Source organism: Tasmannia lanceolata, unplaced genomic scaffold, assembly GCF_043159265.1.
Source record: "Tasmannia lanceolata isolate RefF3 unplaced genomic scaffold, GAP_Taslan_0.1 ptg000011l, whole genome shotgun sequence".
Classification (NCBI taxonomy): Eukaryota; Viridiplantae; Streptophyta; class Magnoliopsida; order Canellales; family Winteraceae; genus Tasmannia; species Tasmannia lanceolata.
Window position 1 is genome coordinate 15,322,681 of NW_027518688.1, and position 72,089 is coordinate 15,394,769.

The 72,089-nt window shown below is 38.4% G+C and overlaps 2 protein-coding genes across 3 annotated transcripts in view; one reads left to right on the forward strand and one right to left on the reverse strand.

Annotated features, from left to right (window-relative positions):
* Nucleotides 1-20,061: 20,061 nt before the first annotated feature.
* On the reverse strand, nucleotides 20,062-44,883 carry LOC143886176 (uncharacterized). 2 transcript variants are annotated; one of them, XM_077390128.1, is made up of 8 exons: nucleotides 44,492-44,883; nucleotides 43,439-43,526; nucleotides 43,191-43,306; nucleotides 42,429-42,473; nucleotides 35,678-35,703; nucleotides 23,509-23,644; nucleotides 21,874-21,980; nucleotides 20,062-20,346 (listed from the first exon to the last, which is right to left on the reverse strand). In XM_077390128.1, exons 1-7 carry the CDS (start codon nucleotides 44,847-44,849, stop codon nucleotides 21,877-21,879), a joined length of 873 nt encoding a protein of 290 aa, XP_077246243.1. In that variant the 5' UTR covers nucleotides 44,850-44,883; the 3' UTR covers nucleotides 20,062-20,346; nucleotides 21,874-21,876. The 2 variants fall into 2 exon arrangements, with proteins under 2 accessions (XP_077246243.1, XP_077246242.1); XM_077390127.1 differs by having other exon boundaries at nucleotides 43,439-43,535.
* Nucleotides 44,884-64,764: 19,881 nt separating this feature from the next.
* The window catches only part of LOC143885920 (uncharacterized), a 10,152-nt gene continuing 2,827 nt past the window's right edge, over nucleotides 64,765-72,089 (forward strand). Inside the window, exons 1-4 of the mRNA XM_077389955.1 lie at nucleotides 64,765-65,245; nucleotides 65,340-65,403; nucleotides 65,520-65,759; nucleotides 65,968-66,403. Coding sequence (XP_077246070.1) covers nucleotides 64,765-65,245; nucleotides 65,340-65,403; nucleotides 65,520-65,759; nucleotides 65,968-66,403 — 1,221 coding nt within the window. The remainder of the gene's footprint in view (nucleotides 65,246-65,339; nucleotides 65,404-65,519; nucleotides 65,760-65,967; nucleotides 66,404-72,089) is intronic.

Sequence of the window (72,089 nt, forward strand, 5' to 3'; positions counted from 1 at the left end):
TTTACACTAGAGTAAAACGGGGGGTGTTTTTCTGAAACTGAGAAAATTGGATAGGGCTCTTGTAAATGATGAGTGGCTCTCCCTTTTTCCTCAGTCTGTTGCAGCCAACAAAAACCCCGGCATTTCTGATCACTCTCCAATCATTATCCACACTCACCCTGAATCCTCCAGGGATCACCCCCCCCCCCCCCCCCCCCCCGCTTTAGATTTTTCTCTGTTTGGTTGGAAGACCTCTCTTTGTATGAAGTTGTTGAAAGAATGTGGCAAATCAATCTCAAGGGGACTCCCATGTTCAGGGTAGTCAGAAAGCTAAAGTTGGTGAAACAAGCTATCAAAAACTGGAATTACAAAATCTATGGAAGAATAGACATCACCCTCCCAATTATCAAGGATCGGCTAAATGAAATTCAGTCTAAAATTGTTTTTGATCCCACAAACTATTCCCTCAGAGAGACAGAAAGCCTCATCAGAGAAAACCTCCTCATTGTAGCAAGGAAAGAGGAAGCTATGGCCAGACAAAAAGCAAGAATCTCTTGGCTAAATCTGTGGGACTTAACTTCCAATTTCTTCCATTCAGCCATCAACTCAAGAAGGAACATGAACCACATCCACGGAATGACAAAGCCCAATGGAGAAATCTCTTCCTCTAAAACAGAGATTGAAGAATCTTTCATCAACTACTTCATAAACATCCTCAACTCTCCTGACTCTCACTTCAGGCAGGTCCCTGGCCCTTTAAAGGTCATCTCTCCCCTTCAAGCTTCTTCCCTTACCGACCCTATCTCCAAAGAAGAAATTGAAAGAGTCATTCACCAAGCGGATGGAAACAAAAGCCCTGGGCCTAATGGGTTCAATGATGATTTTTTCAAGGCTTTTTGGTATCTCATTGGGGAAGAAGTGACAGCAGCTATTCAGAATTTCTTCCATTGTGGTAAAATGCTCTCGGAGCTAAACACCACATTCATCATTTTGATCCCTAAATCAGCAGATGCAACCTCCCCAGACAAATTCCGGCCTATCTCTCTCTGCAATTTCTTATACAAAATCAGCACCAAAATTCTAGCTTCCAGACTTAGTGGAGTCATTAGTGACATCATCAGCCCCAACCAGTCAGCATACATAAAAGGTAGGCTCATTCAAGATAACATCCTCCTTACCCATGATGTCATGCACAACTTCCAATCAAAAGACTCCAAACAAGCCATCTGTCTTAAACTCGACCTCCAAAAAGCTTTTGACAATGTAAATCTCCAAAGCATTTTGAGGTTTATGTCCAAACAGGGATTCAATGATACTTGGTGCAACTGGGTATCTCAGTATATCTCCACCCCTTCCTTTTCTATCATCCTAAACGGATCCCCTAAAGGCTTCTTCAGATCCTCAAATGGTTTGAGACAGGGAGACCCTCTGTCCCCTCTCCTATTCACCATTGTAATGGAAATGGTGTCTTGTTTCCTAAATGAAGCTCTATCTATTGGCTCTCTTAGAACTCCATTTTCTAGGGGCAAAATAAAAATTTCTCGCCTCCTTTCTGCTGATGACGTGATGATTTTTGCAGATGCAAACCCATCCACTGCTAGAGTAATCCTTAGTTGCCTTGATAAATTCAAAATGTGCTCTGGCCTCAACATTAACCGAAGAAAAAGTGAAATCTTCTTCAGTAAAGCCTGCATCCATGGTAGAGAGTCCATCCTTGATATTCTAAAAGTCCCTGAAGGCAACCTCCCAATCAAATATCGTGGTCTCCCCCTAACCTCCTCCAGGCTGAACTCTTCGGATTGCATCCCCCATGTTTCTAAAGTTAGGAAAAGGATCTCCACCTGGTGCAATAAAAACCTGTCCCGCGCTGGGAGACTTGAGCTGATCAGATCTGTCCTTAACTCATTTCAGATATATTGGTCATCTTCCTTCAACATTCCTGCGGGGGTGTTAGATGATATTGAAAAATTCCTGAGAAATTTCTTTTGGAGTGGAGAAGATAGACACAAAAATTTTCATGCCATCTCTTGGGAGGTCATTTGCACTCCCAAAAGAGAAGGGGGAGCAGGTCTGAGAAGAATCAGAAACACCAACAGTATTGGCCAAATGAAGCAACTCTGGGGGCTGATATCAAACAGGAAATCCCTATGGAATGACTAGGTTCAACTCAAATACGTAAAAAAAAGCATTTGGCTAATGAAGATGCCCAGTCATCCTTCATGGGGATTTAGAGGAATCCTCTAATCCAGGGACATCATGAAAAAACACATTTGCTATTCTGTTGGAACAGGGGAAAACATCAACTTCTTGGACCACCCTTGGCACCCTGAAGGGCCTATATCCAACCAATCCTCCTCTGCCTCGCTACTAACCAATAACAGTAAGAAAGCCAACCTAAATAGCCTTCTCCTTAATGGCATATGGGATCAGATGTTTGATCTCCCCCACTTTGCCGACTTTAAAAAGATCATTTCTTCTGCAATCATCCGCCCTGGTTACCCTGATAAAGCTATTTGGAAACCTTGCTCAAATGGTATTTTCACCTCAAAATCAGCCTGGAAAGAAGTCAAAATCAAAGCTCGGAAAGTCCCCTGGTGCACAACCATTTGGTTTTCAAGAAACATTCCCCGGCATGTTCTCACAGCATGGCAAGTCATCATCAACAAACTCCCGACAAGAGACCGTCTGTGTTCCATGGTTATTACAACTGATCAAGCTTGCCTACTATGTAACTCAGGGCTAGAATCAGTAAACCACCTTTTCTTTCATTGTGCCTTCTCCAAATGGATTTTGAACTTTCTGCTCTGGAGATTTAAATATAGAAGGAAAATTGGCAAAACTCTATGTGATGAAGAAGAATGGGTTAGAAATCAATTCAGGGGCTCAAACCAATCTACATTGCCATGAAAGTCTCTTTTGGGGCAGCCATATACTGTATATGGCAAGAAAGCAATTCAAGGCTCCATGGAGGCACCCCAATCCACAAAAGAGATATTCTTCATCTGATCATGACAAGATTCAATCTAGAATCAGATTCCTCCACCTCCATGATAATCATTCCCACAGAAGCCTCCAAGTAGCTCCCCATTTAAAATCCCTATTCATCTGAAACCTGATCTTATCCAAACTTGCTCCTGGATCAAGCCCCCTGTCGGTGTTGCCAAAATTAACACTGATGCATCCCTTTCTGCTAATGGTGCCTCCTTGGTAGGTCTCATTAGGGACCCCAACTCTGTCCTAGCTCTCTTCTCTATTCCAGCTATTGGTGATGACATCACAATCTTGGAACTGAAAGCTATTGACTATGTGTTATCTTTGGCTCAGAAAAAAGCCCTCAACAGAATCTGGGTAGAATCTGACTCCCTCAATGCAGTCAATATTATCAACTCTCAAGCCCCCTGCCCATGGAAGGCCCTCACCTTGTTGGACATAATCTGCCTTCAACTGACTGCCTTTTTTGACTAGAAAGTCACTCTTGTTTGGAGAGAAGCAAACTCAACCCCTGATTTCCTTTCAAAAGAGGACTGCCCTTGCAAGGGTGATGACATCCCTCTGTCGTCCACTCCAATCACTATCAAAGATATTATTGCAACTGATTCTTCTGGACTCCCCTACACAAGGACATAGTTATGTATCTCTTATGTTTTTTCTTGTCTCTTTTGTTTTTTTTGTTTGCTAGGAGCATGTTCCCCGCCTGTTGACCTTTGAGCCCCCGTAGGTTGTAATTCTCTTTCTCTTTAATTTTATCTAGTCGGGGTCCACCTAACCCCAACTTACTCACCAAAAAAAGGGGGGGTGATTTAGATAATTACACTAAGAAAACTTAGCGTAGGATGTAAGCTACCTTTAAAGGGGGGTGAATTATCCCACTCTAATTTTGACCTAATTTCTTTCTGAGACCTCCCATTTTCAGCAAAATCAAATATAAAACACATAGGAGGGGTGTCTTAGGGTAATAGAAGGGGATAAAATTATGTTAATTTTTTACTTAAATTTTTCTCCGTAGACCCCAATTTTGCAACCAAAACCAAAGTAAAATTTTTGAAAAGGGGTTGTCCTATAAACTAATAGGGGACAAAAATTAAGGAAAAACTCTATAAATAGAGCATTTGGGCTCTCATTTGAAGAAAAAATTAGGGGTTCTTGATCTAATTTTAGAGAGAGGGAGAAAGAGATTTCTAAAGAGAGAGAATATTCTAGAGAGAGCTTTATAGAGAGAGAGAGAGAGAATTCTAGAAAAATAAAGAGATCTAAAGAGAGAAGGAGATCTAGAGAGAGAAAGAAGAAGGAGAATAATCTTTCAAGGAGAGATCCAAAAGAAGAGCACAAGGTTAGTAGATTTTGAGTTTTTTTAGAATTTATTTTGAAAATCTAACCTAAAATGGAAAATCTAAAGGGAAAATGCAAGAAAAATGTTAGATCTAGCATCCTAGGATTAAAATCTACCTAAATATCTTTAAAATGTCAGTTTGTATCAAGATTTTGAGTAATTCACCCCAGTTTTTGAGTTTTTAGTTGAAAATTGAGGAAAAAAGACAAAACTAGGTTTTGTACAGCCTCGTTTTGGCCATATTTCATCAATTCTTACCTTGAATTCATGAAAAATTCTCTTGCAAAGGTATGTACTCGTCGAGATCTTCGAGTTGATAGCTCACGACAAAAATTTGGCCAAGAAACGAAGAAGTTATGGCCGTTTTAAAATTTCAGCTCAAAATTCGGCGTAAAATGGTGAATCTATGTGTGTTTTTGTGAAAATTCGTGTAAGATTTAAAATCTAATGATAAAATTGGTAGATATAGGTTTAAATAACATGTTTCATCATAAATTTGAATGAAATTTCCATAGATCTAATGTTTGGATGTCTTTTAATGTGAAATTTTAAGAAAAAGCTTGAAAAATGGTGAATCTATGCATTTTTTTTATAAGAATTCCTTAAAGATCTTCAAAACTGAAACTAACATGGTTAGATCTAAGCCTAATCAGCATGTATTATCATATGTTTGTGTCAAATTCCCATAGATCTTGTGGTTGAATGAAGTTTTGATGTGAATGTCATGAAATTGTGTTGAATTACATGATGTCCAGATTTTATTTTAAATATTTTACTAAAATCCGGTTAGATTTAGCAAACGTTATACACACGGAAGTTGTAGATCTTTCCGAGATCTTCGATTTGACATCTACCAGGCCTCGTAACGATGAAAAATGAAAACGTTATGCTTCTTTTAAGATGTCAGTCAAAAACACTTCATTTCCAGATTTGGACTTGATCGGAAATGGCCATTTTCTGGCCACTTCCAGCAAGATCCAACCGAAATTGTCAATGGAGAAAAGTTTATTTGATCAATTTTCTAAAACTTTGTAGTTGAACACTTTTCTTGAAAATGTATTTTTTATCATCTGTTTTGCAAAATTAAATCAGAACTTTTAAAAAGCAAAATTGCAGAATTGAAATCTGAAATTCGCTAGAGATGGTCATTTTCTGGGCCCTTCCGGCGAGAACCAGCAAAAGTGCATAACTAATAAAATGTTTCTTGATGTGTCCCCTACAACTTTGATGTGTATCACTGTTGCTAGTTTTTGTCATTTGGATATTTTAATTTTAAATACAAATTTTCAGCTTCAATGTAGAATGCAAATGTGTGCTTTTGATGCTTGATTGATGCTTAGCCTAGTGGGCGATGAAGGCGTTAGCCCAAGCCCGTCCTTAGGGGACTTATTTAGTCCGAGTAGCTCTCTCCTCTCTTATTTAGAAGACTTGTTAAGTCTTTTAGACGTGTTTAAACCATAGAATCCTTCTTTCATTGCAATGGCGATGAAGGCGTTAGCTCAAGCTCATTCTTAGGGGAGTTGCTCGGTCCAAGTAGCACTCCCCTCTTTATTTAAATAGGCTAGCCTAGTCTTTTAGACATGTACCTTGAAATCATTAGTTCTTCTCATTGCTACGGCAATGAAAGAGTCATCTAAAGCCTACTCTTTTAGGAGACAAGCTATGTCTCATATAGAAAAAGTCATACCCTTTGGAGACAGGCTTTGTCTCATTAGTGAATCACCCCATAGGAGACTATACAAGTCTCACAAGTAGTTGCACCCTTTCTAAGTTAAAGACTAACTTAGTCATTTAGCACCCATATTTATCATCGCAAGGGCAATGATAAGGTTACTTGGAGCCCTCCATAGGAGACATTCAATGTCTCATTAGAGTTACTTGTTCCCCCTTAGGAGACAGGCTTTGTCTCATTTGCCCCAGTTATCCCTTTGTTTTAGGAGACTATCCAGGTCTCATTAGCACTCCCCTCTTAGGGTTATGCACTAGGAGTCAGTCTTTTAGTATATGAGTTTGTCCTTGGCTAGAGAGTCAGTTTTTAGCATAGGAGTCGGTCTTTCAGGAGTCTGTTCTATCATCATAGGGAACTAGGATTCTGTCCAACCTTTCATCAAGTCATGGGATTATGTCCAACCCTTGCAAGTATAGAATTTTGTTCAACCTTTGCAAATCTTCTAAGTCTGTCCTGCCCTTATAGATGTTTAAGAGTCTGTCCATTCCTTTTGTGAGTCTGTCATTAGATAGGAGTTCCCTTTTTAGCTATAGGGATTCAACCCTTAGCACTGACACTCTTCCATGTTATGGATCACGGGGTGCAGACATATGGGTTCTCTTTGGCTAAAAGGGTGAAAACACTTTAAAAATTCAAAAACATTGGAAAACTTTAAAAAATTCAAAAACATTGAAACATTTCAAAACAACAAAAACACTTGGAAACATGAAAATTCAAAAACAACAGAAATAAAAAACATAAAAGAACATTCTCAAAAGTCATGAGTCATTAGGAGAGTAGTTAGGAAAGTCTGTTCCTAACTACGTTGGCTTGATCCTCTTCCACGAGGTACGTAGGCAGCTTGGGGTCCTTATCCCAGGTCCAGTCAAACCTTAAAAAACAAACCATTTAAATTCTTTCAGAATACAAAAATTCTTCAAACAAATCATACAAACAGTTTTCGAAAAGATCTTCTCATAAAGTTAGGAGACTGTCCTACTTGTTTGGGGTGTCTTAGAGTTAGCAGTCTCTTCTGGATATGTTGATGCTTTGTGTGTTTTGTGTGTGAGTGTACCTAGAGTTAGAAGGCCTCGAGTCGTGGTCGGTTAGAACTTGGTCGAGCCGATGGTTAGATTGGAATGCACTTGTTAGCCCACTTTCTAGGGTCTCAACCTAGTTAAACATAGGATGTAGGGCCCACCTGCATTAGACTAGGTTGACTTGCATTAGTTTAGGACCATATGGGTGAGTCTAAAACACTTTAATAACTTAAACATGAGTCGAGTCGTGTCATGTCGAGTCTAGTGTGGTCTAGGCACATTTAGGCATCGTAGCTTAGAATAGGTCACCGAACTACGTTGACTCTGATTCTTCCCGAGGCCGGGATACGTAGAGCAGCCGGGATGGCCATCCTGGTCCAAGTCAAGTATCACATTAGAGTCTTAGGGTTTATTGTTAGTGTTTTTAGAGTTTGTGTGTGGCTATTACTATTTCTTGTATAGGATCATAACATGTGTATTTTCTTTCAGATTGAGATTGTTTCCTTACTTGCTCATTCACATGCTTAGCTGTAGCATTTATCTGTCTCTTGATCACATGCTTAGCTGTAGCTCTCACATGCTTAGTTGTAGCACTTATCTGCTTATTTATCTTGTTCATATGCTTTGTTGCAGTTCTTTATCTTCGCTGACTATTATTGTTGTTATCATCTACTGACGTTTGTTTACTGTGCAGGTTATCACTTTAGATATAGATGTTCATGTGTATGTTTAACACTTTCTTAGATACGTTGTGTTAGGATTAGATATGGTTGATGAAAATTGGTAACATGGTTATCTATTATAAGATCGATACTAGTTTTCTCTGCCTCTTTCTAAGAGACGGTGGATTCTAGTGTTCATTCTGATAACAGATGAAACTGGTACTAACTCTCTTTAGGCATGGATGTTAGATATGATGTATGGAGACAGGTAGTAGGGTTATCTAATATTGGATTGACCCTAGTCTTCTCCACCTCCCTGAGAGACGGTGGATTCTAGTGTTTGTTCCAATGTCAGACAATTCTGATATCACTTCTCCTTAGGACTTGTGTGTTTTCTTTTCTTTATCCCTCCTCAAGATATGCATGTTTAAGCAGACGTTTTCTCGGGGATGCCCGTTCCCATTTCACATGATTTTTGCCCTAAATTCTTCAAAGTTAATAAAATATGGCATAAGAGACCGAGTGCTTATACTCGGGCGGATGAGGTGCTCTTCGGACCTTCCTCATCGTCACCAGGCACAGACCCAAACTATATCTCTGAATTTTATCCATTGCACATAGTGTTTTTTGTGGATTCTAGGGCCTACTTCCCTGGATGGCGACTCTTTCTTGTTTCAGGTATGTCTTGGTTCCGGGCTAGTCCTCGAATCAAGAGGTATCTCATATACATCACCACTCATGCCATGAGGGGCACTCTTTCGAGAGTTCCTTGGTAGAGCTCTCCTTCACATGTGGATGATCTCAAAGGATTGACGTGGATCTCGTATCCTCGCCAGTTTCCTCGGGATCGGGGTCCACAGAGATCGGTGAGGGATGAGCCCCCAGGAAGCAACTAGCATTGAGAACAACTAATATATCTGATTAACGGGTTCCTGATGTTGAACATCAGGGTTGTCATTTGCCTTCGCATCCTCCTGCACACACAATGCCTTCACAGATTTATTTGGTGGAACATATAGAACAAGCTTTACCTTTCCCTTCTACTAAGTTATAGCTTTACTTGTGCGGATCCTGTACGAGAGTGTGAACCTTCATCTGCACCAACATGCCCTTGTAGACACCCCATTTTGACTGGACCCTAAAAACTGAATAAAGTTATGAAACCGAAACCCAAATTTTTTGAAGAATTGAGCCCTGAAATGCAAAAGAACCCGAAAGTGCCCATTTGCAAATGATTCTTGAAATCCTTTTTGGAGCCCAAGTAATCCTTGAACCTCAGTGATATCCTTCCATCAATTTCCTCAATCCTCTCTTTCATTTTTACAAAAAATTGAAAAAAGTAACAAAATCCCCCTAAGTTTTTGGCATTGGCACTCCTAGCCATATATGTGAGGAACAAATGGTGACTCCATAGGTGTAATTGTAGACAAGGTCTGTCTCACTAGTGGATGCACTGTGGGGCTGTGATCTCTGGCAAATGGTTGATGAAGGGCCCAAGTTTCAGCAGAATTTCTTGAGGAATCCTCAGTTGAACTAGCAGTTGTGGTTGATTGGTAAATTCCTTATATTTGGGGTAGCAACTAGCTCAACTAGAATGTAAAGAGCCAATGTGTAAGTTATATCCCAAGCCTAGTCCAGGGAGAATAATTGACTTGGCACTTGGGTGAGAGTTCAGCTATTAGTAATTCCCAGTGGGGAAGACTAAGACTTATTTGAATTTCTCAAAAACTGCAAGTCCATCTTTAAAGAGAAATGGGTTGCCAAATGTAATGCTTGGGTGAGTAGTTGCAACGATCCTGGAAAAATCACCTTGTTAGGAGGGGATGTAACAAAATTTAAGAGGCTTAATGTGTAGTGCAAAAGTTTGACTTATCTCCATCTTAGCAAGAAAAATCACTCAATTCTGAAGAGAGTGACTCAGAAGTACAAGTCAGCCAATGTACACAAGGCCAGCGGATATTGGTGACTCTTAAGGGCCCAATTCCTTCTTGGATTAAGGCACTGCCAGTGATATGCACGACCCAACTGCACAGTGATTCGAATTCATCCACTTTGACCATTTATCTGAGGCATCAAAGGTCAGCCTGAATGGAAGAAAACTGATGAAGTAACCTCCAATGAGCAGATTCTACTTGACAATATTGGGGTTACACTTGAATCGTCAATGTGATTTGATTATGTTAGCGACCAAAGGGCATTTCTGATATGACAATGTAATGGGAGGGAAATGCACTCTAAAAAAGCTTCAGCAGTAGTTAAGTGGGTTGAGCATTGTCATGAAATTCAACCTGTTGGCAGGGAAATCAAACACTTGGAAACAATGGGGGCTTCAACGCATGATCCAGGCATCTTTTGCACTCATTCAATAGCAGAATTTGATATAAGGGATCTCCATTTTGGGTTTGAATTTACTTGGGAAATGAATTGGATGGTTTTGGAGTTTGATATCCCTTGAATTTGCCTCCAAATGGTAGTAAAGAATGAGGGCAAGTTTATGCCTAGAACAATTGTCTGAACTCGAGCTCCAACTTCATTTGGAATGTGGGGTTTTCAATCTCTTAATAGCCTATGTAACTCTGAGTTTGTATGAATTCTTGGTGACGAAGAATCTCCAATAGATAGGCAAATAATGGAGCCCAGCAAATTCAAGTCGCCCTTGTAGTAAAATGTTTATTCTCGGTTGCATTCCAATGTATAAAAGCTACATCAACAACTTGAGCATACATCAGCCCTAAAGTTGTTCATATTCTGCAATGAAATTCTACCCCAGTTGAGTGAAAAAAAGTAGTCAAATTACTCTATAAGAGAGCTGCCCAGTAAAGGAAAAAGGGAGAAAAATATATCGAGGGGAGTGATAAGTTCACTACACAAGAGGTTGTCTTTAGAAAGCATCAGGGGGGTGAATTAGCAAGGCAGAGGTGTGCCAATACCCATTCCCAAGTGTAGCTGATTGAAGAGGAAAAGCCGAATGGGAGTGTAGTTACCAAATCGAGAGTATAATGAAATTGGCCCCCATTTTTTACCTATAAAAGCTGCTCGGTTAGAGCAAATGGGGGAGGATCTCATTCATTGCAGATCTAGTGCATGTTCGGCAACACTTCTCATTCTCGCCTAAAGAATTGGGCGGAAACGGAGTGATGAGAAATTTTAAAAACGGTTATTTATCGCTTCGAGGAATCCTATTTTTTTGTCGAAAAAGTAGGAGAAATGTTTGAAAGGAACCTTGGAGTGATGAGAAATTTTAGAAACGGTTATTTATCGCTCCGAGGAATCCTATTTTTTGTCGAAAAAGTAGGAGAAATGTTTGAAAGGAACCTTAGAGGGTCAGGCAGCCGAACAAGACTTTTGAGATTTTATTTTTGGCTTTCGTCATTCCCCACCCCTAAAAAAGGGGGAAATCCCGTAAAAGAATAGTTGCCGAACACACCCAGGGTCTTTCTCAAAGAGAGAAAAGAGAGGAGCTTGATCGAAACCCTCTTTCCTTAACCATATTCTCCGGCCAAACTCCATCTTCTCCGGTCATCATGCCGGAATTCCGGCTAACTCCGGTCGATCATCTTCTCTTTTCTACTCCTCTCCATCAACCATCATAATCCTCTTTGCTACAGCCACTATTCCCATCTTCCCAAACCCTATTTCTAATCTCTGTCTTTCATTAAAACTCAAGATCCAGCTCCTTCCTCTTCATTGCCATGATTATCTCATTTCCTCTAAAAAAACCTTGGTCTGTGTAATTCCAAAACCCATTGCCAATACCTCCAAACCCATTTTTCTCCGGCCAATTGTCCGGCTAGGTTTTCTTCTCCGGCCATTGATCTTCATTTACTTTCATGCCCATTTCTCTTTGTTTGTTTTGTTTAGATCTGTCACTTTCCCCAACTTTAAACCCTAGAATTTCATTTTCCTTACTCAAAAAACCTAGACCTTAAGTTAGAAACCATAGATCCGTTGTTGTTAACCTTGGAACCCTAGTTTAGACACTCAAATTTCAGTTTTGAAACTTTTGAGTTATTGTTTCATTCTCGGATCCACCGAATCTGTGATCTGTTGTGTTCCAAACCTAAGATTTAAGTTCTTGAAAATTTGGATTCAATTTCATTTTCTCCAATGTTATAAACTTCAAAAAGAGAGAAGAAATGAATTGACAGCGATCTGTGCTTAAGCTAGAAGAAGAAACAAGTGAGAGTTTAAAAGAAAATCCGTTTGAGTAGACGAAGGAAAAGGGAAGCCGCGGTCATTATTTCGGATCCTTTTCCACTAGCGCCATCTTCGCAAGGTTCTGACATCGGCTCCGATCGTCTCCACAATATTCGTCTGACACAGGTAATTCCAGTTAAATTCATTTCTTAGTACGTCTTCATGCTTTGAACATTGCATATCCTCGTTGATTTTCTTCTTTGAGAGTTGAATTTGATTTCTACTTGATTTTGGCCTAAGTCACAATCTCAATTTTGATGATCTGTGATTGCAAATTGATTGTGTAGTGATCTATGCTATCAAAAATGTAATTCAAGGTGTGATTGGGTTGGTTCCATTTGCCTAAGAGAGGCTTCCTTGTTCGTCAGGTGAATTGGTTAATGATATTGGCTTAACCATGTCTTGATTGTTGCACGAAATCACCTTGTCTTTTCTATGTTGATTGAATTATTTGAGTTCCCTTTAGAACTATAAAAATCTTATGAAGCAATCTCAACAGCGAAAGACAAGATGAATGTAGTGTGATCAATAAGTTGGTGCTTGGTGGAATATCTTCAGTGGTTAGTATCCTTCCCTTCATATGAATAAGGATTCCTTTTGACAACAGTAAACTTATATGTAAAAGGGAGTTCCTAGTTTGATAACTTGCAAGTATAGTCATTAGGTTTAAATAGAGTTTTACAAATAAAGGTGTTCCTTCCATGTGTGGGCGAAGCAAGTTGTATTTGCCTCATAGAGACAAACCAAGTGACCATATGTAAAATCTCTTCTTAGAGTTGCCTGCGACTGCTATGTTTCCTAGCATGAAGGCATGAATCATATTAGGACAGTCAGAATGGCTCGGATTCTCAGACTTATCCTCTATTGTTCCATTTCTTTAAACCAGTAACTTCTTCCATTATTGTCAGCGACTATCGCTTCTTTAATTCTATGAGCTTGTAAATCTCTTGTTAAGAAGACGGTGCAAGTTATCGTTCGATCACGGGTGAGCATAGAGAGAAGGCTTTGGTTGTGAATATTAGAAATGTAAGAGAGTATTTTTTTTTTCTTGGAATTTACTATTATCATCTGTCTTGACATTATTCCATTGAGTGTACGGTATAAGTTTTTTTTTTTGGAATTAAATTAATTTCAGCTCGGGTTATGTAAATTGACTCATAGCAACTAATTTGTATTAGAAAAGGGAAACTTGACATTTATTTCATAATCTGGGTAAATATGAGAGTATTTTGTAGTGGTGATGGGAAGGAAAAATTCTAATGAAAGAGGTATGACCTCATTCTCTTATACTGAATGTGTGGTCTAAGTTTTATCATGTACTTTGAGCTTTATCACAGAAAATAATTGGAAATTCGATTGCATATGCCCCATCTTGGAAATTCAAATCCTTATGAGAAATTCAAATTCAAGAGAAATCCTTAGGTCATTACCATATGTAAAAAAATACTATGCATGTGTTCTCATGTTTTGATAAAGGAATGCTGATTGCAACTTGTATCTAGCTTTGAATTTGCTTGCATCAAATGGATTAGGCAATGAATTATATCCTCAATTCTCTTGTTCTTTAAGTATTCATGGTCCATTTGTCTTCTTTGAAATCTCTAGATTTTGATTTCTAATGCTAATCAGTGTTCCATCCTTAAAGATTACATGTTAGTTTTCTTGTTTTAGGGAACCATGTTCAAATTCTTTGTCATTTCGTTGGCATATTTGTCATTTCTCAGGTTCATACTTTAGGGATTTTCCTCTATAAGAAAGATGTTTGACAAGTGAGCGATCAATACATGGGCGATGAAGGCATTAGCCCAAGCCCATCCTTAGGAGACTTGCTCAGTCCAAGTATTAGTAGACTAGCTCTGTTTTTAGACATTTTTAGATGGTAGTTCCCGTTATCATCGCAAGGGCGATGAAGGCGTTAGCCCAAGCCCATCTTTAGAGGGACATACCGGATCATGGTAGTACCCTCTGTCTTCTTTCCTCTTCTTTAGGAGAAAGTATTTGGTCTTATAGATACCCTTGAACATTAGCAAGCCATATTCAATGCAAGGGCGATGAAGGAGTTATCCCAAGCCCATCTTTAGGGGACTTGCTAAGTCCAATAGCACTCCCATCTTCATTTAGTAGACTTGCCCAGTCTTTAGAAACCCTTAGAATTTGTCCTCTCATTGCAAGGGCGATAAAAGCGTTAGCCCAAACCCATTCTTTAGATGGACTTACCTGGTTATGGTGGTACCCTCTTCCTATCTCTTCTTCATATAGAGACCTTCTCCTAAGCTTTAGTTCTTTTAATTGCGAGGGCAATGAAAGAGTCATCTAGAGCCCCTTTAGGCTTCGCCTCATTAGTGAGTTAACCCATAGGAGACTACCTCAAGTCTCATAAGCTGCACCCCTACTAGTTTGAAGACCAACTTGGTCTGGTAGTTGCCCTAACCCTATTTATCATTGCAAGGGCAATGATAAGGTTACTTGGAGCCCTCCATAGGAGATATTCAGTGTCTCATTAGAGTTAGTTGTTCCCCCTTAGGAGACAGGCTTTGTCTCATTTGCCCCAGTTATCCCTTTGTTTTAGGAAGACTAGCCTAGTCTCATTAGCACTCCTCTCTTAGGGTTATGCACTAGGAGTCAGTCCTTTAGTATATGAGTCTGTCATTAGCTAGAGAGTCAGTTTTTAGCATAGAAGTCGATCTTTCAGGAGTCAGTCCTACCATCATAGGGAGTTAGGATTCCGTCCAACCTTTCATCAAGTCATGGGATTCTGTCCAACCCTTGCAAAGTATAGGATTCTTCTGAGTTTGTCCTGCCCTTATAGATATTTCGGAGTCTGTCCATTCCTTTTGTGAGTCTGTCTTTAGATAGGAGTTTCCTTTTTAGCTATAGGGATTCAACCCTTATCACTGACACTCTTCCATGCTGTGAATCACGAGGTGCAGACATATGGGTTCCCTTTGACTGATAGGGTGAAAATACTTAAAAATTCAAAAACGTTGGAAAACTTTAAAGAACAAAAATATTGAAACATTTCAAAAACAACAAAAGCACTTGAAAACATGAAAATTTAAAAATAATAGAAATAAAAAACATCAAAACATTTGAAAAGTCGAGAGTCATTAAGAGAGTAGTTAGGAGAGTCTGTTTCCAAACTACGTTGGCTTGATCCCCTCTCACGGGGTACGTAGGCAGGTTGGGATCCTTATCCCAAGTCCAGTCAAACCTTTCAAAATAAACATATACAAATCATTCAAAAACACAAAAAATCTTCAAACAAATCTTTTACACCCGTTTTTCGAAAAGATCTTCCCATAGAGTTATAAGTATGTCCTAGATGTTTGGAGTGTCTTAGAGTTAGGAGTCTATCCTGGTTATATTGATGCTTTGTGTGTTTCGTGTGAGTATCCCTAGAGTTAGGAGGCCTCGAGTCGTGGTCGGCTAGACAATTAGTCGAGCCAATGGGTAGACCAGGATGCACTTAATTAGTCCTTTGTTTTCCTTAGGACATACAGCCTAGTTACACATAGGATGTAGGGCCCACCTGCATTAGTTTAGGGCTAAAAACTTGCATTAGTTAGGACATATATGGAGTCTTAAAAGTTACAATTCACATGAACTTAAGCAATCGTACAAGAAGCTTTAAAAACTAGTCGGGTCTAGTTGATCGAGTCTAGGATAGCGGTAGATGGTTAGGCATCGTAGTTTAAAATAGGTCACCGAACTACGTTGACTCTTATTCTTCCCGAGGCCGGGATACGTAGAGCAGCCGGGATGGCCATCCTGGTCCGAGTCAAACTTCACATTAGAGTCTTAGGGTTTATTGTCCTAAAGTCATAGGGGTTTGTGGTCTGGTATTTTTTTGTATGTTTGAGTGATTTCTTTCTTTAGATATGTCTCTTGTGTGATTTTGGTTGTGTGGCTTGTCCCTTGTTATGATTTCGTGCATAGGAGCATGCTCGTGTGCTTTTTCCTGACATGTTAAGTGATTACTTTCTTTAGTTGATTCACATGCTTAGCTGTAGCATTTATCTGTTTACTTATCTCCTGATCATATGCTTAGCTGTAGCGCTCATATTCTTAGATACAGCTCTTTACTTTTGTTGATTATTATTTTTGCTATCAGCTACTGACGTTTGCTCACTGTGCAGGTTCATCTCTTTAGTTGTAGATGTGCATGTGTATGTTTACCGTTTACTTAGATGAGCTGAGTTAGGATTAGATGATTGTATAGAGATTGGTAACATGGTTATCTATTATCAGATCAATATTAGTCTTCTACGCCTCTTTATGAGACGGTGGATTCCAGTATTCATTCTAATGACAGGTGATACTGGTATTAATTCTCTCTAGGTATGGATGTTAGACATGATCTATGGAGATAGGTAGCATGGTTATCTTATATTGGATAAACATTAGTCTTTTACACCTCTCTAAGAGACGTTGAATTCTAGTGTTCATTCCAATGACAGATGACACTGATATCAACTCTTCTTAGGACTTGGATGTTTATTTTTCTTTTACCCATCCCCGTGACATGCATGCTTAGATAGACGTCTTCTCGGGGATATCCGTTTCCATTTCACATGATTTTCATCCAAAATTCTTCAAAGTTAATAAATAAATGGCATAAGAGACCGAGTGCTTGCACTTGGACGGATGGGGTGCTCTTTAGACCTTCCTCATTTGTCACCAGTCACGGACCCAATTATCTCTAGTTTATCCATTGCACAGAGCAGATTTTTGGTTCCGTGGCCGTATTCCACAGATGGCGACTCTGAGTTATTTTAGGTACGTCTCGGTTAAGAGCTCGTCCCCGAATCAAGAGGTATCTCACATATATCGCCACTCATGCAGTGAGGGGCACTCTTTCGAGAGTTCCTTGGTAGAGCTCTCCTTCACGTGTGGAGATCTTAGAGGATCGATGGGGATCTCGTATCCTCGCCAGTTTCCTCGGGATCGGGGTCCACAGCCCTATTTCTTTTGTTGCTGCCTAATTATAAAACATATTCACCCATCGAGCAAAAAACAGTTTAAGTAACACCGTTGAACATTATGCGCTAATTTATATCACTCACTGTAGGTTGGATTGTTAACAACTCCTCATTTGACAGTTCTAGATCAAGAATGATCTGCAAAATTTCAAACGATTCAGATACATGTCAAAGCTGTAGAAACAACTACATCTCCATAAGCGAGGATGGCATCAAACAATGTTATTTTGTTATCTTGTGTGCCTCTTCAACTCTAAAATATTTTTTGTACACTTCCCGGTCGGTGGACTTTCCGGCGTTGTATCCCTCCCATCGAAAATAACGTGGCATGGCATTCACATTGGAGGGAGGTACGAAGCCCATGTGCTCATAAAACCATACCTGTGATTTCACGAGCAACAAGATTATGCACCTAATCAAATCAAATCCAAAAAATTGCTCATTGAATAATCGAATTAAAAACTTTGCAGTGGAATAAGGATGCGATCCTAACGTGGTAGGCAACTACCGCACCGTGGAACTATATAGTCTTGTGTCTCGCGTCCATCTTTACCTTTTTTCCAGTAAAATCTCATATACCTTATTTCCCCAGGAATATTTAGAGATTTTACCAAGATTATCCAAATAATCACAAAAACATAGAGTCAACTTTGTGCTTCGATGTAACGAATAAGAAAATAGAAAACAAAAGCAAAATAAGTAGTCGTACACTCTCCTCCACTTTGAGAGGATCGGCTAGAGATTCTTTCAGCCTTTCAAAAGTTACATCGGATTCAATGGAACTATATGCGGCAAATGTCTGCCTAAACGGGGTAATTTCATACTTTCCCAATTGAATTGCCTCCCCCTCTATGGGCAATCCAAATATGGCACCCACATCACGGGTAGTAAATGGTACCGACTGCCCTCCAAGTTGAAAGGACTTGGCCCCTGTTTCCCAAGTAGGAATCAGCTCTTCCAAGGCATGTCATCTATTCTCCGCACTAACGTGGAGAACGGAGTCCTCCCCAACACCGCCAGATGCTCTTTCCGTTAGGATACTTGTTTGTAGTAGTTTTTAAATTTGGTGGCACTGCATCTCAAAATCATATGGAACCTGAAAACAAGACAACGTAATTAAGTTCTTCAACTAAAATCAAAATCACACCTAACATAACTACCTAACCCATATCTTACTACGCCTTTGATCTAAAATAACTAATGGTACTTACTCTTCCTCACTGGCGGGGCCGTGAGGAAGAGTAAAAATTGATCTGGGAGTGAAACAGAATGTAACACTAACTAGTAATTTAATTGCATCTTTAAAAGGGTACGCCACCGGTACTGTTCCACTGTGATTAATCCTTTATTATTGCATCGCCGTAAAATATGTAACGCCACTGAAAGTTAAGATTATGCCACAGTTAATAAGATAACGCCACTGGAAATTTATATAACACCAGCGAAAAATTAAATAACGCCACCGGAAATTTATATAATGCCAGCGGAAAATTACTTAACGCAACCAGAAATATGATAACGCCACCGGTTTTTAATTTACGCAGTTAATGAAACACAGTCGAATGGATAACGCCACCGGAAAGACGATGACACACTGTTAATTTACCCAGTCAATGATAGCTAAGGTGAATCGTTAATGCCACCGGAAAGATGATAACGGCGCCGGTATTTAATTTACCCAGTTAATGATAGCAATGGTGAGTCGTTAACGCCATCGGAAATGTAATAACGCCACTGGTATTATATTCACTAAGTTAAGGTAGGAAAGGTGATTCGATACTGCCACCGGAGAGGTGATAACGCCACTGGTATTTTAAATGATTTTTTCACAATACTATTACAGAGATGTAAAGAAGTAATGTGATATCTGAAAGAAATAGGGACCCCACCGGAGTGATTAGCCCTCTTTAACCGAGAAAAGGAAGTTACTCCGGTGGGGTCCCTGTTTCTTTCAGATATCACATTACTTTACAATTTAACATGAAACATGCAAAAAAATCATACCTCTCTCTTTATCCTTCCCTGCTTCACTGGTGATTCCACAGGAGGAACCTGAGGAGTTGATGCAGTTGGTGAGGCCTTCTTGGATTTCTTGGAACCGGCCATTTTGCCTTTAGATTGGAGGGAAGAGGCTTTGATGAACAGAGGGAGTTTGATAAATAAATGAAAGGGTGGGTTAAACAAACAATAGAAATGCAAGGGTTCGAATGAAGAAGATGGTGAATACAGAGAGATGGAAACGGTTGAAATGACAGGGGAGCGTAAACGGTGGGACAATATTGGTTTAAAATTTTTAGTAACGCCAGCGGTATTAGTAAAAGACGTCATCGTTCCATGTAGATGTCCACGTGTCGTGGATCCGACTGTCTATGCAAATTGGTGACGACCAAGATTTAAACGAACCCAAAGAACTCTAGGTTCAAAGAGAAATTTCAAATCCAAACCAAACCAGTTGTGAGAAAAAGGCGCCACCGTTCCAAAAAGTTTTTTTAAGACGTGTCAAGCATCCTTCCGTCTCTAGTTATTTCCAACGGCCAAGATCCAAATGAACCCAAGCTTCTGTCGATTCAAATACACATTCAGACGAACCAAAAGAAGCCTCGTGCAATGCGCCAACGTAAATGGGGATGAGATGAATTAAATACGGGGAGATTTTCTCTCCAAAGAAAATACTAAAAAAATGAAAAGGTGAATCATAAAGGACCAACATTCGAGGACTCCATCTTGGTTCTGATAATCTCATAAGGGTATTGGAGTCTTTTTTCCACCCGATTTTGAAGAATCACCCGTGTTTGATAATTGTTTGCATTAAAAAAATCATGTAAAGTGTCAGCCTTAGAGGAGGACAAGACTAGTGCAAGACATGTCTTTTGAATACTTCTGCTCAACTGCTCATACTCCAAATTACGCAGATGTTTCTGCAACAGCCAACATGACTTTCTTTTCGTGACGTAGAGCATCTAGAGAAAATTTTAAGATTAGATGGTTCTTTTGCCTCCTCTTTTCCTCAATCTCTCTTCTTATTTCATGGTTTACCCAAAAACTCTAATACAATCTTCTCCCACTAATGGGTACCTATCTGTTGGGTGGTGAAAAAGATAAGCAGTTCCGGCAGTGGCAGCAGTGATCAGAAAGATCAAAACAAGAACAACAAGAACAAAGAAAATAGAGAAATCAAAACCCAAATATAAGTAATAAGATTTAATCCAGACATCAGCAGAAGAAGCCCGAGCCCGACTCCATGCTCAGCATCCTTAAATCAATCCCACCCTGTTAAACTTTAGAACACTTACAAAATCTGGAAAAAGAGAGGGTAAGATCTCTATTGTGTAACCCCTCTATCATGGCCTCCCTCCACGAGCGCTTGACTCCAAGCTCAGCTTCGCCGCCAAACAGATGCACCTTTTTCTCCACCCAAAAAGTTTCGCTAGAAAGCAATGTTTCACAGCACCTACAACGTAAAAAACACTTTAATAACCTCCAATGCACTTCACAAAAGTAAATGAACTACAAAAACCAATTGCTTTTATTGAAATATCACATTAAGAGAAGAATTTAGACCAAATCGAACAGATATATCTCAAGAGAAAAAAGGGAAGATCCTTAATTTCTGTTAAGGTCCTCCTAACTGGTCACCTACGTAGGTATGGGATTAGGTGGGACGGTTTTAGTGGCTTAGCGTAACATGTTCCATTAGTCCTGAGGCTTTTGGCATATTGGTTAGATACCTAACATTTGGTATCAGAGCAACCACCATGTCAAGTGTTCGGGTCACAGGAGGGACGGCCTATGATGAGGACTACCTTGAAAGGGTCACTTGGTAAAAAAAGCTACAGTGAAAGCCGTCAGAGTGAAATTACTACGGACAAGCCCTCCACGGAAGGGCCGACCCATGGAGAAGGCTAGAGTGAAACCCGCCACAGAGTGGGCCGCTAAGGACGGCGGATGCGGAAGCATCATGGAATGTTATGGCCCTAACTGATGGCCTGCCAAGTATGTGTCTAGGTAAGACCTAACCTAGTACGAGACAGGTTTACAGGGCTTAGCCTAATGTGTTCCATCAGTCCTAGGGCAATTGGCGTATTGGTTATGCACCTCACAATTTCGCAATCCTACAACAAATCTCTGCTTGAAATCGACCGCCGATTTCAGCAAGATAAACACTGTTGCAGGGAAAAAAAAGCACAAATTTTTTCAGTATTTCTACCCCTCCTATTTGTCTCTTAACTAAAAATGGCATTTCCATACCTTCTTATTTGTTTTTCCCTAAAAATAGAGGCATTTTCAGGAAAAGACAAATAAAGGTGGGTGGAAATGCTGAGAGAGAGAGAGAGAGAGAGAGAGAGAGAGAGAGAGAGGACATCATATCCCTAGATACTCAACAAAAATGATATGGATATCCTATGCCAAGAAAAGAAAAGTTGACTCAAGACACTTTCAGTAGAAGTCGGCTTTATTGGAATCTAAGATATGTTACCCACAGACATGGCTTCCGCTCAAAACTCGAAGAAACCACAAGACCTGGTTGACACGGTTCAAATTCAAAAGAACTATTTATAATATTAGCTTGAACATGGAACACTTAGTGTTCGCATGGTACACAGTAGAGCTACTGAGATAACTTACAGTAAGCCAACTCAGGAAATTCATACATCACTGTCATAACCTAGTCCACGTTTGACTCAGTAAGGTCTTACACCAAGTCCTCTAATTGAACCTTGATCCTCATTAATCTGATACAAATGGCATGATGATATAACTAAAAGAACTAAGTGTATAAACATCATTCAAGTCTGAAACATGATGAGATTTTAGTAAAATATCAAATAATACAAATTTGAGGCTTAAAATGCCAAGGGCTTGGGGTGACATGGTAGCTGAAACATGATGAAATTTCAGTAAAAAAAGGAAACAAACAAATTTGTGGCTTAAAATGTAGAGGGCTTGGGCTGACAAGGTAGCATATTAACTATTTTACCTGTTAGTCCTGGGTTGTTTGGTCCGGCTTTGATTCCCCAGGTGACAAGCCTCGTATCTTAACATCATAGAAAACTTCTTCAACTCTTCTCAAGTCATACTTCATCCCTGCCAGGAACCAAAAAAAGAAAAAAGAATCATAAACTAAAAATCATACTAATGACAAGCGTATCCATGTGACCTAATCACGGGCCATAGTAACAGGATTCTTAATATCTACCAATGAAAGAAAAATCATCCTTCAAAAACGGAACTTGGTGATAGGTCTGACAGGGTTGGGCCTGTAGCTCATTGGTTGAGAACTTGAGGCTTTGTTTCTCAACCTTGAGGTCGCAGGTTCGATCCCAGCTTACCAACCAAAAAAAAGGTCTGGCAGTATGGGGTGAAGGCTTTTTTTTTTTTTTTTTGAAAGTTAACAGAATTTTATTCATGTAAAAAGGTGCGATTTACAAATAGGGGACAAGCGGTCCCCATGATGATAACATCAGACCCCCACCACCCAATATAAGGTTAAAAACACAGTATAGGATGGTAAACCACAAATTTCCAACACGATTACTACAAGAAAAAGAAATAGCCATGATCGGTCTGTCAACACCCATCTTCGCCAATTCATCTGTACTAGCATGTGGTCGTGTAGATCTCATCATTTTAACCAATAACATAAAGGCCAAGGGATAAAACAGGCATTTAGACTAAGAGATATTACCAGAAACTTTCTAGTTGGATGGGAAGCTCGGTTTGAAAGCTAAGTTGTTCTTGCTTCCAAAATTTAGGGGAAGTGTGCTTCCCACATGCTTCCTAGTGTTTCCCCTTAATTAAGAGTACACTTCTTATTTAGGTGAATATTTTTTTCCTAAAAGTTTATTTTCTCCTTTGATAATGTCGAAGGATTGTGTTTAAAACATAAAAACTTATCTTAAGTTTCAAATGAAACTTATGTTATCTGTTTTTTCCCCTAAATGTTAACATTATTAAATCTACATGAATAAAACATGCGGAACTATAAATCCCTAAAACTTGTAATTTTTTTCAATCAAAATCTTCTTTACAACTTGTAATCCTTACCAACATTAACCCTTCCTCCTTAACCTATTATAACCCTACTCTTTCTATACAATTGTTTTTCGCTTCCAATGAGGTTTTTCATGTTTCATATTGATTTTCAATGACGCTTCCCACGTGTCTCCTCTTTGCTTTCTTTAGAGCCTTTCGCTTTCTGCATTTTTTCTCTTTTCTAAACCCCTCGCTTCCCACTTCCGCTTCCTGCATTGCTTCTCGTACTCGCTTCCCCCTCTGACAATTATGATCCCAATGAGCTACAGGCCCAACCTCATTAACGAGGATAAGGTTAAAATTATTTGCAACCTCTGATACGTGCATTTTAAATAATACGTTAAAGGACCCCCTGGTATTAAGTTAAATGGACTGAGGAAACCTGTTGAATTATAGTTGCCAGTGCCACAATAACCTCACATCCTTATACTTTCTTGCAATTTTTAAATTTATTTTATGTTAAGTAGTACCTGTAAGAGTTTTCAACCAAAAAAAAAAAAAAAAAGCCGACTACTTAGCCATCTTAGGAAGAGATGCCATGTACAGTATAGAATCATTAAGTGGCGGAGAAAAAGCCTACCATCAAACTTCTTACGCAAGAAGTCATTTCGGAGATTAAGCATCCGGAAGGCAGCATGGAGATCTGTTAAGAACTTCAACACCTTCCTTGGACAATCATAGTCCCCTGCCGTCACTTGGTTCACCACATATCTGGGCTGGAAGATCATTACAACAATGTCAATAGCCAACATTCTATTTTCTAATTAAATAAACCAATTTGTAATAATCAAAGAACTCTTGCTCATAAATGAATACCTAGAAGCATATGCATTTGAACCAAATATGAAGGTCCAATCAATTTTTTTTTTGAATGGTAATGAAGGTCCAATCAGATGACAATACTAAAACTTGGGCATTAATCTAACACAGAATGCAGAGATTATTGGACTTCCACTGACATTTCAAGTTTATAAGGGACTGATCTCAAGAATAGTCGCCACGAAATTCCTAGACAAACAGCGGTCCATTTCTCTTCAACCCAGAGTATCAAGTAAACATTAGCAAACATTATGATGTCATTTTGTATCAGTGGACAGGACATGTTATGCAGGATTTGATTATTTTAAGGGAATAACCAACCCTGAGTGGGAAATTCAATTGTGACAAAAATCACTCCAGATAGTTTGTCTGGAGATTTGATTATTTCTGATGAAATATTCAATCTGATTTTGTTGGGATTGATCATAATTGAGTGCTTGAGAAATGAAAATGGGAAACAATGCAACAAATAATCCCTTTTTAAAGAGTGCAAGTGGAAAATGAGAATAAAGTGAGAAATGGCATGGGAAAGGTATGTATATATATATATATATATATTAAAAATCCCCGTGCGATGCACGGGCCGACAAAGAACTGTACAGACCACATCATAGGTTGATCAAAACCGTCCATGTCATGAAACACAACATCAATAGGTTGTCCACGTAAAATCATTTCCATAGGCTGATCCTAGCCCTCCAATCTATACAGGTTTCCATAATATGTTGTTCCTCTTAAGGTGCCCGGAATTCGTAAATATTTTTAAAGGTGTCCCGAATTCGTAATATCCTCAAAAAATTATTCAGGAAAAGTAGGTTTTTCGTAATTGTCATTTCTATACCTCTTCTTTGTAGTTTTTTCCGTAATTGTCATATAAAGGTACCCGTTTCGGTACTTTTTTCCGTAATTTTGCGAATTTCAAGCACTTTGTCCGTAATTTTCCTCCAAAACTTTAGTACCTAATGATTATTATTAGTAGCTTCTTTCGGTAATTATTATTGCTAGCCACCTTTCAAGAAATAGTATTTCCGTACAATTTTCACCACGTCTAATAAGACAAATCTCTGAACACATACAATTGCAAAGGATGGGGGAGAAGTAGCCTTTGCAGAAGGTGGCTAGCAAATACCTATAAAAACGAAAACGATAGGAAAGATTGATTCGAAATTACCGTCGACGTGTTAATTCTACAGCGTTTTCAAATAATTCAGAAAATTCAAACCTTTTCTCTTCTGCTATGTATGTATATATATATATATATATATATATATGAGAAAACGGTTCCTACACATATGTGTAGATAGTTCTCTACACACTAGCTTAAAATACAGTGGAGGCCCACATTGTTTGGGTGATCCAAGCCATTCATTTTAAAGACCCTCACATAGATAGGGTGTCTACAAAAAATCAGATCCATAGGATCATCCCAACCCTACGATTTGTGGAGGTAAAATGGATGTCTTTAAACCTTCACAAATTAGTCCATTTTTTGCCTCCACAGTTCGAATAGTTAGGATGATCCTATGGATCTGATTTTTTGTGGACACCCTATCTATGTGAGGGCCTTAAAAATGAATGGTTTGGATCACCCAAATAATGTGGCTCCCACTGTATTTTAAGCTAGTGTGTAGATAACTTATCTACACATATGTGTAGGAACCGTTTTCTCTCTCTCTCTCTCTCTCTCTCTCTCTCTCTCTCTCTCTCTCTCTCTCTATATATATATATATATATATATATATATATAGAGAGAGAGAGAGAGAGAGAGAAAACAGTTCCTACACATATGTGTAGAGAGTTCTCTACACACTAGCTTAAAATACAGTGGGGGCCCACATTGTTTGGGTGATCCAAACCATCCATTTTAAAGGCCCTCACATAGATAGGGTGTCTACAAAAAATCAGATCCATAAGATCATCCCAACCCTACGATTTGTGGAGGTAAAATGGATGTTTTTAAACCTTCACAAATTAGTTCATTTTTTGCCTCCAAAGTTCGAATGGTTAGGATGATCCTATGGATCTGATTTTTTGTGGACACCCTATCTATGTGAGGGCCTTTCAAATGAATGGTTTGGATCACCCAAACAATGTGGGCCCCCACTGTATTTTAAGCTAGTGTGTAGATAACTTATCTGCACATGTGTGTAGGAACCGTTCTCTCATATATAGATAAGTTATCTACACACTAGCTTAAAATACAGTGGGGGCCCACATTGTTTGGGTGATCCAAACCATTCATTTGAAAGGCCCTCACATAGATAGGGTGTCCACAAAAAAACAGATCCATAGGATCATCCTAACCCTACGATTTGTGAAGGTAAAATGGAAGTGTATAAACCTTCACAAATTAGTCCAGTTTTTGCCACCACAATTCGAATGGTTAGGATGATCCTATGGATCTGATTTTTTGTGGACACCCTATCTATGTGAGGGCCTTTCAAATGAATGGTTTGGATCACCCAAACAATGTGGGCCCCACTGTATTTTAAGCTAGTGTGTAGATAACTTATCAACACAAGTGTGTAGGAAACCTTCTCGCTCTCTCTCTCTCTCTCTCTCTCTCTCTCTCTCTCTCTATATATATATATATATATATATATATATGAGAATAGAGTTCCTAAGGGTGCCCTCATATAGCTTATATGAGGTGGCTCTCACAAAACATAAGGGACCCACATTGTTAGGATGATCCGAAGCATTCATTTCAAAGGCCCCATCATAGATAGGGTGTGTACAAAAAATCAGCTCCATTGGATCATCCTAACCCCTCCAAAAGTGGGGGCAAAAATGGATAGACACGTTTTGTGCACAAATCTGCCCATTTTCGCCCCCACTTTTGGAGGGGTTAGGATGATCCAATGGAGCTGATTTTTTGTACACAACCTATCTATGATGGGGCCTTTCAAATGAATGCTTTGGATCATCCTAACAATGTGGGCCCCTTATGTTTTGTGAGAGCCACCTCATATAAGCTTATATGAGGGCACCCTCAGGAACTCTATTCTTATATATATATATATATATAGCGTTAAACAATGATAAAGACTAATACCATTGGAAAAAAAATTGTGCTGCATGGATTCGGATTCGTGTCGGGATCCGACATAGATTTGAGGTGTCGGATTCGGCAAACCCCAAAAAGTAGGATTCGGATTCGGTAATTTCTAAATAAAATAAAATTTAAAAATTTTAAATAATAAATTAATTTATATGTGTGTATGTGTGTAAATTTTGAGGGTGGAGGGTCGAGGCGTCAGAGTTTTTATTAAGAGAGTCGAAGGAGGAGGAAGGGGGTCGAGGCGCTAGGGTTTTTATTAAAAGAGTACGACTTGTGCTTTTATATAGATAAAGTCAAGAAGAAAACACACTTTAAGGGAAATTATATAGGATTCGCATTTTAAAAGAGACAACAATGAGTCGAATTCGTGCGGGACACGGCTACGACAAGAATCCGGGTGTGTCCCACGCGAATCCAAGTCCGATTCGGGTGCGGAGACTTGTCGACACAGATTCGGCATAAGGGGGCAAAGAATCCATGCAACACAGAAAAAAAAAACAATGATAGAGACTAAACTACCCTTCTAACACTCCCCCTCAAGCTGGAGTGTATATCTCATACAACACCAGCTTGTTACAAATGTCACTCAACTTTGACTTTCTTGGTAGTTTGGTGAACAATCCACTTCAATATGCTCAGTCCTCTCATGGAAGACTGGATTCGAGGCGACATGAATGGTTGCTCTATCATCACAGTACAAGGATACTGGAGATGAGGAAGGAACTCCAATCTCAAACAAAAGTGACCTAAACCAAGTCAACTCTCCACACTTGTAAGCCATAGCTCGATACTCCACCTCTGCACTAGATCTATCTATCACATCTTGTTTCTTACTCCGCCAAGATACCAAGTTTCCTCTAACATAGGTACAATATCATGTAGTTGACCTCCTATCTATCCAACACCTTGCCTAGTTTACATCGGTGAGTCCTTCCAACTTCACCTGATTATGTTTTCTGAAGAACAAGCCTTTCCCAAGAGCGCTCTTCAAGTACTTAAGTATTTGAAGAAGTGCTCCCCAATGGGAGGTACATGGAGAACTCATAAACTGACTAACCACTTCCACTGCAAAGGAAATATTAGGACGAGTCACGGTCAGGTAGACCAACTTGCCAACTAATCTCCTATACCTGCCTGGTTCTTCCAAGAACTCTCATTAATCTAGATAAAGCTTCACATTACGATCCATAGGTACCTAAGTAGGTTTCGTTCCCAAGGATCATGTCTAATATATCCATCACATATTTCCTCTGAGACAAGGAAAGACCATCACGATAATACGCCACCTCAACTCCCAGAAAGTACCTAAGACGACGTAGATTTTTTTTGTGCAGAATTCTGTCTGAAGAAATTCTTTCAGCTTTTGTATGTCTATCCTGCATTTCTAGTAATGACAATGCCATCCACAAGCACTATCGAGAAGATATATCCAGCAATGGAGTGAGAACTAAACATCGAGTGATCGACAACACACTGCTTCATACCAAAACGCATAACAGCCTCACTAAATCTCTGAAACCATGCTCAAGGAAACTGCTTCAGTCCATAAAGAGCCTTATGGAGACGGCACGCTGACCCCACCTTCCCCTGAGCAATTACCAATGAGGATGCTCCACATAAACTTCCTCAGCTAGTCACCATATAAAAAGACATTCTTCACATTCAACTGATACAACGACCAATCCCAATTACAACCAAAGAGATAAGAACCCAGACAGACGGAATTTTCGCAGTCGAAGAGAACATCTCAGAATAATCCACCCCAAATGTCTAAGTGTAGCTCTTTGTAACCAACTGATTCCAACTGTATCATCTGAAAATTATTTAATGGAGAAAACTCATCGACAGCCAACGGTCTAGCACCGGATGGAAGCGGAACCAACTGCCAAGTGCCATTGGAATGAAGAGCATTCATTTCAGCATCCATGGCAGCACACCAACCTGGGTGAGCTAATACGTCTGCAATAGATTTAGGAACAACAAAAGACAAAACAGAAAGAAAGGTTTGATATGAAGAAGAAATACGATCATAAGAGACAAAATGAGAGATAGGATATGCAACAATGTGTGAATGAATTCGAGAAGCAACTAGGGAATCAAAAGGAATTGTAGAAAGTTGATTACCAAAGATATACCCGAGACTGGGAAGGCAGTTGGGCGGGTGGAGGTGAATCTGAGGTAGCTGCATTTCGATGAGTTTGCCAAATACTATGAGGGCCACAAGTATAAGCCTGCAATTGAGGTGAGACATCCAAGGAGGAAGAAGGAATGTGAAGAGGTAGTCCGGTGTCACAAACAAAATTAGTCTTGAAGTAAGAAAAGTACGAAGCAGTCTCAAAGAAGGTAACATCAGCAGGTCAATAACACTTATACCCTTTTGTGTACGTGAGTAACTAAGAAAAACACATTTTTCTGTACGAGGATCTAACTTGTCTAAATCAAGAGATAACATGTGCAAAAACCACACACACAACCAATACTTGCAGAAGCAAAGGAAAGGGATTACAAGAAGGGTGAAGCACTGAGAATGAGTTTGATTATCCAACACAGAAGAAGGTAGACGATTACTAAGAAAACAAGCAGTAAACACAGCATCACTCCAATAAGTCTTAGGGACGTTCATCTGACACATGAGAGAATGGGTCATATTAAGAAGGTAGCGAAGTTTTCTCTCGGCTACTCCATTTTGCTAGGAGGTATAGGCACAAGAGGACTGATGACAGATACCACACGACTCCAAGAAGCATTGAAAACCATCACAAGTAAAAAAGTATTCCCTAGTATCATCAGTACGTAAACATCGAATTGAATATTGATGATGATTGCAAATCTCAGAACAAAAAAACAAGAAATGCACGAAATGCAAAGAAAACTTCTGAACGATTTTTCTTTGAAAACAATTATGTCATTCTTGAATAATCATTAACGAAAATAATAAAGTACTTCAAAATCAAACAAAGGATGAGTTTGAATGGGACCCATACATTATAATGAACTAACATAAAAGGACAAGGGACACGACTGACTACTCTAGAGGGAAAGGACACCCTATGGTGTTTCCCAATTCATAGGACTCAAACTGAATGGACTAACTGGATTCGCCAGTAAGACTGACTTCCAAAGCTTCTCAATTGAAGGGTGGTCCAAGTGACAATGCCACTGAAAGGAATCAACAGCTCGTAGAGCTCCTCGAATAAAGGCCATTCACCTCATGACCGGAACCAATCTTCCTCCCAGTCTTCAGATCCTTGAAAACACAATAAGAAGGGATGAAAGAAAGAAAACAATTCAGATATATCCAACAGAAAGTAAATTAAAAGGAAATTTTGGTACACAGAGGATAGAAGATAATGAAAAGCTTGAATGAAGGGAAGCTACACCTAATCTCGAGACAGGAAAGATAGTCCCATTAGTCAAGGTAACACTATTGACTCGCGATGAAGAAAATGACTGGAAGGAAGAAAGTATATCAGATTTACTGGTCATATGGTTGGATGCTCGTGAATCAATAAGCCATGACCCAGAAGCAGAAAGAAAACAAGAGGAAGTGCTACCTTGTTGGGTTAAGGTGGCAGTTGGCTGCTTGCCTTTGTCCTTAGACCTCAAAAACTCATCATACTCAGCCCGAGGGATCACTAAGGAATCAACCTGATCATCTTATCCAGAGGACAGTGTAAGGAGATCTTACATGCAGCAACCGAAGCATGATTAGCATATCGAGGAGGCCATAACTCCGGATGCAGTTAATAGTAATAATACTGACCCTCCATAGTGCAAAAATGGGTTCCACGACCACCAGTACCACGTCCTCCCCTAAATCACAGCCACCTCCACGCCCACGATGACCTCTACCACGGGCAGACCGACTAAAACGACCACTGCAATCACCGCCCAACTGAGCAGCTAGGGTCGATAGCTCAACAGAAGGCTCACTTGCACCCTGAACTCGCATAGACTAATGTACTCAAGAGAACACCTCCTCAAGACAGGGAAGAGACCCTAAACCAACGATATGCTGATATATAGCGAGAAACTCTAGCCCCAAGGCATCCAGAAACTGTACCACACGCAAATCCTTCTTACGCTTGGCCAAGACAGTGGCATCAGAAGTGAATGGCATACACATATCAAGCTGCTCACACAGCACTCTACATCGTGACCTGTCGACCTGCACTGTAAAGAATCATCTTCGACCTGCCTTACCAGTTTGCTATACGCCCTTCGTCGGATGCAGAAAATGGCCCGGAGTTTACTTGCTTGTTTACCCTAACTAGGTCCTCTACGTACAAGAAAGCCTCTTGGCTATACTCTACCGTCCGCCTCCGGCGGTTCTTCCCTTTTGGCTCGGCGGAGCTGAGAGTAAAATTTTGAAATCGGCTTGTCTCCACGCTTAAATTCATAAGTTCAGAGCACAAATCACAAATCCTAGTCAAGTTGTTCACTCTTGAATACAAGGTTTTAGCTCGCTTCCAAATATCTTTGGATGATTGGAGATACAACAACCTTGGGTTGCATACTGTTCCAAAGAAGAGTCTTGATCACTGCATTTTCCTGCCTCGACTTCCCATACAACTTATCCTCACTATTGGGGGTCACTTTCAAGTTTCAGTATACTCAACCTTTCCTCAGGCAAGAAGAAAGGTTTCAACAGCTATTCTCCATGAAGGATAATTCAATCCATCTAACTTGAAGGATGTCATCTGTATGTTTTGTATCACCACAGTGGAAGAACCAATGGAGGCAACCGTAAACGCACTATCCTCATATAATCACAAGTCACCAATCACACCACGGGCAACCAACACAAGAAAGGAATCACCAGTCACTTCATAAAACTAAGCCAACAAAGAAAAAGAGTGATGGCAAAGGATGCCGAGTCTTCAAATCAGTAGTGAATGGCAAGTACAGAGAAGGGAAGAAAAGAAATTTCTAGCATTTCTCTAAAAATCTTGTTAAGGTAGGAGAATAAAAAGGATAGAAAAAGGAGACGAGTGTAGAACAAAAGAGAAAAAAATGGATGTATGCGCACAAACACAAAATATATTTGTGGTAATGCATGTATATAACTTTGATTATTCGAGCAAGCAAAAGTAGGGTTTTCAAGTTTCAAGTTTTTTCTCGAGATGTTATTCAAGCTTCTCTCTTGGGAAAATTTGAGATGTAGGAACGAACATACGCAATTTTTTAAACCAGAACTAGCTCCCCAAGAACTAAAGTAAAGAAGGCATAAAGAAGTGATGAGTGATTTTAATACGTCAAGTGCAAAATCAACAGTAAAGATTGGATAATTAGTTTTGCCGAGCTCACATTTTGGAATGAATGCATACATCGGGAACATAGAGATGGGCAGCTGAACATGCAATTTTCTCGATCGAGATTAAAAGGCAGGTCAGCCACTCAGCAAGGGGTGTTCAGATCATACTATCTTCCATGTTAATGCTCAAATACAACCATGGAAAATTTTACACACTCATATACTATAAAAAGAATTCAAGAGCATGTGTTTTTCTTATTTGACTGAATATGCAACATAGGGTAATTACACAGAAAGTCCTCTCTGGCAGGAGATGAAACTTGTAATTGGACAAATTCTTTATTCACGGGTTTGTTTGGATTGTAGGAATTTTCAGGAAAAGTTTGGGAAAGAAAAACGTTTCCAAAATTTCCATTGTTTGATTACACATGAAAAAACAGTAATTTGAATTTTGAACCACCGTAGTTCAAGTTTTATTTACATAGACCTTCAATTTATAATGGCATCCCTGAAATTTGTCATTTCACTCTTGTTGAAAAGTGTAAGGGCATTTGGGCCATTATGTGTATAAGTGAGGGGTAGTGTAGTCATTGTACTATGTTGCCCTATTTTGGGCTCTATATATAAATCATTACATGGGAGAGCTCCTAGTGGAGAATCTCACCATCTTCTCCCTTACTCTTCTTCTTTCTCTCTTCTCCTATCCATTCTCCATTCTAACATGGTATCAGAGCAAGATCGTTAGGGAAGAAAGAAGAAGAGTTTCAAGTTTCCATCTTCATTTCTCTCGTTGCCAGCTCTCCCTCATCTCGTCTCGTCATTCGCCAAACCCTAAACCATTCTCATCTCATTTGCCGTAAAACCCAAAACCCAAACTCATTTTTTTGGGCTTCTCCTCTCTAATCCCTAACTCCATACCTTCAAACCCGAACCTTGTGAACCTCTAAATCCCAAACCCCTCTTATAAATAACATTTATAGCTCCATCCATTTCCCACAAAATAAAAAAGAGAAAAAAAAAAGGAAGATTCCCCTTTTATCTATTCTTTTCTTTTCTTTTTTCCATTCATAAGCTCCTTTCTTGTTCTTTCTTTTGTCCCAAATCCATAAATATCTTTCTCCTTTTTAGTTCTCAATCCCTAAATCTCCTTGTTGAGTTCTTTCTAGTTTCTTTACCCTGTTTTTATGGTTTAAATCCTTTCTTTCTTTCTTTCTTTCATGTTTTGAGTCTCATCCCCCTTCTACTCCAACCCAATTCTTGTTCTATCCCTCTATATTCATTGTTTTTCGTTGTTTCTTTTGGCGTTTGTGTTAATCTGAAAGGTGCACGCCAAGTGTTTGTTAAAATGTCCAAGAGGAATATTGTGTGTCGAAGGTTGTCTTTTCGTTGCAAGTTGAAGGCCTTCGGCCTAAACTTGAGGGGGAGTGTTGTAGCCCTCATGTAGTTCCATGGATGGAGTGCTTTGCATCCTTGTTTTGTTGTTGTCTTGTTCTTTCCTTGACTTGTAGTTCCATGGATGGAATGCTTTGCATCCTTCTTTTGTAGTTGTCTTGTTCTCTCCATAGTTTTCTATGAAAAATTGTATTGATGTCAAAGATGCACAGCAAGTGTTTGATAAAATTTCTAAGAGAGGTGTCGTGCCTTGAAAGTCCCTTTTTTTCTCGTTGCAAGTTGAAGGCATTCGGTCTTCAACTTGAGGGGGAGTGTTATCATGTAGTTGTGTTAGTATGTATTTGTTGGTGTTATCTTTTTTGGTGTTTTCTTCTTGTTGTCTTGTTGTGGTCTTTGTTGGTAGTTTTTTAGTTGGTTGTTTGGTTGTTGGTTTGTTGGTGGACAAGGGTTGTTTGGTTGGTTGTTGGTGTGTGTTCATTGTTGGTTGGTTGCTTTTGTGCCTTTATAGTTGGTTTGTCGATTGGATTGATCGTGGTTGAAATCATAGAGGTTGTTATTTAGTTGTTGGTTTGTTGGTTGGTTAGTTGTGGTCGATTTGTGATCATCGTTGGTTGGTTTGTTGTTGGTTGTTGTGGTTGGTTGTTGGTGGACTCGCTTTGCGAGTCATGTTGTTGATGGTTCTATATAGTGAGTGTAGTTGCTAGGCTTAGGTTTACGCCTTTGTTGTGGTTGTAGTGGTTTGCATTGCAATCCACTTTGTTGGGACTATATGCCAGGTCGTTAGCATTGCTTTCGGCCTTGTCGTTGTTGGGGCTATATGCCGGTCTTTAGCGTTACTCTCGGCCTTGTTGTTCTTGGGGCCGTATGCCCGGTCGTTAGCGTTGCTTTCGGCCTTGTTGTCGTTTCTTCCAGGCGACATGTTGTGTGGCCGTTGTTATTTAGTTGTTGTAGTGGGCTAATCTTTATATCACCATGTTAGTTGGTTGATCGTCGTTGGTTGGTTGGTAGTTCCTCTCATGGCGATGTGTTGTTCAACTGATATCTACTTGTGGTGCTCCGTCATTGCTCGTGTGCGCACCTTTGGGGTGCTTATTTTGTTCGAGGATTGTTGTTGTTTCCTGTTGAGGCGCCTCCATTGCTCGTTGGTATGCGGATTTATAAGTCATGCTTTGATTCAGGGGGCGGCCATGTTGTGATTGCTCTCGCCATCGTGCTGATTCGGAGGAAACTGTTATCTTTGGTAGTCAATGAGCTTGACATTCTATTCATTGTGGCCGTTGCTATCCTCTCTTTTTTGTTATGTATTTCATTATATATTCACCACACCATGGTTTGAAATTTCGGTTTCGGTACCGGTTTCGGACCCTGAAATTTCGAAATTTCGGTCGAAATCCGGTACTAGAACGAAAAGATTATTTTATTGAATAATAAATTTCGGCCGAAATTACCAAAATTTTGGTATAATATTAAAATTAAAAAAAAAAAAAAAAAACTAGTATTCTGTGTGAAATTTTGGAAAAAACGAAATTTCGAATTCCGAAATTTCGGCCGAAATAATGTACTGTTTCGGAAAAGTGACATTTCAGTGTCGGTCTTCACCGAAATCCAAAATTTCGGATTTCGGTTGAAATTTAAAACCATGCACCACACCAGCTTGAGGAGGAGTGTTATACCAAGCTGGCTGTGTGTATGAGCTTATTGTACCTTTTTTGTTATATGGTCTTTCTGAGTTGTTGGTTGTAGTTTTCTTTATAGCAAGCCGGAGTTCTATAGTATATACACTCCAGCTTGAGGGGGAGTGTTGAAAAGTGTAAGGGCATTTGGGTCATTACGTGTATAAGTGAGGAGTATTGTAGTCTTTGTACTATGTTGCCCTATTTTGGGCTCTATACATACATCATTACATGGGAGAGCTCCTTAGTGGACAATCTCACCATCTTCTCCCTCATCACTCTTCTTCCTCTCTTCTCTTATCCATTCTCCATTCTAACAACTCTAAATTGTGGGAACACAAAAAAAGTACCTAAAGGGTTTCTATGTTGGGAAAATATAAATAGAGTGCCACATGTCTGGAGGAATTCTAAAACATGGGATGTTATGAGTTCATGACGAAGGAAAGTCAATGTATGTACAACTTATAACTACAAAACAAGAAGCTTTTTTATACTTATAACGACAGAACAAGAATCTTTATTATAGGAAGAATAAAAAAATAGTTCTTACCAAGTCATTGGACATGAAACACAATCCTGCAAAACAGAAAAAGGCTTCTACATCAGCATATCTAAACATAAGGAAAAATCAATATACAAAAAAATCAGTTATACAGTTAAAACGGGCATGATCTTGTTTTACCCCAACAGAGAAACAGTTGTCAATTCATAGAAACACCAATGAATAGCGAGTAACGCAATTCAACAAATAATGAATGATAAAAATAGTTATAGAAAAGCCATGCCATTCTGATGAGGACCAGGATTGAGGCTTCTAGCAAGAGGTGAAAGGAAGTGAAGGAAATAGTTGGGAAGTGGGGTTATAGTTGTAATAAGGCATTAATAGTGGTTTCATTTGTAATTTTCTCTTGTAGTATGGGTGTATGTGTATTCCTTTGATATGAGGGCATTCATGTGATTGAGAGATGTAGTGGGGGACTGAGGGTATTCTTGTAATGAGTCTAGGCTTGGGCCCCATTAAAATAGCCCTTTTTGAATTTTGGAGGGACTATTTGCTGAGATTTGAATTGAAGAGCTTATAACTAGCTTGGGGAGAGATAAAGCCATTGTAAAAGAGAGTTTTGACTGATGTTAGAAGGGAGATCCTGCTCAAAGAAGGCCTTCCACTTTTTGATCTGAAATTGTAGTTGCAATTGAGCTAAGTTTTCTGTTACTGTTTCTTTTCATCAAAATTCAATAAAGATTCAATACACTTCTGTTCTTGCTCATCATTTAGTGTTTTCCAGCATTTTCAGCACATTTTCAACATTTTCTGCAATTTCCATTAACTTAATGGTTTTAGGACTGTTTTTAGCAGAATTTGCAATCCATTTATTGTTCTTGGCTACATTTTGATCTCGGATTGCTTCTCTTGATTAGATCCTCAAAGATCTACATCAAATTTGGTATCAGAGCTAGATTTGGAAGAAATTCTCATTTCTCCACGATCTGAAGCTTCGAATTTTGTTTGATCTCCTCCTTGATTGTGCAATTTGCATTTGATTGCTATTTTGGGCGAAAATATTGATTGCTTTTCCATCATTTGTGTTGAATTCCTTTGAAAATTCTCAAATCACTTTCGAATTTGGAGTCTCCAAGATTTTCACCCAAATTTTCTTCAAATTCTTCACAATTTCCAAAATGTATCCCAAATGCTACCATTTCCCACAAATTTTGAGTTGCTTCTTGTAGTTTTCGTCCAGAATCAATGTATTCTGGCGATTCATTTCAGAATTGCAATGGAAATGGTAACATTGCACGATTTTCCCAATTTTGCATCTCTTTCTCTTGAGTTTTCTTCCCCAAATTCAAATAACAGTTCAAATTTCGTGTCGTTTTCCTCATTGAAACCACCTCTTAAAGGGATTTTGTAATTCCTATATAGAATCTTAACCAACTGTTTCACTGTGTGGTTCATTAATTCCGATTTTTCGTCGCCAGTTTCATTTTTCTTCCCCTTCGATTTCTATTGCCTTCCTTCTTGAATCCATTGCATGTTGGTCGTTTTTAACATTGAAAACAAGTCTCAAAAGAAATTTTAGAATTCCTCCATAGATTCCAGCAAAATTTCCTCATTTTCCTTCTTCGTTAATCATCATATTTTCATCATTTTCATTCTATTGCATCAATTTTCCTGTCTTTCTGCTTCATTTCATTTGCTTGGAGTTTCTTTCCATTGTTTGCTATTGATCTTCCTCTCCGAATGCTACTTCCCATTTGTTTTTCATATACGAGGCCTGAAGTTCAAAATTTTTGCTGGATTTTTTTGAGTTGATTGTGTTTCAGCTTTTGGACAGCAAACTCACTTTCTATGCAGGTGCAATTTGGGTTACCAATCTGAGCAGCAGATCCAATTTAGCGGTCTGGCCATAGAAATGTACAAATCTGAGCAGAATTTGACTCCTGAACGTTGTTGGGCTCGTGCACAGAACAGAATTCAGTTCTGAGCTGCAAAATGGAATTTGAGGTTTGCTGAAATATTTTCCTTGTGGTACCTTGTAGTTTGGATAGTTAGTTGCTGCCCGAGCAGTTCGTAGTGCATTCTGAAACAGCAACTCGGTTTGAGGCAGCTTCCGATCATCAAGAAACACAGTTTTGAGCAGCTTTGGGGTTCTAGAAATTGTTCCAGAGGTTGCTGATATGAACAGTCCATGAAATCATTGTAGAACAGCACTTCGCGCCATGTTGCTTTAAAATTGTAGGGCCTTCAGCTTTTGACATGTCGATGGATGAGTAGAGTACTCGGGGGAATTGTAAAAAGCCCCAACTTCATCTCTATAAAGATCCTAGCATTAACGATTGCATGGGTGCAAATCCTTCCCCCTTTCATGTTTGTATTCGCTTTCGACCTGTGGCGATGAAGAGAGATTTGTTGGGGAGGTGAGCAAAGATCAGCTATCTCTCAGGATTGGTGTCCTCCTGAGCCTGGACTATAGAAGTTTAACTTTGATGGCTCTAGTCTAGGAAATCCAAGACCGTCAAGTATGGGGAGAATTCTTAGATATGACGGTGGCTCAACCATATGGGCCTTCTCAGGCCCCATCAGTGTCGCAGAATCCAATGAGACGGAGATGCAGGCGGTTCAACAAAGAATAAGGAAATTGGAGTCGCATAACCTAGATAAGGTTGTGGTGGGAGGCGACTCTCTCTGGGGGTGCAACTTGGGTCGGGCTCACCCGAACCTGACGGGTTCAACCCGATTTTGGCTCGGGTTGGGTTGGCATTTCCTCGGGTTGAGTTGGGAAAAGCCCAACCCAATTTAATTTCGGGTTGGGGTAGGGTTGAGGCCTATGCAACCCGATCCAACCTCCGTCCTCTAATTTTATCATTGTTTTCTTTGGGTTATGTTTTTTTCTTGTATTTTTCTGTTTTGCCCAAGGTGAACCTGAAACCAACCCAACTCAAGGTAAGATGGGTTGGGTTAGGGTTGAGAGATTTAGAGGCTGGTTGGAATAGAGTTGACCATCCTCAACCTGAGGCTCAGGTTGGGTAGGGTTAGGGTTGAGGGAATGCTAACTAGGGTTGGGCTAGGGTTGGCTTCAACCCAATCCAACGCGACCTGAGTTCCACCCCTAACTCTCTCCTTTGAGGTTTGATCATTAGATGGATGAGATTGTTGACCGTAACAGAGGCTCATTGATTACATTTCATCATGTTAGAAGATCGGTTTGCTAGAGACAGAGTAGATAAGGCTGCTTTGGAGTTTTTTATTTTTATTTTCTCCCTCCTTGAGGGTGGCTTTTTATCGCTTGTAGCGTTCTTTGTTCTTTCTTTCTTTGTATTGGCCATCCCAGTCACAAGGCTCGATCCTCATTTATCCTATTAATACAATCAACTGCCATTCAAAAAAAATTGTAGCGCCTTCAACCTTGTTATTCACTGAGCAGAAACACAAGTCCAGACAGTCTTCTCAATGCAAACTCAGTAGAAAATTATTGTTTATATACAATAACATAGTGATGGGGATAGTAGGCCATGGGGTGTAATAAGTGGCATATTTGTCCACTAAGTAGCATGATTGACTTTTAGGGATTTTATTTTATTTCCATTGCCTATATATATGAGGGCCTCATCTATTGGAGTTTGTAGTTTTTGGAATAATATAGATTACAAAATTTCTTCCCTCTTCCTTCTTCTTCCCTTCTTTTCTTCCTTATTTTCCCTTACCCTCTTTCCCTTTCTCCTTGTTCTCTTCCTGTTTCGCATCACCCGGCCTCAAAGAGATCTTCGAGATGGCACTACATACCCAACTCGCGCGAAAGATGCCAAAGATGGAGGACAAGGATTGATTTACACTCCAAGTGTTCACTGAAATAAATATTGGTTGATGTTTCACTAAGGCATTGGGTTAGAACTACAAGTCTAAAATGTCTCCATCCAAAATTGAGGGGGAGTGTTAGTAATTGGTATTTTGGTATGCCATATATCCTTTAGCTAGTTTGTGTGTTCCTTATATAAGGGAATGTCTTATATAAGGGAATGTTAAGGAGTTTTTATTGACTGTAGGACAAAATGTGGAATGCGGATGCGGTGCAATGCAGATGCAGTGCAACCCGGAACACGGCCAAGGGGGAGTTTTAAAGATATGCTTCGAACAGTTGGAGGAGTTTGATGCAAGTAAGTTGGTGAGGGGATTACAAATGGAGTAATAGGAGCGGGTTGGGAGCAGTTTCCTTCTCTTCGGGATCTCGCTCCCTAGAAGCTCCTTCCTAAGGAGCGCCGAACAGAGGTTCCGAGTCGGGAGCAGCACCCCGAGGGAAGATTCCTGCTTCTAACTCTTACTGCTCTAATGTGGATTGGAAGCAGTTGCAGAGTCTTCAAAGGAAGGGTGAAATCCATAGCAAGATTAAGAAGCATGGCTTTCACCAGTGTGCTTTAGTGCACTGCTTATTCAACAATTTTCCTTGATGTATCTTTGTCAGATCTCCAATCAATGGAACGCTTACCACGAATCCAGTCTTGATTGTGATGGTTCAAATCCTAGGTGGAAATCACCGCCCTAGGGTCAGCTAAAGCTGATCTTTGACAGATCTAGCATTTTAAATCTAGGGATTATCATGGTTAATGAAATTTGAAACCATGAATGAATTGTCAAATTGGCATTCTTAGACTCTGAAGGAATAATGGATTCATCGGAAGTTGAGGTATTGGTGTCGATGTGTGGAATGAAGCTCTTGAGAGCATCTTGTTCGAAGCCTGTGATAGTAGAGGGTGATTCACTCAACATCGTTTAAGTGGATCCAATTTAAGTCTTGGCATTTTACGAATGCTATAGAAGAAGTTTTAAATTTCAGCATGAGCCTTGTGCACGCTCGCAATTGAGCTAACTGAGAAACTACTATTTTTAGATATTTGTAACCTTTTTAGGCATCCTTTGTGCAACTTGCACCGTGTTGTGATCTTTTTTGTTATATACCAATGATCATTTTGGGTTGTTTTATTTTTCTCTTTTACTAATTTTTTGCAATCATTCAATATATATACACACACACACTAGTAAAAAACCTCGTGCGATGCACGAGTCGACAAAGAACTGTACGGACCACATCATAGGTTGATCCAAACCGTCTATGTGATGGAACACAACAGACATAGGTTGTGCCCGTAAAATCATTTCCATAGGCTGATCCTAGCCCTCCAATCTATAGAGGTTTCCATCATATGTTGTTCCTCTTAAGGTGCCCGGAATTCGTCAATATTTTGAAAGGTGTCCTAAATCCGTAGTATTATGTAATATGTTAACAAAAATCCGTAGTATTATGTAACATATGCACCCAATCCGTAATGTTTGCAAAAACAAAAACGCCACCATGACTTTGTCCACTTTTTTTATGAAAAAAGCATAAAGGAGGGGGATAGGATTGAAATTATGCGGCTTTAATGGGTGCCTTTGTTAAAAAGCATAAAGGAGGGGGTAGGATTGAAAATATGTGGGTTGAATGGGTGCCTTTGTTAAAAAAAGTCAAAAATAGTGATGTGTAATTCTATTAGAATTTTGGGAGAAATTCAAATAATTCTCTATTTTCTCTTCTGCTATATATTTATATATATATATATATATATATATAGAGAGAGAGAGAGAGAGAGAGCAATGATAGATACAAGGGAGCCCTTGCATAAAGAGCGGCAAAAGGGCTATTCATTGGATTCACGTCATTTTCAGTTACATTTTAAAATTGGTTGAAAAAGAAAAATCAGTTACATTTGATGACGTGGATCCAATCACGAGCCCTTTTGCGGCTTTTTATGCAAAGGGCTCCCTTGTATCTATATGTCCTCATACACACACACACGCACACACGCTTGCATAAAGAGCGGCAAAAGGGCTATTCATGGATGCATGTCATTTTCAGTTACATTTTAAAATTGGTTGAAAAAGAAAAATCAGTTACATTTGATGACGTGGATCCAATCACAAGCCCTTTTGCGGCTCTTTATGCAAGGGCTCCCTTGTATCTATCATTCCTATATATATATATATATATATATATGTGTGTGTGTGTGTGTGTGTGTATATATATGTACATATATATATATATATATATATATATATATATGTATGTGTGTGTGTGTACATATATATATGTACATATATATGTACATATATATACACATATATATATATACACACATATATATATATATACACACACATATATACACATATATACACATACATATATATGTATGTATATATATATATATATATATATATATATATAGAGGAAAAGGATTGTACGCTCGAGTGTACCAAGCTTATGGTACGCTCAAGTGCCCAATCATGTGGGCCCACTTTGTTAGGATGATCCAAAGCATTCATTTGAAAGGCCCTTACATAGATGGGGTGTGTACCAAAAATCAGCTCCATAGGATCATCCTAACCCATCCATTTGTGGAGGTCAAAATGGACAGACACTGTTTGTCCACAAATCTGCCCACTTTTGCCCTCCACTTTTGGAGGGGTTAGGATGATTCAATGGAGCTGATTTTTGGTACACACCCTATCTATGATAGGGCCTTGCAAATGAATGCTTTGGATCACCACAAAAAATGTGGGACCCATGTGATTGGGCACTCGAGCGTACCATAAGCTTGGTACGCTCGAGCGTACAATCCTTTTCCTCATATATATATAATTGACACTATCACATGGAAAAGAAGCAAACTTTTTTAGGACTTTTACATGCAGAGGTTTTCTCTCAAGAATTCAATCAGAAAACATATACATTAACAAAGAACATAAAATAGAATTGGTCACTCACCAATAAGATAATCTTCAATGTCAAGACCAAACTCCGAAGCATCCACTACATTGTCAAAAGATAACAACTTTTCACATGTCTTGTTCCAAGCAAAGAAACATACCACTTTCCTACTTACAAACAAAAAATTAACAAAAAAGTAGCATAGAAATGCTATGAAGAAAGAGCACAAAATAAAAGAAAGTAATTATTACATCATCAACTAAAAGATAAGCATTTGATGATTTCATTGGAACAAACACATCTAATCAACACATTGGTCGAATAATGGAAAGCAGATTTCTTCCTCTTCGTCACAAATTCTCTTTCTCCTCTCTTCATTTCATATTATATTTATTGTTTTTGCTCTTGAACGATTTCTTTTGTGCAAATAAAAAGTCATTTGTTCTGTTTTTATGTTTTTTCTGCAAACAAAACAAAAAATGAAATTTATACCCGAAAAGAATTTTGAAGAATGATACTTTAAAGAGACGTTCAAAATTATTGAAGATACTTTGTGGCAATGAACTCAAGTTGGCAATATAATGTTCATCCTCCTACTACCCTTCAAGCTTCAAGGTGAATTGAGTTTTCAATGCATCTTTCCTTTCTCAATTTTTTTTCCACCAATCCAAAAGAAAATTAATTTCAACAACCACCTTCACTCCAATATTGGAGTCCAATAATAGGTTTTGATTTGGACTCACAGCCGGTTCTCAAAATCCAAAACAATCAGGGTCTAATTAAATAACTATAATAATAACAACTAAAACTGGAACTCACATCCGAGTTTATCTTCCGCTTCGGTATGCATGAGAAGATTCCCTGTTTCTAACCAATGCAGAAACGCAAGCAATGATACCACTGTCTGTGTCTCACTCCTCCAATCTCCATTATACCTAAAAAACCAAAAATAAATAAAAACAAACAAACAAACAATGATAAACGGCATAACAGCTACTACAATACAGAAAGGGAATACAATGACAATAATCCCCAACAGCTATCTGAGAGTAAGACAACGTGGGTACCTATAATACTGCCCGGGGCATTCGCGAAGAATTTCAGCAAGTCGCCCGAAAAGCTCCCTTAGCGCGGTAATCTGAACCCTAGCCTTCTCTAGAACCTCTAAAACAAAACCAAAAAAAAAAGAAATTTATGTGAAACAACCAACAAATCCAAAAGCTTAAGCTGTTAGAGTTGGTGTTATTTAATCATTTATATTTCAAGACTTTTGGGTTGCCAACATGTCACAAATATCGTTCTTGGGAATTTCTCAGCAATGGAAAATCTCGGGATACACTACTTTTTTTGGGTTTATATCAGGAAAAGCGATAAAGTAAAATTATTTAAAAATATATATAAATTAAGAAAAAAATAAAATATCGTGATATTATAGCCGAAAATGAAACTATCGTTATACTTTTTAAATTCTTGAGATTATTTCAGAATTTTGTTGTTTAATCAAAATATCGCAATCAATTTCTATATTTTGAAAATATTGGAGATATTTATGGCAATACACGGATTTTTAATATCAAGGAGTTGTTGGGTTTTTTAATATATGACCTGCCGTGAGGCAATAGCTCTGATACCATGAGAAACAACCAATCACTCCAAAAGCTTAAGCTGTTAGAGTTGGTGTTATCTAAACATTTATACTTGAACATATTGAAAGCTAATCCTTGCTCATGTACAAAAATAATCGGCAAAAATCAGAGCAAAACAGCCAAAAAGTGGTGAAAAAACATGAATAACATCCATTCAGCTGAAATCTACACACTTTCGAAGCATAAGAGCGATAGAAAGAAAAAAGAGGATAAGGATCTAGGTAATCTGAAGTCTAGACTTCTCTAAAATCTCTATAACAAAAAAAAGGAAAGAAAAAAGAATTAAACCCTAATCCGTGTTCATGTACAAAAATAATCAGCAAAAATCAAAGCAAAACAGCTAAAAGAGATGAAACAACATGAACAACATCCATTCATCTGAAATCCACGCTCTCTCGAAGCATAAGACTGATAGGAAGGGGAAAATCTAGGGTTTTGTTTCTTTAAAAAAAAAGGATCTAGGGTTTGGTTCACCTGGAACAGGAAGAGATTGATGAACGAGGAGGAGGCCGGATTGCATGAGACGACTGGCGGACTCCATCTCCATTGTGACAGACCGGATCCGTTCGCGGACGCGTCCGGATTCGTCCAGCTGGACACGGAAATCCTCGAACTGTTTCTCCATTGAAAAAGAAGAAGAGAAAGGTTGGGAGGAGTTTGACATTGAAGAAGAAGAGATGGAGGAGAAGAAGAATGAGAGATTTTTGTGGTTGTTTTTGGTAAGAGGGAGTGAAGTGTGAAACGGGAGACGAGGAGAAATGGGGATAAGAGTGGTTGGGAAAGAGCGGGAAAGGACGGAAAGGGCGATTCGAATAGGAGGGGATGATTTCATTTTCTAGAGAGGGACATGGAGCAGGACTTAGAAGTTAGAACTGACCTTAGGACGACTTTTAGGTTTTCTAGCTAAAGATTACCTTTGGAACCTACTGGACGTGATCTTCTCCGTTGGATGCATCTTGATCGGAATATCCAAGCGCTGATCATTTTAATAGTTTATTTTTGGAGATTTGCTAGGGAGCAACATATAAGGCATTTCGCACAAGGGCTGTTCAATGAGAGAGCAGCCACAATGCCACATAGGCTCACTTTTCAACAGATTTTGTCCTATTCATTTAATTCATCTGAGGTAGCTGCACTTTCATGCAACAGTCCTTCTGAGAAATGCCTTATGCAATGGTCCCAAGCAAATCCCTTATTTATTTATTTTGTAGAGGAAAGTTAGGGCGTGTTTGGTTTATGGGAATAGAGAGTGAGAATTGCTCTTTCCACTAATTCATTCCTTTGGCTTTCATTTTTCAGTCGGAAAAATGGCTGAAAAATGAGAGATTTTATTACCAATAGGTGCTATTCTCGATTCCCCACTCCCAAATGTAAAACGGCCGTAGTTGGGCTTTGAGCAGGATTTAGAACTGACCTCACGACAAATATTAGGTTTTCTTCCAATAAGATGACCTTTGGGCCCCATGTCTGTTAGGTTTTCACCCCCTATGGCCCATACTATAGGATGATCCAAGCTGTCCATTTGATGGACCACAACATAATAGGCTGTGACCAAAATATCATTTCCATACGATGATCCTAGCCCTCCGGTCATAAATAGGTTGTGCCTAAAATATCATTTCCATAGGATGGTCCGAGCCCTCTGATCTATGAAGGAACTGCAAATTGATCATCCTATGGAAATGATATTTTGGGGACAACTTTATTTACGTTGTGGCCCATCAAATGGACGGTTTGGATCATCTTATGGTGTGGGCCAATAGTACTTTTTAAAAAATATTGAACTATACGAACTTGCACCGTATACAAATGAAGAGAAGGTGAGAAGTGGTTCAAAACAAGAGGAAAATAAATCATATTTTGAATGGAGTTTTTTTATTCCTTATTTTTAAGTATTTTCTCACCTCCCACGGTCTCTCTCAGGTCTCTTCCTCTCCCACCCACCCTTACCATGGAAAAAAAATTCCTCGTTGCTGATGATGCCAAAATCCGTACCTGAATCTTCGCCGGGCGGTGTAAATGAACTTGAATATTTTGGATGGCTTGTTCCCAAAGATAACAACTTTAGAAGAGCCCCAGAGTGTGGACTCCAGTGACACCCTTTGACCCTGGAGTCAAAAATCGGCATCAACAGTATCTGAGCAAGACTAATTCATGAAGAAAGAGAGATTGAGCATGTTTAAGGGGGTGGAAGAAGATGCGTACCTTTGAGTGTGGGGGTCCCTTTTATAGATTTAGAGTCCTTAATAGTTTAGGAAGCTTACCTTTCTTAGAATCTTTCCTTATTGGAAGACTTTCCCATGGAATGGGTTTCCATGTTTATCTTGGTGAATGCCCAATTTCCTCGTGGGATAGGGTTTCCATCTAATTCTATCTACCTTGTGGGAGACTTTCCATGTTCGTGTAGGACTTTCTTTGTGTGGCTCTTTCCAATTGGAGATGTTGCTAAGTTGTAGATGGAGAATCCTCCTTGCCCTTTTTCCTAAGAGACAAGTTCGGTTTCTTATCTTGGCACAGCGTTATGTGTCAAACATCCAAACGGGGAGCAGATTTTACCCCTAACATATTGCCCCACTTGAGCCGTTTTCATGTCGAGGAAGTAGCTCTAGGTTTTGGAGGTCTTTAAGATCTTTCAGTACTGACCTTTGATGAGGTGACTTGTGTATGCTCAGCCAAGCTTACTAAAGCTCGGCGATACGAAGCTCAGAACCATGGAGCCCGTCTTTGATGTGTCTAAGCTTCTTGGAGATTCCAGAGTTACTTGGCCGAACTTCAACACTTAGAGGAATCGTCATCATCATTCGTTATTGTCTGAGCTTTAGGAAGCATGTCGGAGATCTTTTGTGTGAAGCTTGAATACTTGCTTCTTTCCTTTGCTTACTCGTTTGGAGAGTGTTGGAGATGTAGCCGTGCTTTGAGACATTTAACCTTAGGAGGTTAAGTCTGAGCTTCTTAGCTTAGTGAATTCTTGAATATCATGTTTCCTCGATTTAAGAGTAAGAAGGGTAGATGTCTTCTGGAGAATAATTCTCTTCTCTTCCCAATGCATCAACAATGTTAAAATATGTCATATTAATGCTTGTTGTGTGAGTGTATGAGAGAAACTTGATGAATTATTTCTATCAACACAAGGACTGGGGTGGAACCAACATGGTTTGGGTTCCAAAACCCCCAACATGGTTTGGGTTCCAAAACCCCCAACATGAATATATCTTGCTTATCTTAGATCTAGGGGTATGTGTTTTAATTTAAAAATCTTTTGAAAAATGTATTAGATATACCATGAGCTTATCTTTGATTGATTCTCATGTATCTATATGTATATGAGCTTAATTGATGAATATCTTTTTAAAAATATTCAAAGTCTATATGCTTAAACTTGTGTACAAAATGACTTTGACGTGTTGCAATATCTATTGAAAAATGTTCCCTAGATATCCCATTTTGATATATAGTTTATATTTGAGCTTCAATGTGAAAATCATTAGAAAATATGTTACTAGATACATGTGTACATCTTAAACTATCTCTATGTATCTAGGTTGAGCATAATGATGACATCATTAGAAAATATAGTATAGATACAATAGACTTATATTGTTTGATTGGTACGTATCTATATGTATTTTGGCTAAGTGTACACACCATAACTTATACCACATTGCACTTAGTATTCATCCACATGACAAGCCACAATAGATAACTTAATGTGAAAACCATATCTATGCTTAAATGATTATCAATTTCACTATCCATGAGTTGATGTTAAACTCATAAGTATACATCTTTCATACTTGAACTCTAATTTGGATAAAATTGGCTTTTGCTAGATTATTTGGCATTTATATATCATTTCTAGCAAAACTAAGAAATTAAATGCCATGTCTAGGAAAATGATCACCTCTTAGATATCTTTTATGCCCTAAGTGAGAAAATATGTCTATTTCCATGCACCTAGTTCTCCTTCACACACTCTTACAAGACTTTCCTATTATGTGCTAAATGATTATCACTATATGTAATATGAAGTCCTTGATGAGTTATATGTCTACGTGTTCCAAAAGCTTATATTGGATATCCTCTTATGATTAATATGAATTTTAAAATTTAGATATATTATGTGTAGTCATGATAGTTTATGTTGGAATACATGTGCCCAAGGTGTTTATCACTTAATGAGTATATCCTTAGAGTCATTGGATCATTCCCTAGATTCATATAAGAACACATTTTGTAGGGAAGTTGAAAATGAATCTAGATTCAATGTATGAAACCCACTTGAGTAAAATTGAAAATATCATAGAATATTGAAGAATCTAGTATCATATTTGGGCATTTACTAAAAAGTGGTTGTTATTACACAATGCATTGTAATGGGAATGCTTGACTCCCTCACATTTTAGTTTTCAATGGGCTTATGCACTGTGTGCTTAATGCCTTATCTTGTTATATGTGGTTTGTGGATGTAGATGTAGATGTTTAGTTCATGTACCTTATGTGTCATGTTCTTTATGTCCAAACATAATAGACTATCCATGGGTGTTCTGATATGGATCATCGTGCTTTCCTATCATTAATATCTATGTGGTCTACAAGATGCTCACATAAAATGTTTAAACATGAAAAATGCAAGTATATGTGAACCCATTAAAGAAAGAACATTAAAAGTAATACTCATTAAAACTCTTTAATTAAAGGCATTTGGATCTAATTGTTATATTCTTTGCCTTTTGTGTATTTTGATCTATGTATATCATATTAGAATACTCACATGATAGATCACTATACATATTCTATAAGTTTGAGTGATTTAACATATCTAAAAGCTCTCAAACTCGTATCTCACAATCTAAATTGAAAAGATAATCTTAATCATATCATGAGAGTGTGTGCATATTCTAGATTGATATATCACATAAATGCACATACATGAGTAATAACCCAACTTGAAACTCAAAGGTTATTTATCTTGGGTTAAAAAAGAAGTTAAACATTAGTCTTATCATACTTATACAATGTTGATGTAATGTATAAGACTAAATGATTTAAAAAGTATGAGGGTAATAAAAATAAAATTTAAAACTTGAAAGTATTTGACAATTCCCTCCATGAATAACTAGTGTGTCCCTCTAGGAAAATCAAAGTAAAGTAGTTATCTTAGAGTTGCTTGCCCTAGGATACGTATTTTAAATAACTACATTTCCTATCCTTGGTATGTTGATATTAATTATATTATGTAGCACTCTATATGTACTTATCACCCATTGATTGGTATTATCTACATGTATGAGATGTCAAACCTTAATGTTAAAAGCTATTCAATCGGTGCTCATGCCTTCTTTTGAAGGAACGGTACCATCACCTTAAATTAAAACACTTAATCATTTGGCCTTGTGCTAACATCTCAATCATGGATAGATATATGTATTTGTATGATCTCCCTGGCTTGCTTGTATGTCACATATTTAGGGAAGTATATTTGAATTATAGAATATAATATCACACTTAGGGGAGCATGAGCTAAAACTTTCATATCTTTTGTGATATGCTTGTTTATCATGTGGAGTTAGACTATGGCTATCATTTAGTCATGATAAACTGACACTTAAAGTGTAAGTGTCATTGTAGCCCAAGGGTTGAGTCTAATGTGTTATCTTTTGGTAAATATATCCAAAATTCCTTGGAGTCCATTTGTGGACAACCCTTTGGAGTCATACATTGAATGATTCAATTTCAAAGGGGGAGCTTAGAGTTAAATCTTGTCCTTAGGGGCTTATCATATGATGTTTAATGTGTATATTATCTATCGTATGATAAGTACACTCATTTGGAGCATGATTGCTCCATATATGTTAGATTGTGCTTGTCTTATGCTCTTATTTTGGTATCATCTACTGTTTTTGGTATTATTTACCATTTTCTTTTGGTATAGACAAAAAGCCCATAGCTTAGGAGCATCATATCCTCTTGGGCTTCATACTTATCTTGGATAATCAATTTGATTAGATCTTAAATTTGGTATCATCCATTCTAAGGATAAGTATTCTCTTCTAGAGAATTATCCAAGATAGAGCTCTAGAATATCTTTCATAGGACCTTCTTATAGTTGTCTATCGTATTCCCTATGAAATATCTTATTATCATGTGCTTATAAAGTTATTTATTCTATATATTCATGATAAGTCTTATTGGTCATGTATTCACTTTTATATTTTTGGCCTATTATGCATTGGCATGCCTTACCTCATAAGTTTCACCTAAGGCCAATGACAAATCTTTAGGGGGAGAGCTAATTTTTGATATCTTTATGTTCATATGGACTATAATGATATGTTTGCATTGTCCATTTTGACATTCCCCACTTATTATGCTTAAATTTTCATATCTTAACAAAAAAAGGGAGGCTTATCATGCTAAACTTTACATTTACTTTATTTCCTTCATGATAAGTATAACATGAGCTTTATATTGCCATATTATTCTTGTAAACTTAATTACAGGTCATAGGGATATTCAATTTTTGGTTTTATTCATATACCCTACAAATTTGAGCTAATATGTAATATCTCTTTGCTTTTTCTCCAACATAGACTTGATTTACATTTGGTATCTTGTTTCTATGTTGTTATGCTCTTATCATGGCATCTATACCTTGTTTATCTTGTATTCATGATAAGAAGTTAGGGGGAGCATCAATATTCATTGAATATCTTTCATGCTTTGTATTTTGCTTAACTGTTAATCCTTCCATTTTGCTTATGCCAAAAGGGGAGAATTATGAAATTGATTAGATGTCCATTATTCATATGCATTCTATACTATAATTTGGTAAATCTAACTTATGCATATGTTGAGGGGGAGTAGTTATGTAGTTATGCTTATATTGTTTATCTAATCCACATAAAAAGTTCCTCCCACCTCTAATCAATCTGGTTTGTCATCATAAAAAAGGGGAGATTGTAAGCCCAAGAGTTCTTTTGGGGTTACTCAATCACATTGTTTTGGTGATTAACAAACATAAATTGATTAGTCCCTTATAGACTAATTGTTTGCCTTGAGTGTTGTGCTATATACAGGGAATTCACAGGTCAATCCATGCTAGCACACACCATGGATGGCCTATGCTTGAAGATGGACCAAATACAATACAAAGGAGCTAAAGCATACTTGGATCAATCATACCTTGGAGGATCAACCAAGGAGAAGCTCAAAATTAGTCATCTCAAAGCATTGAACAAACAAAGGAAGATCAATGAAGGCCAAAGCTTGTGGATCAACAATTTGCAAAGGAGCTTGAATCAAATGGTGGCATCATCCTTGGAAGGTGTCAAGCAAAGAAGCTCAACTTTGAAGATCCCATCTAGAACAAACTCCTAACTCTAGAGGAATAGCTTTATGAAAATAAGGTTTTAAAGATTTTTGTACTTTTTAAAGAATTCAAATGATTTATTTACAATGTTTGGCTGGACTTGGGATCAAGATCCCAAGCTGCACTACGTACCTCGTGAAAGAGGATCAAGCCAACGTAGTTCGAAATCGAACTCTCCTAACTAACACTAAAACTTAACACTCCAAAAGATTTAAGGCTTTTGATGTTTTAAATTTTTGATGTTTTTGAGTTTTCAAATATTCCAATATTTTAGGAGCTTTAAATGTTTTCGCTCTGAAAGGGAACACGCAAGCACAACCACAAACTGGGGCAAAGCCCTAAATTTAAGGGAAAACTCCGAACAAACAACTAGCGTCTTAAAGAGACGATCCATAACAAGTAAACTAGTGCCCTAAGTACAGAGAAAACGATCTAAGATACCAAGTAAGCAAGCTCTAATAAGACTGAGTTAGTCTTTAATAAAGAGGGGTGACAATAATAGTAAAGAATAGACTCCTAACTAACAATGCTAAAGAATGAGCGCAAATGAGTCAGTGACTCTCTAATAACTCTGCCGAAAGATGGAGCAAATAAGTCAAAGACTCGCTCTTAACACTGCCAAAGTATGGGGGTAAATAAGTCAAAGACTGACTTCTAAATGAAGAAGAGACTAAAATGTGCTAGTGAGACTAGACACAGATATGGGCTCCAAGTATCCTTATCATTGCCCTTGTAATGAATAAATAGGGAATATGGCAACTAACAGACCAAGTTGGTCTCCAACTAGTAGGGGGTACAAGTTGGGGCACAACTTAGAAAGGAATCTATAAATGAGGGAAGACACGCCTCCTATGGGCTAACTATATACCAAGATAAGGCAATCTCCCTAAGAGATGGGTTCTAAACAGCAAGGCTTGTCTCCAAAGAAGGATCGCCTTAATGAGACAAAGCATGTCTCCTAGTGTAACTCACTAATGAGACCACAATGATCTTTTAAATGAGGGTTCTAGATGACTCTTTCATTGCCCTGACAATGAAGAAGGGTTCTAATATCTATAAGTATCTGAAAGACTAAGTAAGCCTACTAAAATAAAGAGGGGAACGCCACTAGAACCGAGCTAGTTCCCTAAGGATGGGCTTGGGCTAACGCCTTCATCGCCCATGCAATGAGGAAGAGATTATATTTTCTAAATATATCTAAAAGGCTCAACAAGTCTTCTAAAGAAGGGAAATACTATGTGGACTAAGCTAGTCCCCTAAAAGATGGGCTTGTGATGACTCCTTCATCGCCCTTTACAATGAAGGAAGGATTCTATGGTTTAAACGCGTCTAAAAGACTTAGCAAGTCTTCTAAATGAGAGATGAGAGAGCTACTCGGACTAAATAAGTCCTCTAAGGATGGGCTTGGGCTAACGCCTTCATCGCCCACTAGGCTAAGCATGAATCAAGCATCAAAAGCAAACATTTGCATTCTATATGGAAGCTGAAAATTTGTATTTAATTTACACTATCAAAATGATAAAACTAGCAAAAGTGAAACACATCCAAGTTGTAGGGGACACATCAGGAAAAAATTGATTAGTTATACACTTTGGCCGGTTCTCGCCGGAAGGGGCCAGAAAATGACCATCTCCGGGCAAATTTTAGATTTCAATTCTGCAGTTTTGCTTTTCAGAAGTTCTGATTTGATTTTGCAAAATAAATGATCAAACATACACTTTCAGGAAACGTGTTCAACTACAACGTTTTATAAAATTGATCAAATAAACTTTTCTCCGCTGATAATTTTGGCTGGATCTTGCCGGAAGTGTCCAGAAAACGGCCATCTTTGGGCTGATTCTAGATTTCATTTATGCAGTTTTGCTTTTCAAAAGTTCTGATTTGGTTTTGCAAAACAGAGGATCAAAAATACATTTTCAAGAAACGTATTCAACTACAAATTTTTAATACATTGATCCAATAAACTTTTCTTTGTTGACAATTTAGGCTGGATCTTGCCGAAAGTGGCCGTTAAAACGGCCATTTCCGATCAAGTCCAAATCTGGAAATGTAGTATTTTTGGCTGACATCTTAAAATCATCATAACTTTTTCATTTTCCATCGTTACGAGGCCCAAAAGATGTTAAATCAAAGATCTCGGAAAAATCTACAACTTTCGTGTATATGACTTTCACTAGATCTAACCGGATTTTAGTGAAAAATTAAAAATAAAATCTGGACAGCATTTAATTCAACACAATTTCATAACATTTCACATCAAAACTTCAAACACAAGATCTATGGTAATTTGACACAAATATATGATAATACATGTTGATTAGGCTTAGATCTAACCATGTTAGTTTCAGTTTTGAAGATCTTTAAGGAATTTTCACAAACACACACATAGATTCACCATTTTGCACCGAATTTTGAGCTGAAATCTTAAAACAGCCATAACTTCTTTGTTTCTTGGCCACTTTTGGACATTTATACGCCAAATCGAAGATCTCAATGACTACCACACCTTTTAGCGAGAAATTTTTACGAATTTCAACCGAAAATTGACGAAAGTGGCAAAAACAAGGCTGGACAGCACTTAGTTTTGCCATTTTTACATCAAAATTCAACTAGAACTCAAAATTTGAGGTGAATTGCTTTAGATCTTCAAATGAGACATGTTTTTAAACATATTTCGGTAGATTTTAACTCTAGGTTACTAGATCTAACCATTTTAAAGCATTTTCCACTTAGATTTCCCATTTTAGGCTAGATTTTCAAAGAAAACTCAAAATCAAACTCAAAATCTACTAACCTTGTGCTCTTCTCTTGGAGACCTCATTGAAAGCTTCTTCCTCTCTCTAAATCTCCTTTTTTCTCTTCCTAGATCTCCTTATATATCTCCTTTCTCTCTCTAGATCTTCTTCTTTCTCTAGAATTCTCACTCTCTCTCTAGAAAGCTCTCTCTCTCCCTCTCTCTAAAATTAGATTAAAAGCCCTAATTTTTTTTCCAAATAAGAGCCCAAGTGCTCTATTTATAGAGTTTTTCTTTAATTTTTGTCCCCCATTAGTTTATAGGACAACCCATTTTTAAAAATTTTGCTTTGGTTTTGGTTGCAAAATGGTAGCCATTTGGAAAAAAGTTTAATGAAAAATTAACTAAAAGAAAATTTTCACCCCGTAAGTTACCTTAGACAACCCCCTATTCATGTATATGTTGTATTTTAACTAAATGAGTATTTTTAAATAGAACTCTTCATGGGCGACATTATAGGGATAATGCACCCCCATTTCTGGTCTAGTGTAAAAACTGGCTGTCTTACAGGATATTTCATTCCCCTTTCGCACTACAATTCTAATTCGGCTCGTCTTATTAGGCAAATCTCATCTGATTTTGATGAAATTTTGTAGAGACTTAGCCGGGACCCTAACCTATCCTAGGGTGAAATTTGGGGCCCTAAATCTCTGATTTGATGGGATTTTGATTAAACAAGATATAAAAAGGGTTCGGTCAAAATGAGATGTCTACAAGGTGGCTCACAAGATGATGATAATGAGGCTTTTTCGGCTACCCAAAAGATCCAATAACTAATAACAAGGCACTTTGAAAGATGGGTATGAGATATTTCATTTTGTTTTAATCTAAAATTTTCTGCTTAATTTATGGGCTATAAATTCTATGAGTTTTGTGAATGGTTATTTTTTCTATTGGATAGATTGTGTTGATTTTATAACAGTTTTTTTCCAAATTCATAGCGTTTTCCTTTCTAATTGTCCTCATATTTTTTTTTTCATTTATCATCTTTTAGGTATCATGACAAACAAAACATTCAAGGGAGGGAAAAAATTAGGTATGCTCTATCTTACATCATTTAATTTCTAAGCTCTTTTTGGTAATTGAAGTTTCTCTTTTATTTTTTCTTCATGTCATTATGACATTTACAAAAAAAACAACAGTCAAGAAAAATAAAATAAAAGGTCTATCCTATCACTGTTTCTATCGACTTGTTTCCCATAGAAGTATTTTTGTTTTCTTTCTCTCTCTTTCACTATGATTATGGATATAATTGAGGAATATCACTGTCGACAAAAATGACCGTGAATTGACAAGGATGGACTCCACTACCCGTGAAAGTATAATACATTAGGACACTCCAAACTCTTTCAAGAGCAACAAGCAAGTAAACTAATTACCATGCCAATTTTGTAAGGCTAATTACCATGCCTTATGATTTCTATTTTTAATTGCTATTATCAATTTAAAAAATGGGTGAACATAGAATTTTTTTATTTTGACGTCGTGGATCACTTCCTATATGGCCTTAAATTTAGGGAGATGATATTGTACAGGTGTAGGTGCAACAGGATAATAAAGTAAAATTTCAAAACAAAAAAATCTTAAAATTGAGTATTAGCTAGCCAATTAATTTGGTGGCAGAATGAACATATATAGTAAAAATAGTATTCGCGACCCAATTACTTTGGTCGGTAATAAAACATATATACGTTCAAGATAGTATTCACGACCAAATTAAGTTGGTCGCTACAAAGATCCGATGATTACTAGCGACATGATATGTTGGTTTGCGAACAGAGTTTTATCGTCGCAAATTTATTCTTATCGCTAATAATTACTATTAGCGACCAACATATTTCGTCGCTACAAATATATATTGCGACCGTGCCGACCGTCGCTAATGCTTGATTTGGTTGTCTTTTTTGGTTGCTTACAAACCTTTAGCTACGGTTGTATGATGTCATTAGTAATAGTTTCATGGGTCGCTAATGGGTAACATTTATCGACTCTCATGTTAATTTGGGTCGCTAAAGACTATTAGCGACGATCAAATTAGTGACCACACAGCGACCCAAAAAAATGGTCGCTATTACTATTAGCCACGATATTTTTAGTATTAGCGGCCCAATTTAGTGGGTCGCTAATACCAATGTTTCTTGTAGTGGCATCTCTGCTTTAATCTCTATTGGAATTGGAGGCTTGCTAAATAAGTAATATTTTTTATTGATTCAAAGCTTGGGATCTACGTTTGGTTTTATATTTGTTGATGTTGGGTTTTTTTTTTCTTAAATGGATTGTATGACTTATTTCATTGGAGGTTTAGCACTTTTCATGGTTGAGATTTTGCTTCCATGTTTCTTTGCAGATACGCCATCAAATTTCATTCTTGCAGAGAAACAGCATCTGACAATGTAAGAATTTGGTCAATTTGTTTACATGTGATAAACCCTCATAATCCGGGATCTTCTATTTGTGATATGCTGCCGCTATTTGTATTTTTACCTATACAATTTTATTTCGTTCCTTCAGCGTGTTTTCAATTCATTTCACCCCCTTCCCTTCTTCATTGTAGGAGTTTAGGGCAATAAGGCTTTTATCAAATGTCTTATCGGTGCTTGGACTTGGAGTTCATTTTCTATTAATACAATGAACTCTCTAACAACTCTTCAACTCCCTTTGGTCCTACACATCTGTTTAAGTATCATGCATTAGAATTTGATTTTGCTTTTGAAAGAAACTATTGATTATTTAGTCTAAAGCTTATATTTTGACCATGCTTAATGGCACTTTGAGTTTTCTATATGTAATTCCTCCAAATATCTTGCTGATATTATTATGATTTTTTTTAGCTTTATCCTTCTTCGGATTTCTTTTATATGATTTTTCATGTTTCAGATCTCTACAAGAAGAGTTATTTCAACAATCATCTGTCAGATCACTATTCGAGGGACGTCATTTGAGGATTCAGAGATGGTGAGCGATCATGGATATGTCCGCAAGGTATGGTTTTTTATCTCTTTTCTGGTATCTTTGGATAAGTGTTCTCTTTTTGTTGGTTTTCATGAATTTAAGATTCGGCTGAGCATCCATAGTAAATACCCATCTGATTATATAGATGAATGCTTGGCTACTTTTATTCCTATTTTGATTGATTGAAAATCTATTTTTTTTCAAGTGTTCTATAGCTTTGACACCTTCGGCTCTTAACGCAATCATAGTCATACTCCCGACTGCTTTAATGTTTAGTATTTATGTATGTAAAAAGTAATATGATCATATAGGGGTACTTTTGCTTATGTATCTTACCAAATTTTGAATCTGTATAAAACATAGTCGTAGTCATACCGATGGCTGCTTTCATGTTTAGTCTATATATGTAAAATATTATATATCATCATATAAGGGGACTTTATGAATCTATTTTTAAGGACAGTACTAAAAAACCATTTGTATCATCAAATACAAACAAATTTTGAATTTGTTAAAATTTTTGTCTTCTTTTAAAAATTTTGTTAAAATTTTGACTTTATGGATTTGTTGTTGTTGCAGTGTTTACTTTGGCAATTGAAGAAGCTACTGTGTGTTACTCAAAATATCGGGCATGTTGCATGTGGAAGCAGCCACCTCATTAATGAAGACGAAATCTGCTGAAAAGTGGGCCTCTGTGCCTGCTCTCATTCATTGAAAATTGATATTTTCGTTTACTATACTAACGATGGTGGTCCTAGCATGGTTTTCCATGGTTAGAAACCTCAGCATCTCCACTCGAAACTTGATCAGGTTGACTAGACTCGATCAGTTAAGATTCCATCTGTCATTAATTTTACTTTTTAACTTGCTGTGATTTATTTTCAGGTATGCCAACTGTTAGAATAAGCTTATGTAGCCTAAGGGCATTATAGTCTTTTCATAATAAATATATATGTGCGTGTTAGGGCAAGTAAGCTAACACAACATTTCATTCTCAAATATCTCTTTTAACGTGGTATCAGAGCCCTAAGATTTCTCGATGCCCTAGGGACCTCCATTGAAGACCTCTTGTCTTCCTCCATTGAAGCCCATGCCCTAACTTCTTCTTCCATTGAAGCCCATGCCCATGCCCATGCCCTAACTTCTTCTTCTTCTTCTTCTTCTTTTATTTTTCTTTCTTCCTCCATCTTCACTGGTTGCCCCCCTTGAAAAACACAACTCTTCCCTGGTTGCCCCCTGTGCGCCCCCTAGAAAACCCAACTCTTCCTTGTTTGCCCCCCCTGCGCGTTCTCCCTTCTTTTGTAACATCTTTCCCCATCTTCTTTGACCTATAAGGATAGGGTTCTTCTCTTCTAGCCGTCGGGTGTTCATGCCCTAAATCTTCCCGTTACATTTTTCATCTTTTTGGTCGTGGCTCTGCTTTGTTACATTTTTCTTTGCTTCCTACTTGATGACTTAAGCTTTGTCTCTATGTTTCGTTGTAGTTCCACAAGTATGAGGCTTCGTGCTTATTCTTTCGGGGTCCTTCCGGCAGATGTTTGTGGTTTTTCCTTCTGATTGTTTATCTTCGTGGTGATTTGCTTGCCTATATTTGGCTGCCCTTTTCTGTGGGTGTCTGTGATTGTTGTGGTGTGTCTTGTCCTGTCTGCTTCACCCACATCCCATTTGAGTTTTGGTGCTTATTATGGCCTTGCCATCAGCTTCTTCCTCCGGTTCATTTTCGGTGTCGATGACCTCTATCACATCCATTAAATTGGATGGTGCTAATTACCCTACATGGAGTTGTTCTGTTCACCTCTATCTGTGAGGTCAGGGCAAGTACGTTTCATCACGATGGATCCTCCGAATCCGAAAGATGCTGGGTATGATAAGTGGAGTCAAGAGGATGTCCAGCTTCAGTCTCTTCTCTGTCAGAGTATGGAACCAAAGATTGCGAGCCACATGCTATTTTTGGATACATCACGGGCAGTCTGGTTGCTTGCTGAGACACTCTATTCCGGCAGCAACAATCTCACGCGGATTATTGATGTTTACAATGACTTCTTTCGTATCTCGCGTAGAGATAAGACTGTCGCTGAGTACTGTGGGACCCTATCCCGCGAGAGGGGTGGGACGCGAGCCGCCACGCTCTCTCTTGGTCTCTCGTACCCACGCGATTGGCGTGTGCATTTTTATTATTGATTTTAACTCATCTTTTATGTGAACTTGGGATCATTAAGGCAATCCGAATTTCACACAAAAGAGACTGACAGAGTCGCCACCTAGATGTGGGATCTAGGACCCATAATTAACCAGAAATCTAGACTCGTTACCTGGTTACAAGAATGGAAGGTATGGGGAGTTATCCACCACATGCACCATTCCTGCCCGATAATCGGTCTTCAATTCCAAAAGTTAACTCTTTTAAATTTATTTTAAATGGCTCATTCAACTCTTTGTTAGTGTGCTAACTATTTGACATGCATCCTATGATCTAATTTCAATGTAGATCCTAAATGTGTATCTTGATTTCTTAATTTGTTTGAATTCAATCTAAGTGAAAGTTCTCCTAAAATTCTAATTTCATGGAAAGTCCTAAGTGATTTAATTAAGAATTTACAAGAAAATTAATATATAAAACCTCACAATTTGTTGTGGAGCCGACTCGCGGTTGGTATGCCATCAGACATCCAAGCTGCCTACGTACCCAAGCCTCACTGGGATCAGAGTCGACGTAGTTCGGTGCACCTAAGCTAAGCTACTTATGCCTAACTCAACTAAGACACCGACCTAGACGGGATTGACTGTTTCAACAGTTTTAAGAAAAGTTATTTAATTTCAAGTTGATGATTTTATTATCCTAGGATTTCATCTAAGATGCTATATGATCCTATCTAAGTGCAAGTTGTTCCTTAGACTAATGCAGGTTAACCTACATCCTAGGTAACTAGGCTTGTCCTAGGGAAAGATTGGGTGACTAGTGTGACTAGACCTATGGCACAGTTGCTATTTATAGCAAATGTCCGTGATGAGGCTGGACTCCTAACTCTAGGACTCCCTAAAACTAAGACTCCCTAAAACCTATGACACGACCTGACACCAGTGTTCCTAAATTGGGCTCTAATGGTTCTTATATCGGAAACCATAATCCAATGGTTCCGAAAGACACGAGACAAATCGATTTAAGTTCTTAAAGTTAATGAATTTCAGATTTCAAGGATTTTCGGTTTTTGAACATTTAAGGGATACCAAAGGTTCTAGGGTTCACCAATTTCGGCCTCGAATGACATCCAAGGAAGAGAATCGTGCACTATTTCCTTGTGCAATTTAATACTTAGGTTATAACATCTTATTGCCTGGCATATCTCAGGATTTCCGTGGACAGTAACCTCGGAGCCAATAACATGCTATAGCTTAAATATTCAAATTGTCAAAGATCGGTTGCAATTGGGATGCGATTATGGATGCACTGGCCATTTTACCAGGAAAATCTAAGGATCCTAAGATTTCTGTTTCAATGGATTAAGGAATTAATATGTGACAAAAACTCAAGGTTCTTTATAAACTTTATGATGATTTTTAATTAATTTCGAATTTTCAATGGATTTTATCAATTTTAAACCATATGAGTGATTTTAGAAGTGAAATTATTGCAAACGAATTAGAAATGAATTGAAAATTCTACAGAAATAAGATATGATGAGATGTAGCCTATTGAAAGAGTTTTGCAGATTTTTATATTAAGCTCATATTTAATTTTGATTTAACAATAATGAGACCAGATTGCAAAAATAAGACGGAAACTACTAGAAATAGAAATCTAAATTCATTGAAATTTCTACATTAGTAAGATATAAGTAAACATAGCATACTGTGAGATTGTCATGAATTTTAGAGACTATGTACTATCAATTTCGGATTTTTCAATTTTCAGACCAGATTATAAATTTACACTACAACCCTTAGGAAACAAGATCTAAATCAATTGAAAATTTTACAGCGGCACGAAATATGAAATATAAGACTACTGTAAAAATTTTGAGAATTGTAACTGTGAAATGATGTCAATAAAAAATCTCACCAAATCTGATAATTTTCAATGAAACCATCAAATAATATACCAAACCAATTCCAAAAATTCTTAAAAATTCATGGTAGAATATATCAGTACCATATTATTTTCCCACGAAATTCCATTAATTGTGGAATTTATTTAGTATATATTTTATTTTTCTTCGTCAAAAAGATGTTTTTGAAGAGTTTTCTATTTTTAAAACACGATTTCGAGAAAATTACGACTCCGGAAAATGTCCTTTAACGTTGTTCTGATATGATGAACACAAGAAAAATTTAAAATTCCAAAAAATAGATCATCCTGAGATAGCTATTTTTTCGAATTTTGTAATTTCTCAGCCATTATTTTAAATGAAATTCCACTCTTCACTCAAATTTTTGAAATCCTTTGATCCAATGTCCGATCCGATCTGATGGTTATTTTAGTCTATTTAAATAGATCAGTGTATTAAATTTCGGGACGAATCGGAATTGAAACACTCATGTAGATCATGATTTTTAGCACACACATATAATATTGAATTAAATTCAATTAAATGCTAAAAATCATGCAAAAATATAAAAAATACCAAATAATCCTGAAAAAATCTGAGAATTGTGCACCTACCTGTAATTGAAATCCTCGCCGAATTCGAGAGCTTGATAATCCGTTAAGGTCCGCCGACGTGCACTCCAATGTCTTTTCTTTCTCTTTTTCTTTCTTTGCTTTTTTTTTATTGTAGAGAGGGAGAGAAAGAGATAGATAGATAGATAATGAGAGAAAAAGAGAACTGAGAGTAAGTGAGAGTGAGGTAAAGAGAGAGATAGAGAGAGAGAGAGAATAAGATAGAGAGAGAGATAGAGAGAGATAGAGTGAAGATGAGAAGGGCGGCTATCCCAAGAGAGAAAAGATGAGAGGGTTGTAGAGACGAGAGCTTGTGGAGATGGAGCGAGCTGTTGAGCGAGGGGGAGGGAGCGAGCTGTTGAGCGAGGGAGAGGGAAAGATGTAGAGAGTGAAGATGAGGGAAAGATGTCGAGAGGGCTATCCAGAGGGTGAGAATGAGAGAGCACCTCAAAAAACCTTGAGAGTCTCCTTTTTCTTCTTTTTTTAAAGAGTCAGCCTCATCTTTTCCTCCCCTTCGGTTTTGGTTATGAGGGGGCATTTTTTAGTTTCTAACCTTGGAACATGTAAAGGTGTAAGGAGGAGATGAAAAGTCTAACGAATGGAGGGAGGAGATTAAACCTCCTAGAATGCTCCTTGCCTAATTAGGGAAGTGATGAAATAGAAGTTGCTGCAAATATCTCCTTTTTTTAGAATCACAAAGATTCCCCACACAAGCTGCTTTCTAAAGATATTCGGGAGAAAAAGAAAAGAGCTTCCCAAAACGTGACCTGTTGCTTCATATATATAAATATACGAGAGAAATTTTGTGAGAGAGGTTGCCAAATTGCAGATGAGATAGAGGGAGAGAGAGTCCTACACATGGCTATTTTTTTTTAGAAAGAGTTTGCCAAAAATCGAAAGAGCGAGAATGTTAGGCCACCCCATCTTTGAGATCTCCTTACCATTAAATAGGAAACACACTGAGGTCTACTTTTGGAATTTCTAATCTATCAAACCTGGACTTCTATTATATTAAGAATTATTAAAATGTCACGTCCATGTATCACATTAAATATTGAAACTCCCAGATGATTTTAGCAGCCCTCTTTATCCTTTCTAAATAACACAATCCATTCGACTAGCACATCCTACAAGATCTCTAACAAGCATCCAACTTCTATTAAAAAAAATCCATTTTTAGACCTTGCTAATCCGGTAGTCTCAAAATCTCATTAATATTGGAATCCTCTTTTTATAGTGGCTGCAATATCATTTCCCAAAGTGGCTGCTGATTTTCTCTTTTTTTTATTTTTTATAGAAGTTCCCCAAGTGCCCTTCTCCACATCAACTTCCTATTAAACCAAAAAACCATAAGATGAAAACTATTTGCCTCCAACGTGACTGAATGGGCCTTGATATGTGTCCTTTAAGTCAATCTCTCAATAGAATTTGAATGGGAAATAAAATTTGAATTTTCTTAATGGAATAACACATAGGTAAGAATCACTCAATGTGGGCCGAGACTCCCTTTTTGAATAGAATTCGAAATCTTTTATGAAAATAAGCAGGCCCTACTACAATTTGACCGAATTCAAGATTCAATATTTTTAACTCCTTAAAAATGGTTGGAATCGTGTGGTGGGTCCACACATGTTGGACGCATGTTGGGCCCCCACCAAATGGTCGAAATACACATTAGGCCCCTCCTTTCAAATCAATCTTGATATGTGGGCCCCACAAAGCCAAAATTCATTTCTACACTGAAAACAATGTGTGAGCCGATTTAGTCTTACCCAGACACAACCACTCTACAAGGCTAGAATTAGAGTGTAAGTCACATTCTTCAATGATCCTAGATCCTTGATCTAATGGTTGGGTAAAACCTTTTTTTTTTAATATAATTCTTAAGTGAGGCCCACCGGCATTGACCGAATTTGGGAATCTACTTTAAGTGACCGAATCATGATCTCCACCTAACAGCTGCCCCTACCGTCCAATTTAAGGGCCAAAATGTAAATTGGTCGCGCTCTTTAAATCTATTCCATGGGATGATCCGAATCGTCCAATTTGACGAGCCACGACTTTAAGTTTTAATTTTTCACAATAATGGGCTCACACCAGATTGGCAAAAATACACTATGCCCACCATGGAAATTGATCTCGTTCATTGGATCCAAATAAGTTCAAAACCCATATTCTTTATTAAAAACAATGGAAGGCACATTTGCTTGATCCCATTCCAATCGACATGTTCAATGCGGGCCCACCCAACGGGTCCAAATTCTCTCTTGTTTAGGTTTTTGTGAATAACCCTTCTCAACACTCATCGGAAAAATGCGAAACACGGCAGAAATGATTGACAAGATCGAGAAAACATAAGAGGCGGACACAGGAATGGAAAACGATGGAAAACGGATAGCAAAACACTAACTTCTTTGCTGATTAAAGCGGAGCAAAATGGGGGTGTCTACAAGTACTATTTGGATTTTGTTGGTCTTTGTGAGCAGATTGATATTTATCATCCACCATCCACCGACCTTAAGGTCTTGGCTCAACAGAAGAATGAGCTTCGTACTACTCGGTTTTTGGATGGCTTAGGGCCTGAGTTTGTTCCTCTTCGGCAGCAGATCCTTGGGTTAGGCATGGTCCCATCTTTGGATGAGATCTTTTCTCGCATTCAGCTGGCTCTACGTATCGATCCGGCTATCTCTGTTGCTGGTGACCAGTCCGCCTTTGCTGCCTAGTCTGGTTCCTTTCGGGGTACTTGTGGTAGGGGTCATGGTCGCAGTCATCGCGGACAGGGCCGTGGCTTTGGCCGAGATTCAGGGGGAGGCCGTACTTATGGGGGTCATGGCTCACATTATTGTAGTCATTGTGACATGGAGGGTCACACTATTAATTTCTGTTACGATCTCCATCGCGAGCTGTGTCCTGCGTGAGCCACCCACTTCGCTTCTGAGACACCTGCTGCACCTACTCCTGCGACCTCAGACACCATGGTCGTCTCTCGGACTGAGTATGAGTCACTTTTGCGCCTACAGGAGAAAGGGAAACAACCGGCTGCTCAACTTGCCACAGAAGGTAGCAACCCATGCTCCCTTAGCCACTCTGCTTCCTGGCTCATTGATTATGGTGCCTCTCATCATATGACCGGTAACAGTACACTTCTTAGTCCCTTTACTTCTTGTGCTCCTACTAAGATGGTCACCTTGGCAAATGGGACTCGATGTCCTATTTCAGGCACTGGGACTGTTACAGCCATATCCAACTTATCCTTATCATCTGTACTCTGTGTTCCTACTTTTTCCTGCAATCTTCTTTCTGTTAGTCAGCTCACTAATCGCCTTAATTGTTCAGTCACATTCTTTCCGTCTAATTTTGTTTTTCAGGACCTTACGACTGGGAAGAAGATTGGCTTGGGGCATGCGACAGATGGCCTATACTACCTGGATGATGCTATCACTCCCACTGCGTTTAGTACCTCAGCAGATTCCTTTATGTGGCACTGCCGGCTCGGTCATCCTTCTCCTGAGTGTCTGTAGCGTTCTTTAGTTGTTTCTGGTGTTATTAGTCATTTTCATTGTGAGTCCTGTCAGTATGGAAAACACAATCGTGTTTTCTACCCGTTTCGTTCGGTTAGTCGTGTCAGTAGTCATTTTGAGTTAGTGCATTCTGATGTTTAGGGTCCATGTCGTACTCCTTCTATGTTTGGTGGAAAGTACTTCGTTATTTTTGTTGATGATTTTTCCAGGATGACCTGGCTTTATATAATAAAGGATCGTTCTGAGGTGTTTTCTACATTTTGTTTACTTTATGCTGAAATTACAAATCAATACTCACGTTCCCTTAAATGTTTACGTATTGATAATGCCCGTGAGTATTTTTCTGATCGGCACGGTTTTCAGGAGTTTCTTTCTAGTCGTGGAATTATTCATCAGTCGTCTTGTGCCCACACTTCACAACAGAATGGTGTTGCCGAGCGAAAAATATGGTATCTTGTAGATATAGCTCGCACCATTCTGTATCTGATGCATGTTTCCAAATCTTTTTGGGCTGACGCTATGCTTACAGCCTACTTTCTAACTAATGGTCTACCCTCTTCAGTTCTTAGCAATCGGTCCCCTTTTTCGGTGTTACACCCTTCTAGGGATCCGTTTTCGTTACCTCCCAAGATGTTTGGGTGTGTTTGCTTTGTTCAGGATCTCACCCCAGGACTTGATAAATTGGCCCCAAGGGCAATCAAGTGTGTTTTCCTGGGTTATTCACGAACCCAGAAGGGTTAACGATGCTACAGTCCTCAGCTTCGCCGCAAATTTATCGGTGCTGATGTCTCCTTTTTTTGAGGATACTCCCTACTTTCCTGCTTCCTCTTCTTTACCGGTATCTCCTTCTCCGTTACCATTGCCGGTTCCGGTTCCCAGTTTGCCACCGGATCCGGTTCAGCGTCCCTTCCAGGTATATACTCGCAAACGTTTTACTACTTCAGTTGAGCCTTCATGCCCTGCCATCTCTTCTCAGCAAGCAGGTCCTTTACCCTCATCCTTTGATGATGCTGCTCAGGTTGATGAATCTCTTGATGCCCCCATTGTGAGCCGTATTCGTTCTCGTACCACTCATCACCCTATTTATGATGCGGTAAGTTATGCTTGGTTATCTCCTTCATATACCGCATTTATATCATGTTGGTCATCGATTTCTATTCCTCGCTTTTGTGGGACCCGATCCCGCGAGAGGGGCGAGCCGCGTGACCCGCCTCTCTTGGTCCGCGAATGGGGTGTGCCATTTTTTATTATTGATTTAATTCATCTTTTCCGTGAACTTGGGATCACTAAAGCAATCCAAATGTCACGTAAAAGAGAATGACAGAGTCGCCACCTAGATGAGAGATTTAGGACCCACAATTGACCAGAAATCTAGATTCGTTACCTAATTACGAGAATGGAAGGTATGGGGAGTTACAACCACATGCACCATTCTTGCCCGATAATCCGGTCTTCAATTCCAAAAGTTAACTTTCTTGATTTTTTTAAATGGCTCATTTAACTCTATATTAATGTGTGAACTATATGACATGCATCCTAAGATCTAATTTCAATGCATTTCCTAATGTATATCTTGATTTTCTTAATTCATTTGGATTCAATTTATGTGAAAGTTCTCCTAAAATTTTAATTTGAGGAAAAATCCTAAATGATTTAATCAATTTTAATTTAAGATTTTAAATGAAGAAAGAAAATAAAAACTACCCTAAAAAACCGCACTGATTGTGTGTGGGGTCGACTTGGGCTTGGTATGCCATTCAAGTATCCAAGTTGCCTACTTATCCCAGCCTCACTAGAATCAGAGTCGATCGTAGTTCGGTGCCTGAACTAAGCTACATGCCTAAGACATCTAGGACACCAATCTAGACTAGAAGGACTGCTTCAACAGTTTAAGAGAGATTATTTAGTTCAAGTTGAGTAGATTTTATTATCCTAGGACTCTATCTAAGATGCTATATGGTCTTATCTAAGTGCAAGACATCCCTTAGACTAATGCAGCTGAACCTACATCCTAGGTAACTAGGCTTGTCCTATGGGAAAATGGGTAATTAGTGTAACTAGATCTATGACTCAATTGCTAATAATAGCAATAGGTCGTGATGAGGCTGGACTCCCTAACTCTAGGACACCCTAAAACCTAGGACACAACGCGATGTAAGTGTTCCTAATTGGTTCTAAAAGTCCTTACGAAGAGATACCGTTATCTAACGCTTCCAAAAGTATGATCAAATGATCTTGATTTATTAAGTTAATGATTTTCATTTTTTCAAAGATTTTTGATTCCTAACATCTAAGGAATACCAAAGGCTCTAGTGCTTAACGAATGTCAGCCTTGAGTTGCATCCATGAAAGGGCATCGTGCTCTCAATCCTTGTATAATTTAACACATAAGTTATAGTATATTATTCCCTGGCATGTTTCTCAGGATTTCTGTGGACAGTGGACCTCAGAGCCAACAACATACTATAATTTACATGCTCAAATTATGCAGGAACGATCACAATTAGTATACGATTATGAATGCGATCTCGGGAGTTAAACCCTCACAGCATAGTCAATTTACAAAGGGAATCTATGACCTCTAGCATTTCTGTTTCAAATAATTTTAAGGTTAAATATATGATGAAAAATAGGATTTTCTGAAAGTTTTCACTAACTTTTGTGTTGATTTTGCTATTAAGTTATGATTTAATAACATTAAGACCAGATTGCTAGGATTACACAGAAATCCTTAGCAATCAAACTCCAAATCAATTAAAACTTTTCCAGTAACAAGATATAGACGATTGTAGCTTACTGAAAATATTTCATGAATTTGCATCAAGATGTACTACCAATATCCGATTTTTCAAAATTCAAGTCGGATTGTAGATTAACACAGTAACTTATAGCATATGAATTTCAAATTAATCCAAACGTTTACAATATAAAGATCATCATGAGAGTAAGCTACTGTAAAAATTTCATGGATTTGTATTACGATTTGATATCAATTAAAAATTACACAAAAATTGGATGAATTCAAAGAATCAATTAAAAGTCAAACTTACTGGTATCCTAAAATAAACTAAAAATTACAGTAGATATTAAATAAATTACAAGATTTTCTATAAAAATTCCAGAACTTAAAAATTAAAGATCCTCCATAAAATCGATTTTTAAATGGAAAAGATCAATTTGCTTTCTAGGAATCAAAACCCGTTTATTAAAATAAAGGGAAAATGATTAAAAAAATGCAAAGTTTATGCTAAATTGTGAATAAAAGGTAGATATTTAAATTTTGTAAAAAAGGGCTGTCAGGTGAGAGAGTATGAGTTTTAGGACAAATATACCCCCACTTTCATTTTCCCACCATTTTTATGCTCTAATCCCTATGTTCACGTTTTTCTTTCTTCTTCCTCACCCATCCAACGTGAAAAACACCCAGTGCAGCCATTGCCATCCTTTGGAAGCTCCAATCCCATTGTATTTTGTTAAAAAAAAAACACCATTACTTGTGACAAATTTGAACTTCGGTGATAAACATAGCTCCAAGTAGGTCCATGCTCCTCTACTTGAATAGGGTTTAACAGTTTATGAAGGTTTTCATATTTTGTTGGGTTTTAACGTTTTATGAAGGTTTTCAGTTTTGTTGGGTTTTAACATTTTATGAAGGTTTTCATTGTTTTGTGTTGAAAAAAACAGAGAACTTACCCAAGTTGTTCTATGTTGGTTGTATAATTGTTTTCATTGTTTTCTTTGGTTTTAAAAGAAAGTTAGAACCACCATTTTTTCTGTTGGAAAAAGACCATTACTTGTTTCTACCCAATTTGGTTTGTACTGGTTCCGGGGTAGAAAATCTCGCTCCGTACTGGTTCTGGGGTATAAAATGTGGTTCCCCAGTGGTTCCGAGGTATAAAATTTGGTTCCGTACTAGGTTCAAGGGTATAAAATGTGGTTCCCTAGTGGTTCTAGGGTATGAAATGTGGTTCCCTAGTGGTTCTGGTGTATAAAATGTGGTTCCCAAGTGGTTCCGGGGTTGAAAATGTGGTTCCCTAGTGGTTTCAGGGTATAAAATGTGGTTCCCTAGTGGTTACGAGGTATAAAATGTGGTTCTGTAATGGTTGCGGAGTATAAAATGTGGTTCCCTAGTGGTTCTGGGGTATAAAATGTGGTTCCCTAGTGGTTACAAGGTATAAAATGTGGTTCCGTAGTGGTTGCGGGGTATAAAATGTGGTTCCCTAGTGGTTCCGGGGTATAAAATGTGGTTCCCTAGTGGTTCCGGGGTATAAAATGTGGTTCCCTAGTGGTTTCGAGGTATAAAATGTGGTTCCATAGTGGTTCAGGGGTATAAAATATGGTTTCCTAGTGGTTCCGGGGTATGAAATGTGGTTTCCTAGTGGTTCCGGCGTATAAAATGTGGTTCCCAAGTGGTTCTGGAGTATAAAATGTTGTTCTGTACTAGGTTCAGGGGTATAAAATGTGGTTCCCTAGTGGTTATAGGGTATGAAATGTGGTTCCCTAGTGGGTCCGGCGTATAAAATGTGGTTCCCAAGTGGTTCTGGGGTAGAAAATGTTGTTCCTTAGTGGTTTCGGGGTATAAAATGTGGTTCCCTAGTGGTTACGAGGTATAAAATGTGGTTCCATAGTGGTTACGGGGTATAAAATGTGGTTCCCTAGTGGTTCTGAGGTAGAAAATGTGGTTCCCTAGTGGTTCCGGGGTATAAAATGTGGTTCCCTTGTGGTTCCGGAGTAGAAAATGTGGTTCCCTAGTGGTTTTGGGGTATAAAATGTGGTTCCGTAGTGGTTCCGAGGTATGAAATGTGGTTCCGTAGTGGTTCCGCGGTAGAAAATGTGGTTCCCTAGTGTTTTCGACGTATAAAATGTGGTTCTGTAATAGTTCCGGGGTATAAAATATGGTTCCCTAGTAGTTTCGGGGTATAAAATGTGGTTCCCTAGTGGTTCCGGGGTATAAAATGTGGTTCCGTAGTGGTTCCGGGGTATAAAATGTGGTTCCGTAGTGGTTCCAGAGTATAGAATGTGGTTCTGTAGTGGTTCCGAGGTATAAAATGTGGTTCCCTAGTGGTTCCGGGGTATAAAATGTGGTTCCCTAGTGGTTCCGGGGTAGAAAATGTGGTTCCCTAGTGGTCCTAGAGTAGAAAATGTGGTTCCCTAGTGGTTCTGGAGTAGAAAATGTGGTTCCTTAGTGGTTCCGAGGTATAAAATGTGTTTCCCTAGTGGTTCTGGGGTAGAAAATGTGGTTCCCTAGTGGTTCCGAGGCATAAAATGTGGTTCGGTAGTGGTTCGAGGGTATAAAATGTGGTTCCCTAGTGGTTCCGAGGTATAAAATGTGGTTCCATAGTGGTTAGGAGGTATAAAATGTGGTTCCGTAATGGTTCTGGGGTATAAAATGTGGTTCCGTAGTGGTTCCGAGGTATAAAATGTGGTTCCCTAGTGGTTCTGGAGTATAAAATGTGGTTCTCTAGTGGTTCCGGGGTAGAAAATGTGGTTCCCTAGTGGTTCCGGGGTATAAAATGTGGTTCCCTAGTGGTTCCGAGGTATAAAATTTGGTTCTCTAGTAGTTCCGGGGTAGAAAATGTGGTTCTCACGCCGGGCCCGTACGGGCCGGGTCGACCCGCGTGTCACTCGGATTTTTGCCGTATTTTTTTAAGATGTTTTTGGGAAAATGTTATCCACACTACCTATTTTGATGAGGACACTCCTCACTTTATTAAAAGTACGGTATGGCCCGCACCGTAGGATGATCCAACCGTCCATTAGATGGGCCACAGCCTAAATAGGTTGCGCCCCAAAAAGCTTTTCCGTAGGTTTATCCTAACCCTCTGATTAGAATGTTAGAGGGTTGGTCCTAACCCTCTATCGATATCGAAGGGTTAGGATCAACCTATGGAAATGATTTTTGGGACACAACCAATTTAGGTTGTGGCCCATCTAATTGACGCTTTGGATCATCCTATGGGGGGCCATACCGTACTTTGAATTAAATGAGGAGTGCCCTCATCAAAATACAGTAGTGTGGATAACATTTCCCTTTTTTTGTATGGGAATTTGCTAGCCACCTTTGCCGAGGCAACTTCTCGGCTTATGGCCCATCCTTTGATGCAAAGATTGGCAGAAGTAATATGGGTGCAAAGGTGGCTAGCAAAAGCATAATTGCAAAAATAGTAATCATTATTTGCAAAAAATAGTAATCATTACGGATTTGTGGCTGAAGTGCTAAGTTTTAAATGAAAAATTACGAAAAAATGGAAGCAAAGTATTAAAATTACGAAAAAAATACCAAAAGGATGCACTAACATATGACAATTACCGAACTACAAAGTTTGACTGTCTTCCGTTGGAAGTCCGAACGTTTGTTTGGAAGTCCGAACGTTTGTTTGGAAGTCCGAACAAACCTTCGGACTTCCGAATGGAACCAATATTTTGGTTATGTATACTAGCTTCCATTCGGAAGTCCGAAGTTTTGTTCGGACTTCCGACGGAAGCCAGTAGAATAGGGATAATTCCAAAGATTTTTATTTTCAAATTGAGTAAAAATTCGAAGGATAATAGGGATATACATTGTGATTTTAGTGTCATGCAGGCAACCATAAATTGAAGCTTGATTTTGATGTTTTAGAATAAGAAAATGCAAAGAAAATGGATTTATCTTGAAAATGGGGACAACAACAAAATTCAGTTTTAAGCTCAAAATTCATTTTCTTTGCATTTTGTAACACTCCTTCGATAAGTTTATCATGAATAAACCCTCATTATTACCAAACCCTGTTGTAAATGGC

Excerpts from the sequence above, each read along its gene's own strand:
- LOC143886176 (XM_077390127.1), bottom strand. The coding sequence starts at position 44,849 with ATGAAATCATCCCCTCCTATTCGAATCGCCCTTTCCGTCCTTTCCCGC. Across the intron at positions 23,645-35,677 it reads GTTTCATGTCCAATGACTTG|CCCAGATATGTGGTGAACCA; the intron begins GTAAGAACTATT and ends ATGATCTTCCAG. Across the intron at positions 21,981-23,508 it reads CTTGCGTAAGAAGTTTGATG|GGATGAAGTATGACTTGAGA; the intron begins GTAGGCTTTTTC and ends GGTTCCTGGCAG.